The 61,846-nt window shown below is 32.2% G+C and overlaps 4 protein-coding genes and 1 long non-coding RNA gene across 8 annotated transcripts; 1 reads left to right on the plus strand and 4 right to left on the minus strand.

The window, feature by feature from the left end:
- Positions 1-3,090: 3,090 nt before the first annotated feature.
- On the minus strand, positions 3,091-11,922 carry LOC111704271 (uncharacterized). The gene is made up of 7 exons (XM_023476475.1): positions 11,797-11,922; positions 11,411-11,497; positions 8,539-8,600; positions 7,212-7,266; positions 6,936-7,057; positions 5,000-5,043; positions 3,091-3,266 (listed from the first exon to the last, which is right to left on the minus strand). The coding sequence occupies exons 3-7, from the start codon at positions 8,586-8,588 to the stop codon at positions 3,199-3,201; spliced, it is 339 nt and encodes a 112-aa protein (XP_023332243.1). The 5' UTR covers positions 8,589-8,600; positions 11,411-11,497; positions 11,797-11,922; the 3' UTR covers positions 3,091-3,198.
- A 364-nt stretch (positions 11,923-12,286) lies between these two features.
- On the minus strand, positions 12,287-12,683 carry LOC111704272 (uncharacterized). The gene is made up of 2 exons (XR_002765790.1): positions 12,642-12,683; positions 12,287-12,365 (listed from the first exon to the last, which is right to left on the minus strand). It is a non-coding gene; the product is annotated as an uncharacterized LOC111704272 (long non-coding RNA).
- A 7,237-nt stretch (positions 12,684-19,920) lies between these two features.
- LOC111704264 (palmitoyl-protein thioesterase 1) lies at positions 19,921-26,761 on the plus strand. The gene is made up of 9 exons (XM_023476465.1): positions 19,921-20,060; positions 21,930-22,007; positions 22,746-22,851; positions 23,263-23,338; positions 23,989-24,176; positions 24,491-24,551; positions 25,156-25,343; positions 26,218-26,299; positions 26,676-26,761. Exons 1-9 carry the CDS (start codon positions 20,017-20,019, stop codon positions 26,738-26,740), a joined length of 888 nt encoding a protein of 295 aa, XP_023332233.1. The 5' UTR covers positions 19,921-20,016; the 3' UTR covers positions 26,741-26,761.
- A 1,182-nt stretch (positions 26,762-27,943) lies between these two features.
- LOC111704263 (carboxy-terminal kinesin 2) lies at positions 27,944-41,562 on the minus strand. The gene is made up of 16 exons (XM_023476464.1): positions 40,848-41,562; positions 40,495-40,573; positions 40,358-40,425; positions 39,757-39,889; positions 38,646-38,766; positions 37,865-37,920; positions 36,710-36,817; positions 35,055-35,150; positions 34,388-34,475; positions 33,603-33,686; positions 33,033-33,155; positions 31,336-31,460; positions 30,673-30,757; positions 30,303-30,398; positions 29,012-29,148; positions 27,944-28,148 (listed from the first exon to the last, which is right to left on the minus strand). Exons 1-16 carry the CDS (start codon positions 40,987-40,989, stop codon positions 28,091-28,093), a joined length of 1,599 nt encoding a protein of 532 aa, XP_023332232.1. The 5' UTR covers positions 40,990-41,562; the 3' UTR covers positions 27,944-28,090.
- Positions 41,563-46,360: 4,798 nt separating this feature from the next.
- On the minus strand, positions 46,361-60,529 carry LOC111704268 (endonuclease G, mitochondrial). 4 transcript variants are annotated; one of them, XM_023476472.1, is made up of 13 exons: positions 59,950-60,527; positions 59,379-59,482; positions 59,092-59,145; positions 55,161-55,212; positions 53,714-53,764; positions 52,650-52,750; positions 52,336-52,387; positions 50,901-50,944; positions 50,200-50,308; positions 49,440-49,547; positions 48,356-48,441; positions 47,611-47,699; positions 46,361-47,387 (listed from the first exon to the last, which is right to left on the minus strand). In XM_023476472.1, the coding sequence occupies exons 1-12, from the start codon at positions 60,133-60,135 to the stop codon at positions 47,645-47,647; spliced, it is 1,002 nt and encodes a 333-aa protein (XP_023332240.1). In that variant the 5' UTR covers positions 60,136-60,527; the 3' UTR covers positions 46,361-47,387; positions 47,611-47,644. The 4 variants fall into 4 exon arrangements, with proteins under 4 accessions (XP_023332240.1, XP_023332239.1, XP_023332241.1 ...); XM_023476471.1 differs by having other exon boundaries at positions 46,361-47,412; positions 47,597-47,699; XM_023476473.1 differs by lacking the exon at positions 47,611-47,699 and having other exon boundaries at positions 46,361-46,979; positions 59,950-60,529.
- Positions 60,530-61,846: the final 1,317 nt, after the last annotated feature.

The following is a 61,846-nucleotide window of genomic DNA, read 5'->3' on the forward strand; positions in this document are numbered from 1 at the left end:
CTATCTATGTTTATTTATTTATCTATGACTAACGCATGTGGGTCAAACTGATCTAAAAGGGGGCATACATATTACCGCCCCCCCTTTAGTACGTGTTGGGTTGTAAGATAAACAAAAAGGTTGTTTACTTCCAAGTCTAAAAATAAGGAAGTGTGTACTCAGCTCGTCTTTTCTCACTTATCTCATTTCCGGCTCATTCATAGACAGACATAACCGGACCATAAACATTCATAGACAGACATAGCCGGACCATAAACATTCATAGACAGACATAGCCGGGCCATAAACATTCATAGACGGACATAGCTGGACCATAAACATTCATAGACAGACATAGCTGGACCATAAACATTCATAGACAGACATAGCCGGACCATAAACATTCATAGACAGACATAGCCGGACCATAAACATTCATAGACAGAAATAGCTGGACCATGAACATTCATAGCTAGACATATTTGGACCAAAACCATTCATAGCCAGACATTGCTGGATCAAAAACATTCATAGCTAGACATAGCTGGACCATGAACATTCATGTCCAGACATAGCTAGACCATAAACATTCATAGCCAGACATAGCCAGACCATAAGCATTTCAAGTCAGACATACGCCATATCCAATTTCCCCCCCCCCTACCTCCCCATCCCCTTAAATTATTCCTTTAAACAATTTACATATTTTACTATTATTGATATATATTCTAACTTTTAAACTTGAAGTTGTTACCAGAATATTTGATAAATTATACTCTGTAATTCCGAGCTTGTTTGTTTGTTGTGAATTATGATTAATCCTCAAAAATCAAGGCAGGGGGGGGGCATTTTCTTGGTGCCCCACCTTTCTCTTTTTGCCATTATAGAGCCCTCATTTGAAACTTCGTAATTTTTCAATAAAAATGGATAAGGACCAAAGGGGGGCGAAACCTTCTAGCCCCCCCCCTTTAATTGTGCATAGGTTATTATGATTATATTTGTTGTTCACTGAACTGTAAACCTAATTCACATCAGAGTAAATAATTAAAATAAAACATGAAGATTTCTAAAATGAGTGAATGCTATAAGACAATTAACAATTTACACTCATCAATGATTCAGCAAAAAATCTAATGTTTTTATTCATGAAAATATAAAAATACCACGCATTCATGGCGCTTCGTACCCATTTTCTATTTCAATTGGGAACATTTTCTCTTAGTATTCATTGTAAAATAAAAACAAACAAAAATTTCGCGGACTTTGTAAATTCGATCCTCTATAAAACTTCCTTGGGGTCACAGGAGGTCCCACAAAAAATTTGGGCCCAATCGGTTTAGCCATTTTGACGTTTATTGGATACAAATAAACAGACAGACAAGCAAAGTATATAGATAGATGTTTCGGTTTATCAGAGGTGAGAATTAATGAGTACCGAGAAGTAGTTGAACCAGGGGATCAGATAGTCGCACTACAGGGGACCTATAAAGGCTGAGACCTTGAGACGACTATACAGAATTGTAGTTTAACTTGCCATAACAAACTAAACTCATAAAAGGGATTATATAAAGTTAGTTTAAATTGTCCGATCTAAACGTTTTTTTCTGAGAAAAATGATGGATTTATTCTTTTTCTATCTTTAATTGATCATTTTTAATTATGGTTTCCTTCAGAACTTACTTTTACAGAGCCCGCGATTTAAAAGATTCAGGAAAATACGACTTAGGTCTAATCTGCCGTTGGGCCTTATTTAGGACTTGGGCTTTCGGATTTAAGTTGCATCTAATTTTGCACAGGGTCGAGTTTATAAAACCGGGTTAATATTATATTTTGCGGATTTTCGTGGTTGATTTGACGCACTCCGGGCTAAATCATACTCTAAACATGGAAAATTGAAAATATTCCTTTAATCAGTGTTTTTATTAAACCTAAGCTCAGGTCCTCTCAGGCCTCAAACGCTCAAAATATTATTTTCTTCTCAAATATTTTGATGAAAAGTATATCACAAGTCTCACAAGTCTTTGATCCTGTTCATTTTTCAAAAGCATTTTATTACAAAGATTTTTATTCACGAAGCTTATTAAAAATAATTTAAGTTGACTGTCCTCCAGCTTCCTAAATAAAAATCGTTGTAATAAAAGCTTCAGAAAAATAAATAGACTTTGTAATATACTTTTGATCAAAATATTTCAGAAGAAAATAATGGCCTCATACTTAACATTTAAACATTTCCACTATTTAAATTCGGCTTTATCTTGTACAAGGTATCTGAATAAAAATAGAAACCTAAAAATCGATTTATTGGGACACCTTGTATACATCAACCCCAAACGTTTAAACAGAATTCAAAAATATTTTAAAAAATATTTTTGAATTCTTTTACATGAAAAACGGAGGTATTTTTAATTTAATATATTTTCAGCATATCGAGGATGAAAACAGACTTGGATGTTTCGACAGAAAACAATCGAAAAATCTCATATTTTCCAGCTTTACAGAAACAAATATTTTTTAATATTGAAATTATAAATGTAGCAATATATATATATATATATGGAGTCTATTTACTTTACGCAAAATAAAAATGCAGTTTTGCTACAGACGCAAACACTTTATGTAACAATTTCAAGAATTACAATTCAAATAATTAAGAAATTGAAAAATTATTACATTTAAAACTGTTTTAATTCAGAAATGTTCATACTTGACGGGGGGGTTGAGTTAAAAAAAAGTTCACAGTTTATCTATAGTTTCTCCAATGAGTTTGTTGCAAAGACTTCATTTCTGTTGACAAATATTCAAAAACATAGTAAGCTATTTGTAAAAGTTAGAAAGTGTTAGATTTAAAGTCAAATCTTTGCATGAACTTATTAGGAAAAACGGAGTATTTTTGTGTACAATAATATTTTGCACACTTAAATAATCACGAATGACTGAAATTGTCAGTGATCAAGTCTGTTCAAATTGACCTCTTGAACGATCATAGATTGAATTTTGTTCTGTTCTTATCTATTTCTATGTTTTTAAATGATCTTTGTCAATGTTTGGATCAATCACAAGAATGATCTTTCCATGAAAATTTGATTGATCTGATTCTGTTAAATTGATTGATCACTATTATTATGTATTTACTCAGAAATATATTCTTTACTCTCTCTTTTTCACTGAATGGATTGGTTTTGATCATTTGATCTTGATTGATCTGTGGCTCTACACTGATCAGTCTGAATCTACTCTTGTTGATGATGTACTGGTAGTTGATGCGAGAGATACCTGGGGGGAGGATCCTGTAATATTCAAATATTAATTTCATAATGATCCTTGTGATCAATTATAAAGGAATTGAGTTTTTGCCACAAACTAAAATCTTCTGATTCCAATATCTTTGTAATCTTATGGTGCAAAACTTTGATATTTCAAACTTAGACTAGTTAATTTATAAGTATTAAAAGTTTGAAATATCTAAGGTCTACGACATTGTATTACAGAGATAAGAGATTAGAAAATCAGAGTTTGCGCCAAAAACTCAACTCCTTTGCACAAACATAAACATAAAGAAAACATGATTAAATGAAATAATGAAATATCAAAAATAAGAAACTAAAAATTATTTAATTCTGATCTGATTCCGATTCACATAGGTTCCCTGGAAACCTCTGTATGTTCAATAATGTATTAGAACTTTATCATCTTCTCTTTAACAAATCTTTTCATTTGTGGTTTATTAATGATAACACATTTCTGCTTAATACATCTTTAATTGAGCAAATTATTAGAATTAAACAATTAAAATTGAACACTTGAAGTTACAACGACCGCTCATTTTCCCAATAATAGCGCTCCCTGTGTTTGAAAGAATATATGTTATGAAGACTTCTAAGAAATAATAGAAAATAAAGATTATCCAAATCTAAAGAACAATAATCATGCACACTTTGTTTGTTTGAATGTTTGTCTGCTTGTTTGTATTCAATAAACGTCAAAACTGATATGATACCTCACAGGACCCCAGGGAAGGTTTATTGATTATCAAAATTTCAAAAATTAGCCTCCAGCAAAATTCGACTTCCATTATATTTTTAAAAATCGCGAAATTTTTATAAATCCGTGAGATTTTGTTTTACAATGTATACAAACAGAAAATGGGTGCGAATTTAAAAGATGGGCGCGAATCGCCCTGAAAGCCTAGTTTGATGAAAAGAGAATGAATAAAACTATTGTGTGGAGTTCCTTTAAGATAATTGATAGTAAGTAATAAATCTAGATTTGTACTGAAGGTTTAGATGTGTTTGCCCGGGGATTACCAGAGATAAGTACAAAAACTGAAATAATTTGCGCAGTGCACCAGATTTGGTATTTTTCATTTTAGATTTGATAAAAGTAACAGATTTAAATTTATTTTATGGTTTCTTGTTCAGAAGAATATATTTGTTGCTGTCAGGAATTTCCATTATATATTTATTATTTGGCTCGGTCATATTGAAATGTCAAGTTTAATTTTAAATAAAAAAAATCTTCTACTTTTTATTTGAATTCTCTTGAATGTCGTTCTATTTGAAACAATTTGGAATATTTAGATTGAGAATCCATTCTTTGACAATTCTTTTACCGAAAATAACTTCTCAAATTAGAGAGGATGAGCTTTTCAAAACCAGGTTCAGCTCGAGATAAAGGGACTGTAAGCGTAATTTCAAGTGACCCTCTATGCAAAGATGGCAATGTCCGATTCATAAAGGGTATCCTTGATACCTTAACTTGATCAATAATGCGGAAGAAATTGTTATTTTTTCGGAAGTTTCGAAGTGTTTGATTCTGATATTTCTTATACGTTTTCTTGCGGTAGAAATGCACAAGTTACTTTCGTAATTATTTTTTTTAATTTTAAACAAGCATGGATATCTAATTCATAATAAAGCTGTTCAGTTAAGTTAAGTTTATTGTCTGGAAATTGATGATCTTTAATCGTGATTTTTTTTAAATGACAAGATTTATAATTAAAAAGTATAGATTATTTGACTACCTGTTGATCCATGCATATCCCTTCCTACATAACCAGAACTTGATCTTAAAATAAAACATAACTTTATTATAGGCAATATTTATATCGCGCATTTTTAATTCCGGCAAAACAGGTTTTATGATTTTCGTGGATTTTCATATCTTAAATATTTTTCGACCAAATAAAATACACACTTTAATTAAATAGTTAATTCTTTGAAATATAATTATTTTTTTGAGATTTTGAAAACTTTGAAATTAGTTTATTTGAAATCAAATATAATTAGGTCTAATATTAACTTATGCTTAATAGTTTTTAAATGAGTTATCAATGTATCAGTGATTGTTTTCAGTAGATTTTATCCGGAAGATTTTTGGGCAAAAATTCTTATTTATGACGTGTTTTCTTGTTTGTGTTTTTATGACTTAAATAAGTTCCCTGTTATGAATCACTTTGCAATACATCATTAGTTATAAAATTTGATGTATTTCAAAATGATTAAGTATCCGAAAGTAATCAAAGTTAGTTTAAGTGTGATTAGGTTGGATTTTATTTTATTAATTAATCACAGTTCTGAATTAATTTACTTAATTTATTTTGCATATTACAAAGAAGACAAGAAAGAAAGGGAGGGGGGGGGGGTAGCTCACTTGGAATTTCAATTTGATTAAAGATCATTTCAAATTAAGGTAAATTCTACGTTATATTCAAATCTTTTATTTAAAATTTTTTCAATCATAACTGAAAACTCATAAATCAAAACTAGAAGAGCTTTAAGGTCGCGTAGTATCAGTAATTTTCTTTCTGATTGGGCTGTAAAGGATTTCTCGTATAAAAATAAATTTAAAACGCATAATTTCCTAATTTCAAATGTTGGATTTCATTAAACCTGTCTTGCTGATCATAGATGTGTATAAGAGCCAGTGATCAATAAAAACCTCTGTTAAGCATGCGTAAAAAAAGATTTAAAATAATTTCGCGCATGTTTTCGACACTTTCCGTAGATTCATACCGTATCATATATCTCAAACAAACCATCTAATTCATAAATATTATAACATATCCCGAAAAACATTGGTTAAATTACATTCTTTTCATCAGGATTTAACCACAGAACAGAGATTAGAATAGAAGGAAAATATAACTATCCCTGACTATCCCTTTGGTATGAATTTGTTCAGTCTCTTTGAAACTGAAAATGAGTTTAAGTGTACAATTCATGTAAATGTTAACAAATTATTAGCAGTACATCACAATAAAACAGTATGGTCCCAGAACATCACAATAAAACAATATGGTCCCAGTACATCACAATTAAACAGTATGGTCCCAGGAATGTAAAGTAAAGCTTATGACAGCTTGTAAAATGCATTACACGTTGTCAGAGATTTGATTTAGAGAAAATTAAATTATTTTCAAGAAATTATTTTCTATAAAAATATGTTCCAGGACCCAAAATGTTATACATCACAAATGTGTGATGTACACCTGCAGTACGGAAACAAAATAACGGTCTTACACTTATTCTATTTGGAATTTTTCATATTTCCAAAAAGTACCATAAGTTTTGAGATTTTTGGATAAATGGAACTGTAGGCGTAATGTTTAAGTGACCCTCCCAGCAAAGATGGCAATGCATGACAATGATTTACAACCTTTTTGATCAAAAATGTGGAATATAATGCCTCTTTTTTACTCGAGAAGTTATTAATTCTGATAATTTCTTCACCGTTTCTTATAAGCAAGAAATGTGCAAATCACTTTTTCAGGGAAACCACAGATGCAAAAAAACAGTCCCTTCAAGTGTTGATCATCCAGTGCCTCAAAAGCATCTTTGAGTAGTATGGAATGGTGATCAATTGATTCAAAGAGTTATTTGCAACAAAAAAGTACCGGGGTAAAGGATGAAGCGATTGTATTTACTGATTTACTGTTTTCTATTCGATGTATCTATCACCTTGAGAGTCCCAGTAGGTCAGGATAGAGAGGAGGAGAGGAGGGATGAGAATGTGATGAACCAGGGCTGGGGGCGGATGGTTCATCCATACTTTCCAACTTCTCATTCAAGCTCATTCGGACCTGAGAACGGATAGAACAAAATTAATCCAACAAAGATTACAAGTTCAAGTAAATCATAGAAAAATAAAAGTTACAAAACAGTAAATAACCCCCCGTCACCATCCTCACTACTGGTCTGGTTTGAAAAATATGATAAATGGGAAAGTAAAAGTACCGCATCAAGTTTTCTTTGAATCTCTGATATCTCCCCTTCTATACCACTCTCAGTTCTATAATAATACAAATATTAATTATTAAATCATTAGAATTAGTGTAGATTAAAAATATGACAGTTCGAAATAAATAAAGGAAAGAACATGATAATAACACAATGATAGAATAATACAATGATAGGATAATACAATGATAGAATAATACAATGATAGGATAATACAATGATAGAATAAAACAATGATAGAATAATACAATGATAGAATAATAAAATCTATATATAAATTTGGCTTGTCTGTCTGTCTGTTTGTTTGTTTGTTTGTATCCAATAAACGTCAAAACGGCTGAACCGATCGGGCCCAATTTTTTTGTGGGACATCACGTGACCACAGGGAAGGTTTATGAATGATCAAAATTTCAAATATTTGTCTCCATCAAAATTCGATCTCATTAAATTTTTGAAAATTTTGAAAATCCGCAAAATTTTTTTGTGAAAATCCGCGAATTATTTTTGTTTTGTTTTACGATGTACACAAAGAGAACATGTTCACAATTAATCTAGAAGATGGGCGCGAAGCGCCCTATAAGGCTAGTAAAATAATAAAATAATACAATGATAGAATAATAAAATAATAAAATAATACAATGATAGAATAATACCATGATAGAATAATAAAATGATAGAATACTACAATGATAGAATAATACAATGATAGAATATTACAATGATAGGATAATACAATGATAGAATAATACAATGATAGAATAATAAAATAATAAAATAATAAAATGATAGAATAATACAATGATACAAATGATACAATGATACAATGATACAATGATAGAATTTATGATGAATTATGAATGATGAATTAAATGATAAATTATGAATGATGAATTATGAATGATGAATTATGACGATGAATTATGAATGATGAACTATGAATGATGAATTATGAATGATGAATTTTGAATGATGAACTATGAATTATGAATGATGAATTATGAATGATGAATTATGAATGATGAACTATGAATGATAAATTATGAATGATGAATTATGAATGATGAACTGTGAATGATGAATTATGAACAATGAATTATGAATGATGAATTATGAATGATGAACTATGAATGATAATTATGAATGATGAATTATGAAATATGAATGAATTAAAAATGATGAATTATAAATGATAAATTATGAATGATGAATATATGCTTGATGAATTATGCTTGATGAATTATGAATGATGAATGATGAATAATGAATAATGAATTAGGAATGAGGAATGATGAAAAATAAATACTTAAAAATAAATGAATTATACCTAATTTGTTCTTCTTTGACCTCAGCAAGTTTTTTCTCCAATAATTTCATCTGTTCTTCAAACTAATTAAATATATAGTTTATAAAGTACAAAACCTATGTAAAGAAGTAAAGGAAAAGTACAAAGAGTACATAGAGAAGAAACAGAGGGTGAAAAGTACAAAGAGTACATGGCGGAGAAAAAGAGGGGAAAAGTACAAAGAGTACATTGCAGAGAAAAAAAGAAGTAAAAAGAGTACAATGAGGAGAAAAAAGAAGAGAAGGAAATAAGAGAAAAATTGAATAAAGGTCTCAAAGAAGGATAAGAGTGTTAAAATAAGAAAGTAGTAAAGAGGAAAAGGGAAGAAGAAAATTTAAAGTTCGAGGAAATTATAGGAATATATGGAGGTAGGGTTGAATTATAGGAATATATGGAGGTAGGGTTGAATTATAGGAATATATGGAGGTAGGGTTGAATTATAGGAATATATGGAGGTAGGGTTGAATTACGTGTGGCTTTAATGGATTCATCCAAAAGGAAAATATTCTGTCACAAAAGTTTTTCCAAATAATGAGATTAATATTTTATACGCGTGTAATTCTATCATAGTTTTCCGGGTTTTCTTCACATCTTTGGAAGTGGCTATTTTAAAGGAATTGTACAGAAATTTAATAATTATATTTTTTTATTTGTGACACAAAAAAAAGCATATCTTATCGTCAATGCGACTGAAGTTCGTTAACCAAATGTTCAATGGAGATCCCAGATTTTCAATTGCGACCCCAGATTTTCAATTGAGACCCCAGATTTTCAATTGAGACCCCAGATTTTCAATTGAGACCCCAAGATTTTCCTTTGAGACCCCAAGATTTTCCATTGAGACCTCAAGATTTTCCATTGGAGACACTGTCCTTTAACTTTTAATTTTGAGCCCACTTTTCGTTTTAAGCCCCAACGTTTCGTTTTAAGCCCCCACTTTTCGTTTTCAGCTCTACTTTTCGTTTTAAGCCCCCACTTTTTGTTTTAAGCCCTCACTTTTCGTTTTAAAACCCCACTTTTTGTTTACACCCCAATTTTTATTGGAGATCCTTAATGAATATGTTGGGGTCTCCAAATAAATTGCTAGGGGTCTCTAATGAAAGTCTGGGATTCTCCAATGAAAATCTGGGGTCTCCGATAAAAATCTGGGATTCTCCAATGAAAATCTGGGGTCTCCGATGAAAATTTGTGATTCTCTAATGAAAATCTGGGATCTCCCATGAAAATCCGGGATTCTCCAATAAAAATCTGGTGATGAGACGTCCATGAGGGTCTCCAATGAAAGGGGGTCTCCTGTAGTACTCCAATGCTAATTAGGGTGGGTCTATTTTTCACTTTTTCTTCCTTAGTGTGTGTGCGAGATATATGCGCCTAAATATTCTCAAACAATTTTCAAAATAATGGCGAGCTGAGAGATATTTTTTTTAAAATAGACCAGAAAAGTCACTTAAGATCGAAAAAAAGATCAGTCTTTTAATAATATAATAATATAGCATATCGTTAAATATCTCTAACATTATTAACTGTAATCATTGCTATGAATGAATAGCCAAATCATTTTGTAAAATGAAATGCCTATTTCGTTTATAACTAGTAACATTATATGTAAAATGTTGTAAAACTAACTATGTTTACGAAAATGAAAAATATTCTGTGTTAAAGGTATTTTAACACTGAATTCAGAAAAGTATATTTCAGTTAAAAATAAAAAACTGGTTTTTTGGTCATAAACCTAACAAATTCATAATTATTAAAAATAAAAAGGTGGAGAGTTATCAGTGGCTTCAGCTGCAACTTATGATACCCATATCGATATACTAACTCTCGGTCTCAGTTCGCCATTTTTTTAATTTGATTATTTTTAGGGCGAAATTCTTAGAATAGATAGGCGAATGTATATCACTAAGGCCCTAGGCTGGCTCCAAAGCCGACCCACATTGCTGATGATTTTTTTTCCCAGACTCATTAACGATTGGATTCCCCGTTTAGATGAATTTCTACTTTATTTCCAATTTTGTCGTCATTGCACGAAAAGAAAATAAGGTAAATACATATTAACCGTGTATAAAGGAGCTGCTAGCGTAATTTCAAGTGTTCCTATATCTATGCAAAGATGGGATTGCCAGATTCACAACGGTACCCCTGAATCCTTTATCTGATCAATAATATGGAAGATATTATCTTTTTTAGGTGAAGTGAAAAGGCTTTTATATGTTTACCTGGAGTAAAAATGCTCTAGCCACTAAAGTATTGAAACCACAGTTGAAAATAATCATTTTTAAAAATTATAAACATTGCTTGTAATCTTATTCGCACTTGATCAGACAAAGCATTTAATTTAATGTTGTGAATTGATAATTGCATTTTTATGAAGGGTTACTTGAAATTACCTTTACAGTCCTTTTCAGAAAAAAAGAGATTTTTACAATCAATGTCGTTAGTGCACAAGTCCATGGTCAAAAGCATGAAAAAAACTATAATATTGGCGCTCAGGGACATTTTTAAAGGGACCGTAGACGTATTTATAGAGTGGAATGTCAGATTCACGACGGTACCCTTTCCACATGAATAAGATATCATTGATTTTCTACCTAAAACTTCTTATTCTTAGTTGTGGTTTTTCAAGAAAAGGGACTCGCGGATTTACGAACCAGAGAAAAAAGTAATTGAGGGGTCATGAGAATTACGATAACATGAGATAAAGGTGAAATATCCCTTTTTAATGTTGGTTTGTATTTTCATGTAAAATGTCTTTTCTGTAAATATTAAAAAAGAGCGCAAAATCATTTTTAAATAAAAAGTAACGTTTTTATGTCGATAGTTTTTTACATTTTTTATTGTCATGTTTTTTTACCTTGTCAACAACCTGTTTGTTCAATCTTTTCTTCTCTTTTAATTCTTCTTTCTTCTTCTCTAATTCCTTCTCTCTTCTTTCAACCTCCTATGATGGGTCAGAAACAAAATAAAAAATAAAATCGATTTTTGTTTGTTTTTATATTTAAAAATAAAAATCAAGAATTATTTATAGTCATATTAAATAACCTTTTTTAACAAAAAGATGGAGATTTTTCTCTTTCGGAATTATTTTTAATTTAAAATGTGGTTTAGGCGTACACGGAAATTGTTGATTTATGCAGCAGAAACAAGGAAGGGAATCAAACGAATTTATCTCTTTCCAACTTTTATGAATCAGACAGCAAATTTTCGCGCACAGTCCCTTTAATAATCTAATAATGTCACCTGTTTCTCTAGATTAACGAGGTTTGCGACGAACTCCTTCTTCCTGATGTTGAACTCCCTCTCCTCCTCCTCCAACCTTCTCCTCAACCCATCCTTGTCCCGGACCAACCTACAGGGCAGATAATCATTTTTTATTTTTCAAAATATATATTTCAGACAATCCTTGAAAAAGTCAGAAAAAGAAGGTGTTTTGGGAGGAAAATACCAGAATTCCACTAGAAGGATTGAACCAAAAATTATGGATAAAATACGCCAATTGAAATGTATTAACAAGAAAGTGTAAATAAAGCAAGTGTGTATATTAACAGAATGTATCCCCTCTCCAAATAATTGTTTAAAAGGTTTCCATGAATAATGAATTTTAGTTTGATGGAATCTACGACGTAAATAATTTGATCGAGTGTTTAGCTAGAACTTAAATGCTTTTTGGAATAGATTATAATTACTCAAAAATTCTTTATAATCTAATTGATTTATCATCATCAACCTCTCCCAGGTGAATTGTGGCCCCACCCTCCTCCTCCACCCCCCAGACCAACACCGTTAAACAGCTTCTTCATCATTTAACCCTGCAAATGATAGTCAACATTACGATGAAAAATGTGGTGGGCATGTTTAAATATTCATTGGATCTTCAAAAGGCTAAACATAAAACAAACAAAAAATTTAGTTTTACACAATTATAAAAAAAATCTTTAATATTCTTGGATTCTAAAACATTATTAAACATTTTGATAAGATTTTTTCACCGTTAATCGTTTTTAAATTTTAATAGCAAAACTCATGCCTTCGTGATAAACGGCCTAATTTGGATAAATGCCATGAGATTTTTTACCACTTTTTACCTTATCTGCATTTTTCATAAATTCCTTCATCAAAACATCATTTTAAAACAATACTAAATTAGTCTCTGAAATATAAAATAGCAGTGCACATAAATTGTTGTTAAAAAAAGAAAAAGGATAAATATATGTTTTAATTATAATTTCAATGTCAAGGTCAATCTCGACTGATAATAACACATACAAATATGTAATTAACTATTTATAACACTATTATTTTGGTTCGCAGTGTTATAAAGTTTTTGGACAGATATTTTCTCTTTATCGAGAAAACCAAACCATAAAGCAAAACTCTATATTAGAACGTTAGTAAACGCCCCCCCCCCCCCCTCCCCTCTATGGCAACCTTTCCCTCCCCACTACCCCTCTCCAATTCTTTCGATTCGTCGTGCCGACTAACCATATTTGAAAACATTTTTGTATGAAGTTGTATCATTCACGTCGACATTATAAATAAACAAAAACAATTGTTAGAAAATATATATATAAAACACTAGTGTAAAGGTTTTTAGTTAAAAAGTATGTGAACAAAAATGAAGGAAGGGGGTCTGAGAAATCATCGACGATGTATCATTTATGACTAATTCTACTCATACAACACTTTTAAAAAGTTAATTTTTAAATAGAAATTTTTTAAACACGTCCAGAGGGCTGTCGTGGACATTTTAAGTGTGGTTTGTATGATTTGCAACAACGCCCTTTAAACCTTAATCCAAGCAATATATAATGTAAAAAAAACTTGACACTTTTCTGAAGAAGAAATGCTACTCTATATATGAAGAGTCACGTTAAATAGCGTCTACATTCCCTTTAATCAAATCATACTAATGTAAATTCGCGAGCTCAAACACAGGTGCGCGCTGAACGGGTCAACTTTATAAACTAACTTGAGTTTAGTGTAAGGTGTTGCGTTGGCCGAGGGGGGCTGCTANAAATGGGGGGGGGGATAACCAAGGGAAGGGGACATCACATCACACCAAATACTGTAAAAGAAGAATATTTGTATTTCAATCTGATTTTATAAATTTTTTCCTTGCTTTTTAATCTTCGGTCGGCTTTCGAACTTTTTTAGAACGCTTTCGGGCCTGAGAACCCCTGAAAATAGATTTCACTGATCCAGTCAGAAATATTTTGTAGTTTTGACGTAAGTTTAACCTTTTCCATCCATGCACCCATTCTTTTATTTTCATTAGAATAAAATGCGAAATTGGTCATTTTCAGTCGACTGCTATTTTACTTTTTGTTATGATTCGGTAAACATTGGTGTATTAAGAGCCTATGACAAGCTAGGGTTTAACTTATAGAAAACATGATACAAAATTTTAAAAATTGGAGAAGTACCTTAAGTCACGTGTGAAAATACATGGAAAAGGGGATTTTGAGGACTATCCTTTGTTTTTTAAAGATGGAGGGGGGGGGGGGAATAAATTGGGTTCACTTAGAAATTAAAAGTACAAAATTAAAAAAACATTTCTCACTGATATATGGAGAAATCTGTGTGAAAAATCTGAAAATACATATAACAGAGAAAGAAATTGTTGAGGACTAATCTTTGCTTTTTTAAGATGAAGGGGGGTTAGTTATGGTAAAACTAAGAAACCATGAAAGTACAAAATTGAGATATCTCACTGAAATGGAGAAATAAGGGATTGTTTGTGGACTTCTGTAGGTTTATGAGAGAGGGTAGAAAGGTGGGGGTAGTGGGGGGATTATAAGATGGGGATCCCTAACAAATTTTGCAATATTATCGAATGATTAGGCTGTCACATCACATTTTGCAAACTAGTAGATTAATATCTAACTGATCAATTTCTCAACCCTTTAATTAAAATATTATCACACAAATTTTTAAAAATAAAAAATTGCGTGACAGATCTCTCATTTATAAACGCAAAAATTCTGCATTCTGATAGCTAGCTAGTGAAATTAAACAATCCGTGGGAAAAAAACGCACAAAATCTCCAAATGTTTCAAACTCCTAGACATTATAATTCTTTTGGAAATTTTCAATGTTATTTGAATATAAGATCTCTATATCAGATCTCTATATCAGATCTCTATATCAGATCTCTATATCAGATCTCTATATCAGATCTCTATATCAGATAATTGGATAAAAAGGAATGTGAAAAACTTGCAGAAAATAGTTAACGTTTCAAAATGTCTACTGAAATGTTAGGTTTGTGAAGAAAAAGTTGAAAAGGGGATGAAATTGTCATCATTAAATCATTTAACCAAAGTTTACACACTATAAAAACAGGACACAAGTAGTATACTGGACAAGACAGGACAGGATACGACTTGAATGTACTCTGCAAAGAAAGATGCAGGACAGGATTTTTTTAAGAACGGAACATTAAGGACAAAACAGAACATTAAATGACAGGACAGAACATTGAAGGACAAGAAAGGACAGGACAGGACATTAAACGACAGGACAGAACATTTAAAGCCAGGACAGGACTTAAAGAAAAGTACAGAACATTTGAAGCCGGGACAGGGCATTTTAAAGGACAGGACATGCAACAGTAAAGGAAATAAAAGGAAAGAGAGAAAAGTTACAATACAGAATGGGACATTTGTTACGAACAGAACATTAAAGGACATGACAAAACAAAAATATCTGTATATCTGTATATCTGTATATCTGAATATCTGTATATCTGTATATCTGTATATCTGTATATCTGTATATCTGTATATNCCCCCAGGATTCTAGGGGGGGGTAAATAACCCCAATAACCCCCCTTATGTCCGCCACGGGTGCTGTCACCAGCCTAAAAGTAGCAGGATCCCTGTCGGTACAACACGTACTGAACATAGAGCCGACCCAGTACGTTTTATGCAACAAATTTAGCCTGGATGGATCACAGTGATGTCCCCCCACCCATAAATCTGTTCGGAAGTTTGTGGTTTGTATTATTGTATACTTAATTTTCCAAATATAATAAAAAATCTGTTCACAAAAAAACGATGAAAATATAAAATTCGTTTAGGTGGTGCTCTGCGAAACAAAAATGACTTTTTCATAGATTTTTCTTTTAGTTGATCAAATATTCAGTTTTCATCTATAATATTGGGGACTATAGTTTCATATTTAATTGGGGGGGGGGGGGTGAAACCCTTTTCCCGGCATCTGAGGATCTTGTGAAATCTGTAAAACTATAATTGTAATCACCGAAAGAACTGATTTCTTGCTACAAACTTTAATTTTTTAATCCCAAAGTCGACTTTGCAGTCTGATGGTGTAGACCTTTATTTCAACATTATTTAATCAAACAGAATTCATAGTTTAAAATATCAAAGGTCTGTCGGGTCGATAAAAATAAATTCAAGTTTGTATGTTTCAAAGAAATTCTTACTCGTTCTTTAAATTACATACCTCTACTATACACTCACCTTACAGCTTAATGATCATTATTTTTTTTAGATATTGTTTTTTTACATTGATTTTGTCATTGTTGTGTAAATATTTCCCAAAATGAATTTATTTAATGTGTTCTTTGTTTCGGACTGATTGTATATATTTGAGTTTTTAACACTGAATGTAATCCGGTTCATGTCCATGGAGGAATCAGCTGTTTTATAATTACCAAATATGCAACTGCAACATAGTAAACATCAGGAGTAAAATTCAGCAATTCTTAGTCTTAAAGACAGAGGCGAACAGGAGGGGGGCTGTGGGGTCTCTGCCCCTCCTGGAACATTAGAATCTATGGTTTCCAGGGGGGTTTTAGGCCCAAACGGCAACAGGTACTGAGCCTCCTGATTTAACACTTTCGTAAATCGTCTAATAATTGACAAACGCCACAGGATTTTTTTAGTCTTGGGGAGAGGGCGGGTTACAGTACATTGAACACCACCAATACAGGTTGTACATTGAACACCACCAATACAGGTTGTACATTGAACACCACCAATACAGTTTGTACATTCAACACCACCAATACAGTTTGTACATTGAACACCACCAATACAGGTTGTACATTAATTTCATTGCATTGTTTACGCCAAATATTTTCAAACAAACAAAAACTTTTTATATAATCTTGGATTTATAAAAGACAGTTTACGAAGATGATAATATAATATAATACTTATATTATTGTCAAATTCAAAATATTGTTTAAGAGTGTATTGAAACGATAATATAAACAAATTAGAATAAACTATCGCTTTCACTTTATTCCTGGAACTGCCTAATATACAGCCTATATACTGTATGCAGAGCTAACTAACTGTGACTGCTTGAAAAGAAGAGAAACTACCACAGCAGATCAGGGCGTACACAACATTAAACATATATATACATAGGGGGCACAGTCAGCCAGGGCCCCTATATAGGGTATACCTTTATATACAGGGTTACCCACAAAGAATGAGCCTTCAGGGACGACTATCTGTTTACTTATAATCATGATTCCCTGTAAACTTCTTTTCTTCTTTACCAAATCATTAAATGAGGCAATCAGGGGCGGACACAGCGGGGGGGGGGATGGCAGACCTTCGCACCCCCCTGAGATTTCGAGGCAAAAAAGTTCCTAATTTGATAAATCGTATTGTACCCTTTTTTAAAGCTATTTGATTATTTAAGAGAAATATAATATTTATTGAATAATTGAATCATCAGAACGACGAAAAATTAATATTTTTCTCACAATGACATTATGTCCCATAGAATTAGGGAAGGGGGGGGGTAAACCTTTCTTGTCCTTCCAACCTTTCTTGTACATTCTAAGGGGTGGAGGGTCAACTCAGCTCAACCCCATTTGAAAATCATAGTTTTCACTTTTCCAGAGGGAGAAGGCTTATATTATAGAGGAAAGATTTGAAACAAAACTCAAATATTTTCACTTTATACTGTTCAACCCCATATACTGTTCAACCCCCATATACTGTTCAACCCCCATATACTGTTCAATTAACCCTAATATACTGTTCAACTCCCATATACTGTTCAACCACCATATACTGTTCAACCCCCATGGTCTAAACAACTTGTTTTTTAAGATTTCATTGCGTATAATTTTTATTCCCGTGTTTTTATCAACCGGGCATGAAAAAAACTAAATATTTTAAACATTGACACACAAAGCAAACTAATTCTATTCAAAACAAACATTAAAGAAACTGATTTTTCTAATCCCTACATCTTTACAACCCAATGTCGTAGATCTTTGATATTTCACACTTTAAATTGCGTTGGATCAAATTGTCAAAGTTTGATATATTAAAGGTTTACGTCATCAGGTTTCAAAAAAGACTTAAATTTTTCCCAAATATTTTTCTCAATTTGTTCTCAAAAATATATTTTAGATGATAGAAAGCTATTGAGATTGCAATACTGTACAATTCAAACAGATTCTAAGAATTTACGATTTTGTGAATTAAAAGATATCTTTCTTCAGAATTATTTAATAATATTTTTAGCTGTGCAAGCAATTTATTGTTTTTAATGAGTGCAATTTCAAGTAAACCTCCATGCAAAGATGGCAATGCTCGATTTTCAACGATACCCTTAAAAGTGTTGTCAATTATGAATTAAATATATATGTTTGTTTTTTTATTTTGGTTTTTCTTTAAAAGTGACAATTGAGCATTTCTTGTTTTTCTAATCATGAAAATAAAGTTATCTTTCATATTCTTTATTAGATTTAGGTTTCAAGGGTATCGTTCCAAATTAGGCAGGAAAGATGACTTGAAACTACGCTGACAGACCTCTTTATATTCATTTAATACTTGGGTTTATTCACACTTTTGCAGTTTTATATCTGTCATCTGAAACCTGATCCTAGGTGTCAGCTCTCAAGTCAATTCATCGAAAAAAATCTGATTTCTTTAAATAATAAACTTCGGCAGAGAACTCGCTTTGTTGTTGTTTTTCTTTGTGGACAAGTAGGATCACTTTTTAATTCATATTTTTATTGTAAAAGTTACACATTTATTGTTTACATTATTACATTTAATATAACTGGTGGTGGATTGTTAGTATTTTTCAACGATAAACTAAGAGCTTTTAGAAATGAAAATTACAGTTTTATTTGTAATGCTGAAAAAATAAAAATAGGCTAATTATTGTGAAAATGAATTCATAGTTTGAAATATCAAAGGTCTACTTACTACATCGGGTGTAAAGATATGAGAATTAATAAATTAGAGTTTGTGGAAAAAAATGATTTCCATTTGCAATAATTTACGAATCGTGTAAAAGAATTTAATTTTTGAATAATAGAACAAAAAATAAGAATTTTGAACCTGAACTGTGAGAAGTTGACTAAACGTATTGTCTTGTTTTACAAGTGAAATAACTGCCTGTTGTTCGTCATATTTAAAGATGGACATCGTTTTGAGAACAACCGAAATTTTTCGTAAACGATGGTGTCGTTAAGAAAAAAAAGATGGACGAACGATATGGATCATTCAGAGAAATTAAGAAACTATCGTTTTTGAAAACGAACGAAACGAACTTTTTTAAATCGTTCGAACAATCTTTAAACAAGGATCATTTTTTACAGAAACAGAAACGAGTTTTAAAAAAGTTTACTGAACAAAAAATTTTATTGAACGATAGTTCAGTAAGAAATGGAACGAAATAGATTACGATAATTCTAAGAATGAACGAAATAATTTTTTTCAAAATATTGAAAAAACGAACGAAATGGGTGATTCACAAACGATGAACGACCGAAATAAAAAAAACCTTACACGCCCATCTCTAAACTTATATTGTGAGTAAACTATGCTTGCAAGATAAATGAGTGAACTGCCTGTAAATGTTTGCAAAGAAAGCTGGCAAATTATGCTTTGTTTTCAACTAACTAGGTCTTAAAACATCCGGCTTCGACTTCTCTTTTTTGTACTTAAATTTGGATTTTTTTTTTTTAAGTTAATTCTTAAAATCTTAAAACTGTTTCTGTTTTTTTCTGTTTTGACCGAACACAGTTAGATTTTTCATTTCTTAATTTTCGTATATTCAATATTAAAATATTAAAAAATTAAAATATCCAAATATTAAAAAATTTAATATTTTAATTTATAAATTATTGCATGACACATATTAAAATTCATTTTTATTTAAACAAAAGAAGATTTTAAAAATGTTCTCAATTGAAAGATCATCATTTATAAATAACATTATGATTATGATTTATATATTTATAATTCAAATCGATTTTACCTTATTTAAAATGTTTCTTTCATGTTAAATAAGAGCCAAAAAAAGATAATATAAAAATAAAAGATATTGTTGTTTACAAACTTGTCTTATCTTTGTTTAAATCCTTAATTTTGTCAGTTTGAATTAGATTATTTTCAAGAAACTTCAAAAAGTTTAAAATAAATGTTTTAAACCTTAATCTTCTGAATTAAATCTGCTAAAATGAAATTTAGAAGTATTGTTCTCGTTCTGTTAAATTTCTTAAGGAAATCTTATATCTACTTAATAATTTCAGCTCACCTTTTTTCAAAGAAGGGAATGCGTGATTCACAACGATACCATTGAAACCTGAATCTGAGACCGAATTAAAAAAGAATTTGATCCACGATTTAAATTTAAGCCGTGGCTCAAATATGGTTGGTTCCACTTTAATTTGTATTAATTTTTTCAATATTTAAGCCAACGGTAAATTAAAACCCGTTTGTAGCGGCTCAAATTCATTAAATTCGGACACTGATCAAGTTTGTGGAAGTTAGCTTAGATTTCTAGCTGAATTCTGATACTGCATTAATCGTTTTTATGGCAGGAAATGCGCAAGTCACTTAATTCATTATAGAATCAACAAATGAAACCAGTTAGTTTTCAAAAACAAAAACATGGCTATCTAATTCATAGATGTTAAGGATATAACTGTTGTGAATGGTACATGCCTTTCCATCATTGGAGCACGATTTAACGTTTCGGTCCATTAAATAGTTGATACAGCTGAACTGATTGGGTCTAGCTGATCTTGTTTGTTCCAGCTGAACCGATTGGGTCTAATTTGTTCTTGTTTGATCCAGCTGAACCGATTGGGTCTAGCTGATCTTGTTTGATCCAGCTAAACCGATTGGGTCTAGTTGTTCTTGTTTGATCCAGCTGAACTGATTGGGTCTAGCTGATCTTGTTTGATCCAGCTGAACCGATTGGGTCAAATTTGTTCTTGTTTGATCCAGTTGAACCGATTGGGTCTAATTTGTTCTTGTTTGATCCAGCTGAACCAATTGGGTCTAGTTGTTCTGTTTGATCCAGCTGAACCGATTGCGTCTAATTTGTTCTTGTTTGATCCAGCTGAACCAATTGGGTCTAGTTGTTCTTGTTTGAGAACCGATTGGGTCTAGTTGTTCTGTTTGATCCAGCTGAACCGATTGCGTCTAATTTGTTCTTGTTTGATCCAGCTGAACCAATTGGGTCTAGTTGTTCTTGTTTGATCCAGCTGAACCGATTGCGTCTAACTTGTTCTTGTTTGATCCAGCTGAACCGATTGGGTCTAGTTGTTCTTGTTTGATCCAGCTGAACCAATTGGGTCTAGTTGTTCTTGTTTGATCCAGTTGAGCCGATTGGGTCTAGAATTGTTCTTGTTTGATCCAGCTGAACCGATTGGGTCTAGTTGTTCCTGTTTGTTTGATACAGCTGAACTGAATTTTGTATTGCAATAGTCACGTTTAATAAGATTAATTTTGATTATCAGTAAAATCCGCGAATATGGGTTGAAAGTTAACAGTTAAAAGATAAACTTGTTATTTGAAAAGATGCGCAAATCTCCCTTTATAGACTCGTATCAAAAATAGCAAAACTGAAGGTGTTACCCACAGATTAATCTGTCTGATTAAATATTTTGTCAACGAAGCAAATATTCAGAAAGTTTAAGATTCCAAGTTTTTATATCTACATCTTTAGTAAGAGTCCAGGACTTGACAGAGTTTAAACAGAGTGTCAGAGAAATTACTAGTATTAGGTCTAGCACAAGAAACCCCAATGACAAGTGATGGTAAATATTTACAAGTTTGTTTCTTAAAATGTTGGATTTCAAAGTTAATTCGTTTGTAATTTCTAAAGACTCCGTTATCTGCAGACTACCGCGTGTCCCAAGAAACATGACATTAGCAAGAAGAATCGAAGGTCGTCTTTGATCTTTGAAATAATTTGCGACATTTATTCGTTGGCCTATTCTTAGAAGTAAAAGTTAAACCACATGGAGAAACCCGGTTTGTGACTCTGAGATCACACTGGTTAAAAATGCCTGTTGGCATTGTTAGAACCCTGATTTCCTGGGTTAGCCTACTTCTTTCGAGTATAAGATTAAATCTGGTTAGAGATGGTAGCGGATCTTTACCTGTAGTTACCTGGCATGGAGTAAACAACAACGCGGCTGGAAATGAAGATGTTGTCAGGTGAGTCGGCCATTTTGAATTTTCCTCCATTTTGAATATTTAAGACTTTTGTAGATTTTCAAAGCGCGAAATCTTTTTATTTAATTTCAGGAAAGTTTGACCAAATTTTGTTGGAAATTGCTGTTAATAATAATAAAATATATGTTTACATGATAATTATTAAAAAAAAGGCTTTGAGAAAATGCAAAACTACGATAAGTTTCGCTAAAAATAAATTATATAGTTATAGAAGTCTCAGACCTGTAATTTTTTTTGAAAGATCACTGTATTTTTCCTAACAGTTGATGATGGCGATTTTTTGCTATGGTACAGTGGTAACCAGAAAACTCTGGAATAGGAAGACGACTTTTAAACTCAAATTATGTCTTTTGATAGTCTAATGAGCATGGGAAATATAAATTATTCAGTGTAAAAAGGCCCATTTCATTTGATTTGTGATTTAATAACTGCTTAGTAAAATTATTTGCTTTATAACAACATCAAATACAGTTTTGTATTGCTATAAAGTCGTCTTCCTATTTCGGAGTTTTCTGGTTATCACTGTACGCAACAAGAAAATGTTTGAATTTGATAATTAAGCAAGCTATAGATAAAGTTTTGTTCTATTCTTGTGCATCTTGAATATGGGAACCCATCTGGTAGCTAATAACTTTGACACAAGAATCTACATATTGTTGTAAGCCACTAGAACGCAAAAAATGAGTTTTTAAAATAAGAATCAACACTTTAGTTATTCAGGGCTTTGAAGGATGTGATCCCCGATCTCCACGTGGTGAACGTGATGATCGGTGAGAACAATGAGGTTGACAAGTGGAACAGTGTTCTCATGACAGCAGCTAACCAGGTGGATAGAGGAAAACGGAAGTTGTTGATAAATAAGGGAAAATCAACCAAACTTTTTAATTTCTAATTAACGGAAAAAATAAATTAAAAAAAAGCATGTCCAGTTTATTTACAAAGAGAAGAAAATCAACGGAAAATTAACAGAAAATTGACGGAAAATTGGACTGCAGGAACCGGCCTTTCAAAAGACTAGTCTATTGTATTGACAACCAGATCAAAAATTAACGGAAAATTAGACTCAACATCAAATGACTTATAGTTATTAGTTAAACCCAAATGGTTAAAATCATTCGGCATCTTTTTTATGTTCAAGAGACTGTGTATGCCTCCTTTGTCTGGTGGGTCACTTGAAATTACAAATTTAACCAACTGTTAATGAACCAATGAAAAGTAATATCCTGCCCATCCCTAGGTTGAATATGTTTGTCGAGTAATTAAAGGAGATCCTCTTCTAGCCAATGGATACAACGCAGTGGGAGTCTCTCAAGGTGGAATTTTTTTTGTAAGGAATCATTTAATATTGCAGAAACCATTAGATTTTCTTTAAATAGCAAATTTAATGCATTGCCATTTACAATCTGCAATTTTTTTCTTTATTTTTTTTTGCGCAGAACTCTAAAAACTTTTTTGTTAAAGGGACTGTTAATAAAAATGAAAAGGATCAATGGCCTGAATATAACCACCTCAGTACAGGGGGCGGAAACGTCGTCTGTGTGAGTCTGAACCAAAAGAGTGTGTGTAAGGAATAGCGAACCGAAGGCGTTTACTAAAGGTATATACAGTACATAAGAATCTCGGTATTTGTACAGTCTAGGAAAGTACACTTGTTTATTGTTAATTGTTTATGCTTAAAAATAAGTTTAATATACATGTAATATATTATTTGCTTATTTAAGTCAACACTATAAGCCAAATTTTCATGCAAAGAATATAGTTTGATTAAAGTTTACAACAAAATACCGTTATTTAAGCTTAATTATAATTGACGACATTGTTCTGCAATTTCCTTGACTGTTCATGTTGCGTGTCTGTACCATAAGAGTGTGCGTGTGTAATACCGAACTCGTCTGCTCTATTGATCATGAGAGTCACACAAAAAACTTTTAGTTAAATTTTAAAATGATTAATTAATTTTCAGGAGGTTTAATGATCCGTGGGCTGGCCCAACGCTGTCCTGATCCCCCGATGAAAACCTTGGTTACATATGGAGCTCCATCTAACGGTATATTTGGAGTTCCTGACTGTTTAAGTGCTACTGAGTCCTATGCTCTATGTGAGCTGGTTAGACAGATCCTAGCTGCTGCAGCATATGACCCTGATCTTCAGGTACTCACCACGGGCAGCTGTAGTACATTTAAAGTACAGGATTAGCCGGTGCAACAAGGTTGACGCGGTCAGACTTTATGCTTCATATAGGTTGAATTTACTTTTACTAAAGGCGCAGAGGTGCGTTTCACATTAAACTTACTAGGAGAACTAGAATGTGATGCTTCCTACTGTAAAATAATACATATATTGTCGTCTTAAAATTGTCCTTCACTAAGAACACCTCACACACTTAAGCGAATTTATGGTTTTATCGATTAACAAAAAGAATTCACAAATCTTTTTTATAAAGATAATTCTATTTTTGATATTAGGATATGGTTGCCCCAGCTCAATACTGGAGAGATCCTCTTAATCATACAAACTTTATCGAAGGTACTGGGACTGTGAGAACCAGAAAACTCTGGAATATGAAGATGACTTTTGGACTCAAGTACTTTGTAACATCATCAAATGCACTATAGTGTTGTTTTTAATATCATCTCCTTTTTCCAAAGATTTCTGGATCTCGCTGTAAATGGGTAGATAAGAGTTCTTTTCATATTACTAAAGAACGAACTGATCGACATAAAAAAACTAAAAACGAAACGATCATTTTTTATTCTTGACAATCGTTAACGATTGTTAAAGACCGTTGGCGAGATACCTTTTTTGTCAATGTCAATAAGCTGTAAAAAATATTTGTTGTTTAGTTTTTTCACGTATATTTGTTTAGTCGGATGAGCAGTCACAAACAACGTTAAAAACATATGTAACACGAAGATATATGGATTATAAAATTAAAGTTCCTTTCCTTGTTTTTGCTTTATCATGAATTGAGATAGAAATGAATAAATACAAATAATAAATCAAAGCCAAAAAATTAGCATCAATTAATATGTATCTGCAGAAAGAAATAAGAAAATGAATAAATAAACAGTTAATTAAATAAAATGGATAACAAAATAAAAGAATACATTTTTTTCAATATCCAATTCAGGATCCCATTTCCTGGCTGACATCAACAACATGAAGGAGGAGAAGAACCCCGAGTACAAGGAGATCATCTCCAACTTGGATAACTTCGTGATGATCAAGTGGGAGAACGATGAGACAATTATCCCACGTGAGAGCAGCCATTTTGGATTTTATGTTCTCGGCCAGGATGATATTACTGAACCTCTAGAGGTATTATCTGCAGTGATCTAGAGGGCTGGATCTTAGCTACCTGTCCGTGTATATTAGCCTTAGTGTACACTTAGGACAGTTTACTGATAAAGGATTTAAAGAGATTATGGCCTATTCATAAAGTACAAACATCTAATATGCAGTCCGCTTTCGGAGTAAGAGTGTATGAGAAGATTTTGTACTTTAATATACACGTCCTAACACCTGTGCATTGTGTACAATAAGTGAAGGATTAGCTTACATCATCACTCTATATACTATAACCTCGTTGACAGTGATGGATCATGTCATGGGCTTCGATTTTCCTGTTTCTTAAATGAACTGTAAATGAGTCGGGCATGTCCGTCTTTTTTATTGGATTGAGATGACCTGAAATTACAAGGACACTTCCTTTAAACATATAAGTTTCTTATGAGAAATTATACTAGGCAAATGCTATCCTGTAAGTGCAGTTTATTTATTGCCAAATTTTCCAAAAAAATGCAAGGTTTCCCGTTTTCATTTTTCATACATTTCGTGAATTCAAAAAAAATCCAAATTTTTTTTATGATTTCAATATTTTGCAACATTTTTCAAGAAAAATGGAAAATGTGCAAAACAAATCTCTGCAAAAATTGTGCAATCTGCTTCCTTCTGTTACAGGCTTTCCATAGATCTATAAAATGTTGAAATCCACCGACTGTAACTTGCAAGTATGTCAAAATATTCTATGATACTTCTAAATTGTGGTCTACTTTCTTTGCATTTGTAATATTCACGGACATAAACATTTGAATATTTTTTTTGGACGCCCAGGTAAAGGATAACCCAGCAGAATTTTTGATTTTCTAAATAATTTTTTTTTTGAGTACATAAAGTAATTGCTGTACTTCAGGCTACGAAGATGTACACTGAGGACTGGTTGGGTCTCCGTGTACTGAATGAGTCAGGTCGTCTTCATGCCTTCACAATCCCAGGTAGGATTTTATTATTGAAAAAATTTATGTAATTATTTTTAAGCAGACTTTAAATGACATCGATTACATCGAGTTTAATTTTGGTGCATTAGCCTTTCATTATAATCTTCAAAAAAAATTGGACATTTTTCTTGCATATGTAAACTCTTTTGAGCTTCCGCCTCATGCAGGGTTATTGTGAACGTAAAACCCCTAAATCTTGAAAAGACAACATCTAGTGTCCTATCTGTTATTGTTAATTAATCTCTTGCTTTCTTGGTTTAAAAAAAGTTCTTGAAAAAAGTTATTGAACGCCCTTTCAAAATTACTGTGATCATAAAACAACTAGATTAAACCAATATAGAGAAAAACTCCAAATGATAAATCCATAATCCAGGCGGGCATATGGACATGCATTTCAGCTGGTTCAAAGAAACCGTTGTTAAACCTTTTCTAGTTTAATAAATCTTTTTAACTTGTTTATTTTTTTATCATGTCATAGTCAAGGTTGTATAATGAGGTTGGTTACTCTCGATGTGCTCCAATGTACGGAAAATGTCGTCTCCTTAGAGTAATCAGCCTTATTATACAACCTTAATCATAGTTCATACACGAGATTTGGTGAGTGTTTTTCAAAAACTTTTCGCGCTTCAAACCGGTTTTCTGTTTGGTTAGCTTTACTTAAATTTTACATGAATATTTTTAAATAAAAAGACTAAATATGAATGAATACGTTCATGTTTGGTACGCACTTTGCATTTTTTTTTGTCAGGGTCGACATTTGTCACTGCAAAAGAAATTAAGTTTTAAAAACCAAAATGTTCGTATTTCCAAGATTATTGAAAGTTCTAGCCACACTCCCTTCTAAAAGAAGTCTCACTTTAGCAAATGATAGTTCTAACCACACTCCCTCCTAAAAGAAGGCTCACTTTAGCAAATGATAGTTCTAACCTCACTCCCTCCTAAAAGAAGTCTCACTTTAGCTAATAATAGTTCTAACCACACTCCCTCCTAAAAGAAGGCTCACTTTAGCAAATGATAGTTCTAACCACACTCCCTCCTAAAAGAAGGCTCACTTTAGCTAATAATAGTTCTAACCACACTACCTCCATATATTTTAGCATGTACGTAAAACTATTTTTGCAAAGCAATTAAGTTTTATTTTGCAAAACCCGATTTGAAATAGAACCATGATGAAACCTGTACAAGAAAACACTGCTCTACTTTAATATTAAATATTTTCTTAAGAAAATTATTTTTACTACTTTCATGATACTTATTCTAACGTTTAGAGGGTAGCGCCAGGTCATTTTAAACACTCCATAGAACCTCAAACTAATAAAGGAGTTTTTTGATCACACAACTCATGTAACTGGGAAGAATTGGAGAGATAACTAAACTTATTAGATCATTATATATTTAGCATAAAACACTCTGGTCATAATTTACAGAAATTTCCGAGTCCGATACAATAAAATCTTGTACAACTTATATTACATATATATCCGTTGGAGCAAAAAACCTTAAATTAAATCTAAATGGTCACGTTATATAATTTAGTCGCTTAAACTAAATTTTAATTACAGTCAACACATAACTATTGCAGTTCAGTACAAAACAGAACACAAGTAGGAAATTGTACAAACTAAAAGTGTGACTGTAAAATTGAACAAGAATTTTCGGATTTATTTGTGCTTTACTTCAAATATTTCTCTAAACCAGAGTTTCAATGAATAAAGATTCGGATTAAAAATAATATAACACTAAAATAATATATTTAGATATCTTTTCATCTGAATCTTGGGACCCAATTTACTTCACTTTCTTGACCGCAGTACCGATATTACACTGGTTCACCTTCGAAGCAAACCTAAACAATGAATGATAAGTCAACAAGAATAAGTATGAAATATATTTATATTCAATTTAAATGAGACCGAATTTAACGAATTTAAGCAAGGAAAATAAGGAATTTTTGGATAAAAATTATCAAAAAGAATAAAAAGGTGCCTTATTATGTCCAAATTTTTATTTTTACTCCTACCCCTCAATCTAAATTCTAAAAAAAAATACTTCCTGGTGGGGGCACTGAGAAGTATCNATATTGAGTTTACAACAAAAAACTTTTAAAAGCCAAATAAGGCTCAGTCGCCTATGCAATTTTTTTTTATGAGAAAAGTTTCAAAGTTCAAAGTCTTAGTAATATTGAGTTAAATCCAACAGAAAACCGGTCGTATCCGTGAAACCCTTTGAAATGTTGTGTATTTTATAGACGAATTTGAGACGGTCATTAGAATCTATTTATCTATCTAGATTATCCTTAGTTCGTTGTAATTTTGTGTAAAAAGCTATTAATTATGTTCTATTATGCAATCTGTATGTCTCCTATACATAACCTATGTATATTGTACACAATGACCTTTTAAATGTAAGCAATATTTCGGGGATTACAGGATCCATTCAAGGATAAATATATGAACAGTAAAAGAATTATTAATTGCAAATCAAGCTACAATTAATACAATGGTTGTAAAGAATAAATTTATTTTGACCATTCTCATCATTAACACAAGACAAATGCTTTTTAAGATGAGTATTGTGACAAAAACCAGTCACCCCCCCCCCTTATGACCCCTTAAAATATCCCACTGTTATAGGGGGTCCTTCTTTTTAAATGATTTTTGGTAGATCCCCCCCCCCAAAAAAAAGAAAAAAATCAACTAGAAATTTTACCTTAAAGAGTTCAATGTTTCATTGAAGTTGTCCTCCTTAGGGTTCACGTTTACAAACATCAAAGTTTTACTGTTCCCACCCAGGTAGTTCTGCAGCAGGTGGGTCAGCTTAGAGTTTCGATACGGTACATGGGATTCCTGAATAGACTAGGTTAGTTGTGGTTCAAGTACGGTACACGAGTTCTAAATATGTATACTAGGCTAGCTTTTAGTTCTAGTACGGTACACGAGTTCTAAATATGTAGACTAGGTTAGCTTGTAGTTCTAGTACGGTACACAAGTTCTAAATATGTAGACTAGGTTAGCTTTCAGTTCTAGTACGGTACACGAATTCTAAATATGTAGACTAGGTTAGCTTGTAGTTCTAGTACGGTACACAAGTTCTAAATATGTAGACTAGGTTAGCTTGTAGTTCTAGTACGGTACACGAGTTTTAAATATGTATACTAGGTTAGCTTGTAGTTCAAGTACGGTACATGAGTTCTAAATATGTATACTAGGTTAGCTTGTAGTTCTAGTACGATACATGAGTTCTAAATATGTATACTAGGTTAGCTTGTAGTTCTAGTACGGTACACGAGTTTTAAATATGTATACTAGGTTAGCTTGTAGTTCAAGTACGGTACATGAGTTCTAAATATGTATACTAGGTTAGGTTGTAGTTCTAGTACGATACATGAGTTCTAAATATGTATACTTGGTTAGCTTGTAGTTCTAGGACAGTACACGAGTTTTAAATATATATTCTGGGTTAGCTTGTATTTCTAGTACGGTACACAAGTTCTAAATATGCATACTAGGTTAGCTTGTAGTTCTAGTACGGTACACAAGTTCTAAATATGTATACTAGGTTAGCTTGTAGTTCTAGTACGGTACACAAGTTCTAAATATGTATACTAGGTTAGCTTTCAGTTCTAGTACGGTACACGAGTTTTAAATATGTTTACTAGGTTAGCTTGTAGTTCTAGTACGGTACACGAGTTTTAAAAATATATTCTGGGTTAGCTTGTAGTTCTAGTACGATACATGAGTTCTAAATATGTATACTAGGTTAGCTTGTAGTTCTAGTACGGTACACGAGTTTTAAATATGTATACTAGGTTAGCTTGTAGTTCTAGTACGGTACATGAGTTTTAAAAATATATTCTGGGTTAGCTTGTAGTTCTAGTACGATACATGAGTTTTAAATATATATTCTGGGTTAGCTAAGAAACCCCATTTTGTGTGCGCATGCTGCACAAAATCGGGAAAAATCAACATTAAAAAATTTTATTTATCTTAGTTTGATTCACCTTCTGTGCTAACGCCATAATAACATTTCCCAGATTGGAAAGTGATTTATTGATTGCCTTCGCTTCTGTTAACCTCTGGCCTTCGCTACCAGACTCCTGAAGAAATTGTTTGTTGTGAACTAAACAAATATTCAAAGAAAATGTCGATTCGTCATATTATCCACTGAATAACATTCACATTTCCCTTATCAAAAAACATTTAAAAATCTAGCAGAACCGGAACCGGAAACATTTTGCTGAAACATACCTAGTGTTAGTCAAAGCAACCCTGAGAGTCTACTTGGATGAAAAAAGATTGAAATAAAGCTTCAAACAGCGTTGACGATAAATATTTTTGCATTTTGTATTTTTATTTATTTTTAATAGATACCTTGATTCTCTCTGATCCTGCTAGATCTACCAGGTTTAGGGTCCCACAGCAGGATTCAGTAGTCACACTGTTAGTTCCAGTTATCCTGTAATAATTACAGTTATTTGGCTGCAACATATAACTTACATAAAATGTACAAAAATTTGTGAATTTTTTGGTTATATATGAACAAATGAATATATGTAAAAAATCAAAATTTGAAAAATCTGGGAAATCGATTTTTCGGCTCATGCTCCATAATTAAAGAAGTGATTGTAACATAAAAAGAATGCCTGGAAATAACTTAGATTATTATATATTTAGCATAAAACTCACACGTGGTCATAATTTACAGAAATTTCCGAGTCAGATACAATAAATGTTTCGTTAAAGCTGTTCTCCTTAGGGTTCAAGTTAACAAACATCAAGGTCTTACTGTTCCCATCCAGGCAGTTCTGCAGCAGGTGGGTCAGCTTAGAGTTCCTATACGGTACATGGGGTTCCTTCTGTGCTAACGCCATAATAACATTTCCCAGATTGGAAAGTGATTTATTGATTGCCTTCGCTCCTGTTAACCTTTGGCCTTCGCTACCAGACTCCTTGATTCTCTCTGATCCTGCTAGATATACCAGGTTTAGGATCCCACAGCAGGATTCAGTAGTCACACTGTTAGTTCCAGTTATCCTGAGCATAAATATTGAATGTGATCTTGATGATCTCTCATTGCACAGTGTTTCTGCTACCGCTCTTTGTTTCCTAGCTCTCCTCATCAGATTGTAAATCATCGACTCCGAGGTAACAGTCTCTATCTAGTCAAGATAACATTAATAATTAATTTGTAAGTTAATTACACAGTGAAGCTTAATATGTTAAGACATGAAGATGTGCTCAGAGATGAAATTAATTACACGCTAAAGAGGAGGTCAACCTGAGTTCAAAATGTAACAATTTTCATTTAATCCCGCCCCTTTTTATCGATTTAATATTTACACAGGAATATTTACAAATATTTACAAAGGAATGTCATTTACTCTGTGTCTAAGAGTAAATGATACATTTAAGATTTGGAGAAATTCAGGCTTCAGTCGTGATTTCACATTGCATTGAATGGAAAACTCTATGGTTGAAATGATACACCATGGTTCAGATAATAAACTCTATGGTTTTGATGACAAATACCTTGAAATATGCTACCATGACCAATACAATCCTTATTATCTATGTTCGTAATCTTTTTAATCTATGTTCATGTTGACCCTGACCGGCCATTCCGGTCAGTTCTATTTACCTGTATTAATAAATTTGTAATGTATGAATCGTTGATTTAAACGGACATGTATAGAGCCTTGAGTTTTGGCTAGAGATAGAGTCAGTGAGACTGAAAGTAGACTGAGAGTCAAGTACTCTCGGGACCTAGATTTATTACATGAATAAGGCGTTCTCTGAAGGTGTCTTGATGTAGTATATCACCTGAATCATGGAGTCAATCATGTGAACCAACACGTTTATCATCTGAACCTAGAAGTGTATCATCTAAACCCAGATGTGTATCATCTGAACCTAGATGTGAATCATCTGAACCTAAATGTGTATTGCCGGAACCTAGATGTTAATCATCTAAATCTCAGAATTTATCACCTAAACCATGGATCTAAAGTCTACTCATCAAGATTTTAACAAGTTCTGGAATTCTCTGGAAGGTTAGGCCGGATAAATCATCCTGAATATCTAGAGAAACATAAGATTATGGTCTCATCATATACCATCACACTTCTGAGATTTCACCGTTAACAATTCGGCATTAAAAATGAGATACAATTTTAATTTGTTTCATAAAATACAGAGAATATGTTCCAAAATTATCTTTTCTCCTTGATATCTAAAATTTTGTTAGTTTAGCGCAGAAATAATAAGGGTTGTCCTTATGTTTGTCCTAAAATAGTCGTGTGCGATCATATTGAACTTTCAAGTATCTGTGAAATCAGGACTGAAACCAGAACCTCTCCAAATCTTAAAATGTGGATTTTCTCAGGATTCCCTCAGTCCCGGAATTTGATTGTTTTTAAATTTTGAACTCAGGTTGACCTCCTCTTTGGTGTAGAATTAATTTCATCTCTGAGCAAGTCTCTACTCCAGAAATCAGTGCTAAGGATCTATTTGATTTTGATTTTTGAGGATGCAGTTGAGGGCAAGAGATTTTTTTTTTGCAGGTTATTGATAAAAGAACCCTCTGTATGCAATGGACCATAACCTCCTTTTACAAATTGAATTTTTTAAATCTTCAAATTTCTGAAGGGTGTTTCTTACCCTTTATTGTGTTCCAAATCCTTAAAAATAAAATAAAAAACATAAGATTATCTTACTGAAAAAACAGGACTGACCTTGAGGTTGGTGACGAACATATCTGCCCCCTTAGAGTCGGTCATCTTGATTTCATACTTGAGGTTCTTCTCGGTGGCAAGGAGGTCCCTGATCTCCTCGTTGTAGATCTCAAGGAAGGACGCCTTGACAACAAAATGTTAGTTTTAACTTAGAGATATTTTTACCCCTGAAACACAAATTTCCTCAAATTTCTCTTTTTTCAACATTGATCAAAACTAATGTTTGAAGTTCCCTCTATGCATTAAACACATGCCATGTTTATTTAGATTAATGGAAAAATTAATTGTTTGCACAATTTACTAAAATTTCTTTACCCTGACTGAAAGGGGGGAGGGGTTTGGGGGGGTACAATTCGAAATGTTGTTACAACAATTAATAATAGGAGGCTGACATTTTGCATGCAGCCTCCTAAACCTCATTTGTATTCTTTGCGGTCAATTTTTTTACATTGTTTAAGATCATATTTGTAGCAAAGGACTGAAAAGGGCCCAATTAGTTTCATACGTTGTTAGAAAATGGGTTGATTTGATTTATAAAAAAGGAATATATACATAAAAAAAAATATCTACCTGGAATGTATACTCCCAACCTTTCTCTTTCAATCTCTCTGTACTCTCGAATATCTGTTTGATCGTCTTGGGGATCATACCAGCCTACATTAACAAAATATAACCCGTCATTTCACAAGAAATTAGACAATTTTTTGACAACGATTGGGATGAATTTGCTAATTTATAAATAAACTTCTTGCAAACAACTATTATATTCAAAGCTTGGGACTGGGGTTCCTTTAGAAAGAAAAAAAATCTTCATACATTGGTACAACTTTTTCAAAATAACAAAATTATTGTTTATCGATTATGTACACATTTTGATATCAATGGAATTGTAATGTAATACAAAAAAAAACTATTTTAAGATTTTATTCAAAATATATATGCCTCCTTTCCTATTTTTTTTTTTTAATCTGGACTTAACAATGAAAAGCAGACTTTAAACTTTAAAAAAATCCGATCTCGGCAAAAATTCAATTAATCCAATTCTTTTTGTTTTTGTTTTTATTTCTCACGGTGCAAAAAATGTTCTCTTAAAACCGTTAAAAAAGCTTTATTAAGTGACTTCCGGAGTGTGTTTGAATGACTAAAACGTAAATAACTTTGCAAAGGGCGGGTGTGGGCTATGGGGTCTACGACATTGAAACAAAAAATTCTTAACAATGGTTTCCATTCGAGCAACAATGAGGAAGACAATCACATGCATAATTAGACAAAAGTTTAAAGGGTACTGTTGTGAATCGAATACAACACTCTTGAACCTACACCTACAGTCCATGTAAAAATAGTTTGAGTTGCACCTGCTCTAAATCCTCTACATCTCCTCCCTCCATAGTATAGGTTTTACCACTTCCAGTCTGTCCGTAGGCAAACACACACACATTGTAACTTAACAAAAAAATATATGTATTGATTTGAGAATGTGTTTATATTGTTGTCTCCAAATACCCTATCTAAGGGTATTATAGGAGAATGCAGATTATTTTATAAAATAAAAATTTTATTTGATAACGCTGTTTGCTGAATTTTTTTTTCATATGAATCTTATTTTTTTGATAAATTTTTCAGTTTTTTAACTTGTTTTCTCGAGTTTTCTAATTTTTAGAGGATGTCAGAAAAATAACTCCATAATTTCGTTATAGGTAAAATCATACAAGTACATAGTACAATCAATTGGGACATAAATCTAAGAATCACTTCTTTAAGGGATATATAATTTAGGAATGCTTGTAGATGATTTTCCTCAATTCAGCGAATAAAACAAACAAACAAACCTGACTTCTGGTAAAAAAAAGTGTTTTGCAGAAGGAGGGTGGGAGGGGGGAAATTATTTTTTAAGAAAATCAAAACCACTGCTTCTTTTATCATTTTAGTAGAAAACGAAAGAAAAAAAAAAACCCAATAAAATCATAAACGAATTATTTTATTATAATTTACACCCCTGCGAATATTTGAATTGTAATATACCCGTCAAGTGCTGACTGTACAAGTTGGCTGATCTCCTGGAAAACTAAATCCTGAGTAGCGGACTGATCAAACACACGGTCAAACTCAAAATCATACCTAACAAAATATTCATCATTGTGAGTCATATCTAACAAAATATTCATCATTGTGAGTCATATCTAACAAAATATTCATCATTATGAGCCATATTTAACAAAAGGGGAAGATTGAGAGGGGAAGGTCGACAGGGAAAGAGAGATATAGGGAAGGTAAGAAGCATGTATGGGGAAGGTAGGGTAGTTAGGGAAGAGGAACGAAGGGAAGGGAAAGGTAGATTATCGAGGCTGGAAGATAAATAAGTAAAAGAAAGGGGATAGGGAAGGGAAGAGCTGGAGCTCTTTACCTCTACATAACTACATAACTTTATCTAAAATCGATAATTTTTCCAGAAAGTGGAACATGCTAAAATTTATCACAAATTCTTCCCTCCAAGAAAAATGATAGGAAATGATTTCTATGAAACAATTTACTCCTGGACTGACAAATAATCAATCCCGACCTGCCATTACCAAAATTGGAATTATATACACCCCTGATATATCATTATGAGCTATATCAAACAAAATATTCATCATGGTGAGCCAAATCTAACAAAATATTTATCATGAAATTATTAATCATTATGAGCCATATATAACAAAAAATATGAGGTGTATGAGGTATATCTTACAAAATATTTATAGTTATGAGCCCTTTTTAGCAAAATTTCATCATGAGCCATTTATAACAAAATTGTCATCATTTGCAGTTTAACTCTAAAAATGAAAAAACAATTCAATAAATTTCCCTATCGACTTATACAGGGTTATCAACAAAGGATGCAACTTCAGAAACGACTGTACACTGTATATCTTCTTTTCAGTTCTTTCCTTTAATGGTTTCCAGCAGCTGTAAACTTGCTGCTTTCTTGGCAAAATCGTGTTAAAATCCGGATCCGTTGAATCTGCAAGATTTTGGCTTCTTGGATCCGGATCCGCAAAAATGTGCGGATCCACGCATCCGGATCCAAGGGGCAAAATATCAACAAAAATTTTCAAAAACAAATGTTCTAAGCTCAAAACCCAAATATGAACAATTGAAAAGAGTGAGATTATAAAAGTGTCTTGATTTCTGAATGGCCCATTAAGTTTTAGCATAAAAATAAGCAAAAAAATAAGACAAAAAATTTGAAAATTCTGTGTTGTAAAAAAATGCAGTAAATATTAAAGAAATAACCTGAATCCAAATCCTTTTTTTCCAGTGCGGATCCAGGATCCGGATCCACATCAAAATTAAATGGATCCTCAGCACTGGTTAAAACCATTTAAAGAAAACATTTACAACAGAAAATCCACTTTAACTTTACGATCGTGAAATTATTATTCAGAATTTTCAAATGAATTATCTATATAATAATAGATATATTCAGTAGTAATCTTTTTTTTGTCTGTTTGGATGTCCGATCATAACTCGTGAATGAATCCTTCGACCGATTTGCCTCATATTTTAAACTTCGTAGAACCATAAGATTTTCCTGAGCTTGGTTTAAAAGTTCTTAATTGATTGGGTGGACTATTAAAGCAAAAAAGTATTTGCAAACAAAGCTGAGTTTGCAAGCAAGTTAAAAATAAACTTACTTCATATTTTTATGAAGACCCCCGGCAATATCATCCTTCTCTCCAGTATTCTTTACTAACTCCAGCGAACAATCATTACTGATAACTAGGTGCTGAATACTACCATACCTATAATAATAATAATGATGACAATGACAATGACAATGACAATGACAATGACAATGACAACAAAAACAATAATGACAGAGACAGATACAGAGACATTGACAGTGATCATCAAAATCACAGGCAATCCTAAAACCTTGAAAATCAATTAGATTTAATAAAGAATAAAAAGTAAAACAAAGCTCTATACAAACCATACTACTAGGATTCACATGTTAATTGAAAACTAATAAAGCAATGAGGATAAGGATGAAACAAGGAACTGAATAAAAAACATCATGGAGAGCCCAACTAAGGGTTTCACTGTATTTTCATTTCGATTTTTGTAAATATTTCTGTCTGAAGTAAACTTACAAAATCACGAATCGAATACATATAACCCAACCAAATCGCCAAATTCCACGTTCTATAACATCAAAATTTTCTTTGAATTCTCTAAATTAGTTTTCTCTCTATCATAAGTCATGTTCCATGAAATCTTAATTTAATTTTACATAATTAGAGGTAAGTCAGTTTTTAAAACCGTCCTACTGTGAGATTAGTTGCATCCATTAAATTAATAAAGATCAAATAAAGCTACACATAAACTTCCAATCCCCGAACTCGAAGCGACAAAACATTTTGCTTGATGCGCTGTTTCTTCAGGATGTATACAGGAAGTATACACAAAATAAAAATCTATTTATTAAATTAGTGCTTAGGATCCGGATCGGTTGGATCCGCAAGATTTGGCTTTCTGGATCCGGATCCACAAAAATATGCGGATCCACGGATCCGGATCCAAGGGGTAAAATATCAACCAAAAACTGCAAAAAAAACCTTTGTACTCCTAAAACCAAAATCTGAACTTTTGAAAAAAGAGAGATTTTAAAAAGTTCATGGTTCATAAAGTTTTGGTTAAAAATATGCGAAAAAAATTAAACAAAAATTTGAAAATTATTTTTGGTAAAAAAAATCAGTAAATCTTAAAGAAATGACCTGGATCCGGATCCGCATCAAAATTAAATGGATCCTAAGCACTGTAATAAAAATAAGATAAACCATTCTTACTTCTGAATTTCATCTCCGAGCAGAGGCCTCACTCGACAGAACACACGAATATTTCCCTGAGATAATAATGATTGTGATATTACNCATTTTGAAAAAAAACTCGTACAATCCGTACAATTTTAGGGTTACAAAATAAAAAATCCGTACAATCCGTACATTTTGGCCACCCTGTAAATACTAATAATACTAATAATGCTAATTGCTAAAAACACTAATAATACTAATAATACTAATATTAAAAGTAATTATACTAGAAAACTTAAATACTAATAATACTGAAAATACTTAATAATAATACTAATGATACTAATCAAATACTTAAGGGTAAAAAAAACTGAAAACTTTTTGCTGTCAGAGGCTTAATTTTAACCGATCATCACCAAATCAGATCAAATGTCTCTAGGATGTTTGGATTTTGGATTTGGTCCAGGTCAACCCTGTTCTAGATAAATGATTTTTGTCTCTTGGTGTTGGAAACAGGGATGTATATTTTAGTCAAGTTTTTATTCTTTTTGATACTATTTAGCCAAAAATCATTAAAATCATCTATTTCCCAAATTCAGCGAAAAAACCCTAAAAAGTTTGCGCTCGCGCAACTATATGTAACTTTTGGAAAAATGATTTTCTAAACGAGGGGTGGGGGGGAATGATTTTTTAAAGGAAAATAATTACTTTAATTGAGGGATCAAGCATTGATTATTAAATTTAAAAGTGCCCACATCGAATATCGAGATTAAGCGTTCAAGATAAACCATATTTAAAAGTTCTGATCTCTAATTACCTTGAGTTCTTGGACTAGATTATGGAGTTTCCTTCTCTCAGTTTCCTCCCAATTTAGTTTCTCCTTTATCTTCTCCATCTCCGCGGACTGGGACGCAGTCTTCTCTTCCAGCTCAGTTATCCTAGTGGTCAGCGTTTATATCAATACAATGAACTTTTTTATAAAGTTTTGATTTTAACAAGATTTTTTAAATTTTAGGCAGTGCTTTGGATCCATTCAAATTTGATGCGGATCCGGAACCGGATCCAGGTCATTTCTTTAAGATTTACTGAATTTTTTTAACAAAAATAATTTAAATTTTTTGTTTTATTTTTTTCTCTTATTTTTATCCTTAAACTTATTGAACCATTCAGAAATGAGGAAATTTTTATAATCTCTCTTTTTTTCAAAAGTTCAGATTTGGGGTTCAGGAGTAAAAAGGTTTTTTTTGTGGNTTCAGAAATGAGGAAATTTTTATAATCTCTCGTTTTTTCAAAAGTTCAGATTTGGGGTTCAGGAGTAAAAAGGTTTTTTTTTGTAGTTTTTGGTTGATATTTTACCCCTTGAATCCGGATCCAGGAAGCCAAAATCTTGTGGATCCAACGGATTCGGATCCGGATCCTAAGCACTGATTAGGTTTACAAGTAAAGAGAAGCTTCTCTTTGTTACCATGTTTAAGTGTATCCATTCTATTTGAAAGCTAGTTAGAAATGAAAATTTTTAATCGCAAGTAGTCTTCATTGTATTGATATATACGACTACTTTGAAGATAATCAGAGTATTGGAGTATTGGTTAGTGATGGCATTAATCCAGTTAGTTTTTGGTTTCTTTTTTCCCCTATACTTTCTTTTAGTGTCCAAATTTGGCAAAGTGTAAGAGGTGCGTGAATGTCTTTGAAAATTGTTAATTCTAAACATTTCACTATCATTTAACGAAGTATTTGATGACTTTTCTCCAAATTTTTTAAATAAAAAATTCGACATCTTGGCTCCATTATTTTCACCTTAATTTCAAGAACATATAAATTTTTAGTAAAAAAGTTAAGAAATAAAGCTTGAACAGAGGATGAAACATTAAAGTGTTCCGTTAATTATATTCTAAAAATGGTCGATCAAAAAATGGTTAATTTACCTTGTTTTAGCAGTTTCCAATTGTGCAGTTGTATTCTGATAGTTTGCCTCTAGTCCTGCTCTACTGCTGCTGAGTTCAGCCACAGAATTCTTTAATCCAGAAACTTCAGTCTGCTTACTAGACAGCTCATCCTCTTAATTAAAGAAAATTTTCACCATTTAGAGGTTTTAAAATGCCATTTAGTGACTTTAGTGACTTTTGTAATATGGATATCGAGATCAATGCCTTCTAAAATTCTGTTATTTCAGTATTCCCCTCCTATACATATTTTCAAATACACCAGCAAATTTAAATACTTTTATCAAACCCCCTTCCCTCCCATATAATCGAATTCAAGTTAAACAAACCCTAAAAATAAAAAGTAGGTTTCAGGATAGAAGATGACAAATATTCTTCACTATTTTCTATCAAATAAATAAAAAGTAAGAGCGTTGAACAAATCATATTTTACATGGATCACTTGGATCAGAGTTTTAATACATTCCCAAATTTTTCAGCCCGATCTTTATCTTCACATGGTTTTGCATTTAGTTTTTCGTTTTACTCTTTTACCGCATTAAAATAATAAATATAATTTTTATGAGTTATAATAAAAAACTACCTAAAGATTTTAATCTCCTCTCCAGGCTTGATTTAGCAAATTCCTCATTTTCCAACTGTCGTCGTAGCCTGAAAACGATATTTTTTAGAATTAAAAGGAATATGCTCGTTAATTATTTTATATATTCATACGCATACCTATTAACTTCAGTAGAATGCTCATCCTCAAGGTTACTTAGTTTTTTCTTAAAAGAATCCACTTCGGCCTGGGCGTTTTCTAAATTTTAGTTTAACATGAATTATAGAGTTTGTACAAATATTTTTAACCAGAAAAACGGAACTTCATGCGTTTCCCGACCCCATATACTAGCTGGTAGCATTTTCAAAATTGCAAAGGTTAAAATGAACATTGCGCGTATGCCAGAGAAGCACTTACAAGAACGCAGAATCAGTGAGGACACAGAAAATATGAAATTCAATCCAGGCATACATACATTGCATAATTTATTTGCATTTAACATATGAGAAGAGAAAATTAAAAGCTGGGTTACCTAGTTGCTGTCTGAGGTCAATGACCTCCTTGTGTGTTTGTGTGACCACCTCCTTTTTGACCTCGTTATCGGTCTTGAGGTTCCTCTTCTCATTCTCGAGGTTGGAAACACAAGCCAAAGTCTCGCTGAACTTGGACTCCATATCCTCCAACCTTCCCTTGAGATCCCAGGCGGGGCACTTCCCACCCCTAGATGCACCCCGCCCCTGGAGACTGGGCTCTTCTCCCTGGTGAACCCAGGGCCCACAGAGCTCTTTTCACGGTTCAATCTGTTCTCTTTGTCAGTTCTCGAGTTCAGTGCGCTAGCTGTAGTTGTGCGCCGGTCGATTCCTGGGCGCACACTTGAGACTGTAGAACGGTTTAACGCAAGGCGCGTAGTAGTAGTTGTTGTGTTAAGACGACCTCCTCTAGTTGTCGATTTGTCTGCAAGGCTCATGGTAGACATGCTCTTTGCCCTTGTCAGATTGGACAGTCCCATCTTAGGTTCTGGAGGTCCCATCTTCTGTTTCTTGTCTGCTACGCCAGTTTCAAGTTCAATTGATTTAGGCCGAGGTCTCTTAGGTGAGTGCGCCTGGTGTGACCAGCCTGCTAGGCTGTAGAACCATCAAGGAGGTCCCAGCACCGGATTTCTCCGCCATAGTTGACACGGATTCACTCGCAGTTGGTCGGAAAAATGATAGAAATACTTTGTCTATGTCAGAAAGAAGAGGAAAGAACTTATGTTTAGATGCCAGAACTAATCAGCATTTCCCTCTTTTAGAAGTGATTCAAGCGTAAATTAGCTTGGTTGTTATAGACTTTAACTGAAATATCAAGATTTCTAATGTTACCATGATTGTGAACATTTAATAAAAATTGTTGCCTCTGCAGTACCCAATACCCCTACTCTAAATTTTTGTTTGGGACACCATGTTTATAATATATTTCTACATAGACTTTCCAATAATTTCATAAATAAAGCGCTTTTGAAAAATTTATATATTTCTTACATGTTCCCAAAAATAGTAAAATACGACATTTGAGAAAAAAATTAACTATCCTTAGAAGACGACATTTCATTATAAAATTACCTTTTTTTGTTGCCTGTATTTCCCCTGGATCTGGGGGTTTATCCACAATTAGATCGTTCCAGAGCACTTCTCCAAAGATATCATTAAACATTTCTGAAATATGTTTTAACGTTATAGTTTCAAATTACAATGTTAAAGGGTTATGTACAACATTAGTTTCAACCCTGTTATTAAGTCTATAGAACGTTAAATGAAAAAGTGTAAAAACAGAAATAAAGCACATATAAAATTGCACTAATTGCACTAAAAGATAAGCATTTTAGTCTAAAAATATCACTTTTATTTATAGTTTTGTCAGACAGAAAATTTGAGTTGACACTTATGACGTGTACGCATTCTGTGTTGCCATCTATTGTACTTGACAACCTATTTTCCTTTAATAAAATCTTTTAAGATTGTATTTAATGATGTGCAAAAGAAATAAAACCAGTTTACAGCATAGGGACTAGGGAGCCATGTATATATTACAGGCAGTTCCAAAAGTCACTTTTAAAGACAACCACAACACACTCAATTAAAAAACGTGGATATCTCCATCATTTTTACTCAGACAAAACCTTCAGAAATACCAGTGTGAATCGAATATTTTATGGAGGGTCAATTTAAAATCTATTGAAGGCTAGAAAATGCGATATTTTCCACAGCAGGTTCCATTGTATACAACTGGAATACTGCAGAACTCGCACGACCATAGAGAAATGATTGTTTTGATGAAACCCTCAGGTTTAAATATGTAGATGACCTTACCTTCCTAGAACTGATATCTTTGTCTACCTTATCCCATGGTCTCTCTTCCTACAATGTTTAAAATCATGTACCCTGTGATATAGGTGTTGATCATCTATTTATACCCACAGAGTGCCTATGTACACAGACCTACATACATTAACTCTATATCTCAGTGGACTGAACCTTATGTTATTAAATGCTGATAAATCCAACTACATGCTGATAATAAGAGCAGTCGGAGATTATAGTACACGTCTACAGCTCAACAACAATAATCTACATTGAGTTAAATCTGTAAAGTTGTTGGGAATTTGGCTGACTGACACCCTGGACTGGGAGCTGAACACCATGAAGAAGGCGTATGCAAGGATATCTATCCTCTCTAAGCTGAAGTATGTTGGGATGAAAATGGAAGACCTATCAACAGTCTATAAAACCTTTTTCAGATGTATTGTCGAGTACTGTTGTGTTGTATGGCACTCTTCTCTCACAGTTCACCAAAACAATGCCCTTGAACGGATACAGAGAGTTTGCCTAAAAATTATTCTAGGCAAAGATTATGTTGGATATATAAGTGCATTAGAGTCCTGTGAACTGGAGACCCTGGAGTCAAGAAGGGACAAGCTATCTCTCTCTTTTGCAAAGAAATGTATTAAATCTTCTAAACATCGTCATCTCTTCCCTGCTTCAGTTCACCCACATGAACATCAACTACCCCACCAGGAACAGTATTATGTTAATCATGCCAGGACAGAAAAATATAGAAAATCTGCTATTGCTCATATCCACAGACTGCTGAACGAGGGAGGGAGTCCAGAGTTCCTCAAATAGTAATCACCGCCACTCAAATCTTTTTTGCGGCAAGCGCGCTCCTCAATTGGTAATCTCCACCACCTTAAATAGTAATCAGCCCAATAAAGCATAACATTAAATCGTTTATTTCTTAGAAATAAGACCATATTGACCTCTTTTAATGGCCCTATGGTGTACAATATTGTTAAAGCTTTCTTTATTGCTCCTTAGTTTTGAAAATAAATCTATAAATATGCCACACTAAGTGCTAGAAATATATTACGTTTTTTAGTTTCAAGTTTCGCTTTAAGAATGTTTGCGGCATTTTCCTCTGAATGTTGTTTTAAACTCGTTATATAGAGAGAAAACTTTAACCCATTATTAGTGGACTAAATACTTCATTTTCAGTAGGGGGTGGGATGAGACTAATTTTTCAAAATTTTATGCTCTTTCTATGCATATAATTAGTTTTGTTGTAGATGTTGAACTCGAGTAGGCGAATACAAAAATCTAAACACTGTAACGGTTTTTTGAAAATATCTTTTAAATGAAGATGGATATTACTTAACGTGGGATGAGATAATTTTTAGTAAATTTTAAGTACTTTCTATGCATATAATTAGTTTTGTTGTAGATGTTGAACTCAGGTTGGCGAATACAAAAATCTAAACACTGTAAAGGTTTTTTGAAAATATCTTTTAACCCTATTCCCGCTGGGGGGGGGTCAATTTGACCCCCCCCTGTAGTTTTTTTTACATAAATCAAAAAGTATTGGTCTGAGGCTGTTGAAATTTTCTGACTTTTCTTACATACCCAAAGCCCTCCCTTTAGGCCTAAAACCGGGCTTTAATACTAACTGCCTGAGTCCTCAGGCACACTGCCTGAATGACTGCTTTTGCCTGTAGCAAACTAAATCTTTGTTTTGACCCACTTTCACTTGTCAGATTTTGATAAAATTTAGCTTTTTGGAAAGCCTATGACATAAGGAAACGGATTGCACAAGTTTTGCGAAAAAAAATTGCAAACTTTTTGCAAACAACCTGTCAAAGGAAATTTGCTCATTTTTAGTTTTTCTTGATTAAAAATCAGGTTATTTAAAATTTTGCAAAAATTTTTGCATATTTGAAATGGCATGGTCAAGGGCTTTTCAAAAATGTATGATTTGTCATTTTTTGGACAAATTTTTTTTTGCAAACATTTTTACTATAAAACTGGATTTTGCGATAAAAAATTCAATTTTCGCAAATTTGCAAATTTTTTTGCAGATTCTAAAAGTAGAGCACAAGAGCTTTCTAATGATGTATCATTTGTCATATTTGGACTTAAAACATGGGATTTAGACACCAATCATGAAATGCAGTCATTAAGTGGCGAATTGGATCTAAGATTCGGCTATAATGAACTGTGCCTTGATTCTCAGTTTTTGTTGACCAAACAAATCTGAAAATAATTTGAAAATTTAGTTTAAGTCAATAGAGATGCCATAAAACCCCGATAGATGTCGAAAATTGTGTTAAAAGTGCATTAAATTCAAATCACAGAAAACAAAAATTTACGGTGATTACTAATTAAGGTGGTGGAGATTACCAATTGAGGAGCACGCTTGCCGAAAAACAGATTTGGGAGGCGGTGATTACTATTTGAGGAACTCTGGACTCCCTCCCTCGCTGAACCGATATTTTTGTTTCATAATTAACTGTGAATGATAATCACTATTTGATTTTATCACAATAAATCATTATTTATTTATTTATTTATTTATAGAGAAAGGAAACGAAGAGGTAAAGCTTACCTTAGATGTACACAACCGACCTTCTCATTAATTAATTAATAGATTGGTCGGTTGTGTACATCACGTTGCGTTTACGTATCTAACACTGTACACTTGTATATAGAGTGATCGTTTTTCTAAGGGTGATTTTATGGAATTGATCAATTTCGAGGATTTTGACTGCTAACATTTGACAATTTGGCGATATAACTTGAGTTCTGTACAGTGGAGTCTCGACCCAACCTGAAAAGGTCTAGTCTAGCGCATCCACGGTGTATTGGAAATTGAAAAAAAAAATATTTTCCAAGAAGAATTGTTCGTGCATTTTCTCACGATGCAAAATTGTGACATTCTTGTCTTAATAGTCTTAACATAAACAAACAATTAAACTGGAATGTACTGCAGTATACAGTCGTGTGTTTACAATCCAATTGTGATGTATACAACCGACCCCCAATTAATCAATTAATAGCAAGGAGAATTGAATAGAAGGAGGGGGCAATAGGGTTTCCGTACACTTTGGTGTGACGTTTTTGGACTGTTGAAGAACTAGTTTTTACGTAACAACAATAATAAAGGCAGCCGATCTAATGTTAACAAACATGAGTTAGTATACGGTGAATCTTCATTTAACGCCAGAGATGCGCCAGATGTCTGTTTATCATTTGTGTTATTGTTTACAATCTTTATTATTGTTGTTACGCAAAAACTAGTTCCTCAGCAGTCCAAAAACGTCACAGCAAAGTGTACGGAAAGCCAAACGCCCACTCCTTCTATTTAATTCTCCTTGATTAATAGGGTGGTCGGTTGTGTACATCTAAGGTAATGCTTTACCTCTTCGTTTCCTTTCTCTATGTTCACGACCAATAAACAGACGTCTGTATTCAGGGATATTTAAGGATCCTTTGGATATGAAATTCATTTTATGTTTATGTTATTAAAAGTTATAGTATTTCTTTAAAAATTGTAAAACTTAACCCCTGAAAGGGTATTTTATGCAACAAGTGGCAGTTAGAAGGCAGTCAAAAACCGTTCGTGAAAATGTAGCATGTCGTGCCGGGACAATTACAGGACTGCTTGGCATAGTTTGGATAACTTTACTTAGATTTGGATAATTCTAAGCTTAAACACAAATATTAAATAAAAATCTTAATCGTTATAAGAATTATATATTATCTAATAGTTTATACAATGTGTAAAATATATCTATATAAGTAACAACATAGCAAGTTACATCTTGGGACGGTCAAAGTTGTAACAATTTACAATTATCTGTTTCATGTTACACGTGTTTAAATTTGATGGGAAACGCTTATTCTGAGTGTCAAGTTAACTGTTTTTTTTTCTTGTTTTTTCTTGAATGATTAAAATATCAAATTTCTGAATTCATAAGATGTAAAAAAATCATATATTATTTGATTTCATGAAATTAAAAAATGAGATTATTTTTAGTTATAGTTTTTAAGTTCTCTTGGAACCAACAGAAATGTTCTCCCCCGTTCAAAGAAACCCATAACAGATTTTTTTTTAACGCGAATACGCTTTGACAAGTCAGAAGTTATTTAAATTGGGAGAAAAAATGTTGTCATTGTGTGAATTTAAATTAAAAAATAGAAACACGCAAAAAAGGGTTTTACAATATTTAATCTTAAACCAATTATACTGTTTTGCATTGTTTAAAGGGACTGTAGGCGTAATTTCAAGTCACCTTTCATTTGTAGAATGGTATTTGAGATTCACCACAGACCACAGCACCCTCTAAATCCTTTGACTAATAATGGACTTTTTTATACACTTAATTAAAAGTCGTCTTCATTATATTGATATAATCGCCTACCAATGTACACTATTGTAGAGATAAACACACGGAGTTCTCTACCCTCGATGATCCGTCAAAGGTTTAAAGAGTAACGTTAGAAAAAATATAAAAAAATGGAGCAGGGGCGTACTCAGGAGTTTTCCCAGGGGGCTGTGCACCCGTAAGGGCATGAAAACCCCCTGAAAACCATAGAGGGGGGGGGCTTATCCCCAATATCCCCTCCTTGTACATCTCTGGTATGGAGGGTCATTTAAAAGTATGCTTACACTTTACAGTACTTTAAGTATGTGTAAATTGTATAAAGATCACTAGGTGTATACAAATTTCTGCCTATTCAAGTTTTAAGATCATAACCATAGATTATAAAAACAATACAGATTGAACACTAGATGTCGTCTTTTTAAGATTTAGGGCCTTTTTGTTAACAAAAACTCATCTTCAGAATCCAAAAGGAGTTATGCGCATGCTCCCTCTCTGTCTTGTCATTCAAGGCAGCAATGCGCGTAACTCCTTTGGGCTTCTGCCTCAGGGTTATTGTGAACAAAAACCCTAATTCATGAAAATTCGACATCTAGTGTTCTATCTGTATTGTTATTTATCTACGATAATAACTCTCTTCAAAACCAACCAATCTTCTTCCCGTTAATTTTAGATAATTTATCACGAGATAACCTAAAATAAAATAATGATAAGAAAAAATAAAATAAAAATATCAAGTGGTTCATTTATATGTTGCTAGCTAAAGTGCGTTGCCCGTGGAATTAAAAAAATTGTATTTTAAAAAAATTCATATTGTCATTTTTTTGTTGCTTATCGTATCTCCGGGATACCTATGGGTTCCCTAAAAAAATGTCAGCCAATTTTGTCCAGCCGTTTGGCCAACAAAAATTATCGACATATGAGCGAAGAGCTTTATTATATAGATTTGTAAGTAAGGGTCCCGATAAGGTTTCCAGGCACAAAAATAGCTAAATAGAAAGATGAAATATAATAAATATTTTTTTCGTTGAGTTTTTTTTTTGTTGACAAAGGTACAGTTTCACTCTGATTTCCCGTTTTTTTATTTATTGGTGATTAATGATAAAAAAGTAATTTTTATTTAAAAATACATCAAATGAATAAAATTGATGAATAATTTTCAACAAATCTAAAGTTTTGATATTTATAATTTGCGGCAATCTCCGCACATGTTTCCTTATTTAAATAATAGTAAAAGTATAGAACTATTTTTGGCTTTATTGATTAGTTAAAAATATCTAAATGTGCTTTTTTTCCTAAATCTGACACAAATAGATTGATAAAATTATTATTTTGAATAAAATGTTGACCTGTCAAAGAAAAGGAGTCCTGCAGCTCTCTCTACACTATCAACAGGAACTTGGAAATTATTCAGAGGAGTTTCATCAGGGATAACCTTTAAGAAACAGTATTTTTAATGAATAAATTTTACCTCTCTTTATACACCCGTTACCCCCGTTACACCCGTTACCCCCCCCCCCTTGCTACCAATTCCTTACCCTTTCCAATCCCATTTTTTACAAATCTCAAATGTAAAAATATTTAAGTTTTGAACCAAGGTACAGGGTTACCGACAAAATGTGAGACTATAAAGACGACCCAAAACTAAAAAATATGACTATTTAAACCTTGATGTTTGGTGTCTGTCTTCAATAGAGTATTTTGATGGTTTACTAAATGATTAAGCACATAAACCAGTTTTGGTCTAAACTCAACAAGGAAGCATGAATGCAAGAAAACGGACTAAATAAAATCCGTACAATCGTCTCTAGAGTCTCATTCTTTGTGGGCAACCCTGTATAAAGATTGTTAAAAATGTCCCTAGAAGACTTTTCAAAAAATGACCGTGGTTTTCCTTGAGTTTGTGATTGGGGTTTAACAATTTAAGAAATCTAATTGTAATTGATGTTCTTCTAAAGCAAATATTTTGACTAGTATAGCTTCAAAATCAAAGTGAAGGGTTAACATTACTCTGGTTATTCAAATATTCAAAATCATGATTATATTCTTTTTTTATTTATTGGTCTAACTTACACACTTCAGAAATGAATATTTCGAAGAAAAATAAACCAGAAATTTTCATTTTTTATTTTTTAAAAATGAACTTCAGTTTTCAGGTTGCATGTAAACAAGTTCCTTTCTTATAAACAAAATGGTAGTTTTAACTTCAGGATGTGTCACTTAAAAAGAATTCTAGAATCTATGGAATGAGATTATATCAATTTCTCTTCCAGGAACAAAACCAATTTGATTCTAATTCATCCTACATTTTACTCTACAGTTTATATCTTACAACATATTAGAGAATTGTGTAGGATTATTTAAAATAGTCCCCGCTCTAAAAAACCTAAAACCCATTTCATTTTCCTTTTAAACCCTTTGATATTATCCGACCTGGTTTGGTAGAACGTATGCTTCTAGCTCTAGTTGATGATCTTCTGTTTCTCCGACAATAACTTTAAAGAAGTGGGTTGGGACGGATACATTGTTGGCTCCGATAACCTGGAAAACGAAATAGTTTGAAATTAAATCTCAAATATTCCAGAGAGCTCGGAAATTTATACTTTTTTGTAGCCATAGACATGTAGGTTCTAGAACAGTAAAGCACATGTTTTAGCTTTAGTTTTAGAAAAGCATTTGAATTATTTTTCAAAGCTTGCAACCTTTGAATCAAAATGATACGGAAAAGAAGTAGATTGTGACGATTTCTCTGAAAACAGATATAACCGGAAATAAAACACGATGTTAACCCATATCCTGGACTAAAGAATCAGGTTCTGTAGTCTGGTTTCCGTCAATAATCTGGAATTGATAATACATGGATTAGTTTCTTGCGTTTCTCCGACAGTATAAATAACAGGATTGGGACGATTTATGAGTTTATCTCATTATCAGATGCCTGCATAGGGTTATCTAATATCCTAGATAAAATTTAATAGATTAGGCTGAGACGAATATGTTTTTTCCATTAATCATATTTAGGTTTGGACTAATATCTGAGTTTTTCGGTTTCTCCGAAAACCTGAAATATAGATTTAGGTTGGGACGATATACGGCGTTTTAAGATAACCTAGAATGATGAATCAGGTGCCCCTTTGATAACCTATAGAAAAAAAATAAAAAAGTTAGGACGGATACATTTTTTATATTTTACCTCGTATTTAACATACATTTTCCCATCACTAGCTTCTTTCCTGGGTAGATAGAGAGGTCCAGTACATATATAAACATTCTTGTACAGTTTTGTCAGTTTCCTCGCGTACCTACAATATGTACAGTACATATATAAACATTCTTGTACAGTTTTGTCAGTTTCCTCGCGTACCTACAATATGTACAGTACATATATAAACATTCTTGTACAGTTTTGTCAGTTTCCTCGCGTACCTACAATATGTACAGTACATATATAAACATTCTTGTACAGTTTTGTCAGTTTCCTCGCGTACCTACAATATGTACAGTACATATATAAACATTCTTGTACAGTTTTATCAGTTTCCTCGCTATACAGATTTTTCGTGTGCCTACCATATTTACAGTATATAATGCATGTATGTACATACTACATATGTATATGTATATTAGTATTAATCAATTTTTTAAGAAATTTTATCTGATGCAATTTTAGATAAATTGATATTTTTTCTAAAAAAAAATCAAACTACATTAAACTTCAAGACTCTAAAAAAACTCAATCCCTAGTTCTGTGGAACCCAATGTAGTAAACCTTTGATTTATTAAAAAAGGAATTATGTTAGATCAAAACATACAAGTTTAAAATATAAAAGGTATCAAGAAGAAAAAAGGGATTATAAAATTAGAGTTTGTGGCAAATACTCAATTTTGTTTTACCTTTCTAAATGTTCCCATTTATCTCTGTTAAATCCTTTTCCAACCTAAAATATAATAATTAAATAAAATATAAACAAAACATTCCACGTTAATAAAAACAGATCTTGACCCATGCTGGTCAAAACAAAAATATAGATAGATATAGAAATCATTGAACAGACAAAATAAAAATCTTCTTTCCTTTAGTTGATAAATGAGAAAGAGTGTCTTACATCTTATGAGCTTTCGAAAATGTGGTCTGACCTCTTTGAATTCTCAAAATTGATATAACTATTGCACATCAGAACTTGTTTTAAATACAGGGTGTCCCAAAAAACATGGGAATAACAAAGACGAATTGGATATCGTCTTTGTTATGAATTAGCATTGTAATACCTAATTTCAAAAGCCATAATAGTATTATGTCTGCTAGAGTTTATTTTAAAGACTGTAAAGATGTGTCTATAATGTCTCCGTAAGATGAACAGTGAAGACGGACAAGTTTACTCTGTTTGTCTATTGTAATTTTCTTGTTTTACTAAGTACAACTGTATGCAGTCAAAACATAAACAAACAAAATATGATCATAGCAGACGAAATTCTTACGGATTACAGCTTTCTCAGTAGGTATCACTATACTAAATCAAAGAATTATTTAAAAAGACGATATCGAATTCGTCACTGAATTCCCATGTTTATTGGGACACCCTGTAGATTGGATCTTCCAATATCTCCGCCAAAAATGGGGGAACATATTTTTGTAATCCCAAGACCATTAGTTTTTGGTATTGATTGTTTGAACTAAATTAGTACTAAAATTAATTTTACGAATTAATGCTGCACAAATTCAATATTTAGAAGTCGTCACTTAATTCCCATATATTCTGGGACAACCCGTCACTTAATCCCCATATATTCTGGGACAACCCGTCACTTCATTTCCATATATTCTGGGACAACCCGTAACTTAATTCCAATAATTTCTGGGACAACCCGTCACTTAATTACCATATATTCTATGACAACCTGTCACTTAATCCCCTTTAACTCCCATATATTCTGGGACAACCCGTCACTTAATCCCCATATATTTTGGGACAACCCGTCACTTAATCCACATATATTCTGGGACAACCCGTCACTTAATCCCCATATATTCTGGGACAACCGGTAACTTAATCCCCATATATTCTGGGACAATCCGTCACTTAATCCCCATATATTCTGGGACAACCCGTCACTTAATTCCCATATATTCTGGGACAACCCGTCACTTAATACCCATATATTCTAGGACAACCCGTCACTTAATCCCCATATATTCTGGGACGACCCGTATTGCATTTTTAGGATACGTTAAATTACAATAATTTTTCTTATGGAAGAGAAAATAATTTGAAGAGAGTAAGGACAAACTAATAAATAAAAAACAAGTTTTAAGTTTAAAATGTTGAACCTGAGGAGCCATGTTGGAAAGGTAGAAAGTCTCATCACACATATTTTGATTTCTAAAATTAATAAATATTTAATCTGTTAAAACTTTTGCTATTACATAAAGAATACCGACACAAAATATATGAAGATCTACATGAATGTTTTTTATTGTTGAAATGAGTTTCTTCGAAAAATTACTTCATTGATAATTAAAACGTATTAAACAAATTTGTTAACGCTTAGATTTTAGTTAAAAGTGATGTCCCAAACTAAAATTCAGAAATCAAATTACAAATTAGTTTGGCTATAGTCCCTTATTAAAACCACTGTTCTAACCTTCTATGATTTCCAGCAGGAGCCATATGTCCCCTGTCGTACCCGCTGTGCTTGTAGTCGGAATTTTTTGCTCTAAAGAATTCATGTATCGATGTATCTTCCTACAAAACAATTCACACTCTTCATTTTTATAAAACATAACCTTTAACATGATTCTTAATAATTACGGTGAGGCACATAAAACTGTAAATAAAACTGTACATAAAACTGTACATAAAACTGTACATAAAACTGTACATAAAACTGTACATAAAACTGTACATAAAATTGTACATACAACTGTACATACATAAAACTGTACATAAAACTGTACGTAAACTGTACATAAAACTGTACATAAAAGTGTATATAAAAGTGTACTGCTAAAAGGAAGACGACTGCTCTGTTGCACAACTAAGATATTTTTGTGTTTATTGGAGTATTTGAAATCAAATCTTGAGTTTTTACGGTCGTCCACATATTTCAAAGTTTATGTGTCTCATTGAAGTATTTTTGAATATTTTCAGTTTGCATATTAAATCAATATTTGAATTGTAGGATATTTTCTTGCGTCTCGATCCCTGCAAGGATGTAAGGCAAGGAAAGTCATTTCAGAAGTGTACACATCTTTAGTACTGCAGTGTACTGTCTCTGGGCGCTAATGTAAACACAAGACGGATGTCGAAGCCTGACATGGGATCCATCATTCACATATAAAATCAATGAAATATTCTGGTCATAGGAAATTATTATGTGAATTATCAAAATCATCAAAATTTAATGCTTTTAACCTCCTCGGATACTAAACGAACACTGATGCATCTATTATTGTTTACAAATTCCCCCCAGAGAGAACTGGTTTCAATATGTACACAGAGTATACACAACCGCAATTGACTTTCCTTGCCTTACATTCTTGGATCCCTGTATGTATCTTTATATTTACAGTATAGGTTTGAGAAAAGTGAGGTAATTTTCTATAAATTGTGAGTAAACTGCCCCCCTGCCCCTCTGTGCCGGTTTATCACCAGACAAAATAACAAATATAAAATATTCTCGTCAAATTTGAAATCAAGAGACTGTTCCTTAAACTCGCTGTTAGACCTCTCTACACCTTCAGACTTCTGTATGGAATCCTAAAAATACGTCTATTAAAGGGACTGTTAATGAAAAATTAAAGGGACTTTTAATGATAAATTAAAGGGACTGTCAATGATTAATTAAAGGGACTTTTAATGATAAATTAAAGGGACTGTTAATGATAAATTAAAGGGACTGTGAATGATAAATTAAAGGGACTTTTAATGATAAATTAAAGGGACTGTTAATGATAAATTAAAGGGACTGTTAATGATAAATTAAAGGGGATTGTTAATGATAAATTAATGGGACTGTTAATGATAAATTAAAGGAACTGTTAATGATAAATTAATGGGACTGTTAATGATAAATTAAAGGGACTGTTAATGATAAATTAATGGGACTGTTAATGATAAATTAAAGGGACTGTTAATGATAAATTGAAGGGACTTTAAATGATAAATTAAAGGGACTGTGAATGATAAATTAAAGGGACTGCTAATGATAAATTAAAGGGACTGTTAATGATAAATTAAAGAGACTGTTAATGATAAATTAAAGGGACTTTAATGATATATTAAAGGGACTGTTAATGATGAATTAATAGGACTGTTAATGCTAAATTAAAGGGACTGTTAATGATAAATTAAAGGGGCTGGCCATAGTTGAATATTGAATCGATCGGCAATTCTATCATTTATATTTGAAAAATGTTTTATGCTTTACGAAGCCATGGAATAAAAGCAGTTTTGGGATCTTATATAGTTGAAATACATTTTAAAGGGACTGTAAGCGTAGTTACAATATACTGCAAGTTTATGGAATATCATGTGACCCGATATTTATTAAAGGTATCCTTTATATTTTTTTACAGATTAATGCTTCAAGGGTACAGTTGTAAATCAGGCATTGCTATATTTGTATTGAGTGTCACGTAAATTATGCTTAGGTTCCCTTTAAACAGAAATATCAGATAGAATAGACTGAATAGGGTTCATTTTATTATTTATTTAAAACACATTAATGGAATTATATCTAATTTGAAGTCAATTCTAAGCAGCCGTAACGTTGCTGATGTAGTATATTTTGTTTTTTAAAAAGGTGTTTAAAAAATTGATTTGAATTTGATCACTTGAATCGTCTTTTTTTTCTGGAAGCAATTAAGGACTCCACAACCCCCTTCCATATATTTGGTACATAATCCCTCGATTTCAACCAGAAAATATTAATTTTTAATTTGTATTATTTTAGGGTGAGGTTGGGGTATGACAATTTAAGGGTTGAGCGCTGCGGCTAGGACAGGCTAGGGGGCCAAGCAACGCAGCTACGTTGCATGTCCAACTATCCCCGTTTGTTACAAATGAGAGGGTTGTACAAAATTAATGGGGGGGTTTGGGAATAAATTTCTCGGAAATTACCCTAATGTTTGCTAATAAAAACTTCTTTCTTTACCTTTGTAAGGTGTTCAAAGACCCAGTGAGGAACTCGATTCCGACGATCATAACTAAACAGATATTAGCAATAGTTCTATGTGCAATACGATCATAACTAAACAGATATAAGCAATAGTTCTATGTGTAATACGATCATAACTAAACAGATATGAGCAATAGTTCTATGTGTAGGACGATCATAACTAAACAGATATAAGCAATAGTTCTATGTGTAATACGATCATAACTAAACAGATATGAGCAATTCTATGTGTAGGACGATCATAACTAAACAGATATGAGCAATATTTCTATGTGTAGGACAATCATAACTAAACAGATATAAACAATAGGTCTATGTGCAATACGATCATAACTGAACAGATATAAGCAATAGTTCTATGTGTAGGACGATCATAACTGAACAGATATGAGCAATAGTTCTATATGTAGGACAATCATAACTAAACAGATATAAGCAATAGTTCTATGTGTAGGACAATCATAACTAAACAGATATAAACAATAGTTCTATGTGTAGGACGATCATAACTAAACAGATATGATTAATAGTTATTTGTGTAGGACAATTATAACTGAACAGATATCTAACTAAACACAGCGCGTATCCTACAGTGGATGTAAGGAATGTAAATAGAATAAAACAAGACTTCATCTTCAGCCTGGTGTAACTGAAAGAAGGATTTTAACCCCTGATGGGTATACAAGCCATGCACAACGAGATGCTGGTTTATTACTCGACCAGCTGTGAGGACTGGACTGCTGTAGAAGATTCCTTTCATTGTGGCTTCAGGGCTTACAACTCCCCATTTTACATAAGGGGTGCAGTTATGGGTTTCCTTCTTTCCCTTAACTCGGAAAGAGTATAATTGAAGGAAAACAGGGAGAAATCCCATTATCTCTCTTCTACCTGCTCCACAACTCGATGTCAAAAGAACTATTTGGAGAGGCCTCAAAATTTAGAAATAAGAAACAAAAAGCAAGAAGAAAAAAGAAAATGGAAAAGGAAAAATTGGAAGGTAAATCTCTTGATATTAGAGATTTTCATTCATTTCATATATTTATTCAACTACAAAGCATGAGATATTACAAATAAGCAAACACAATTTACTATGCAGTTTGGACCCGCCTAACTAGGGTTGGTTGTTTTGAGTGGTTGGCCCGAAGTAATGATACTGAATATAATTGGTTACACATATCAAGATATGTTTTTGGATAGGTAAGGAGTTGATTGGAAGGAAGGAGATGGGGGCTTGGAAGACGTTCCCCCCAGGGGAGGGGGAGGAGGATATGATTGCTCCCCCCCCCCCCCCCCCCTCCCCTCCCACAAGAATATACCATGGAAATTGTGTTTTGCTTAGTCAGATGCAATTCAAGAGTAAACAATTCTAAAAAGAGTTCCGAGAAAGAAAGCAAGATCTACAGCTAGTTCAATTAAATATAGGGCCAGGAAAAAAACAAGATACTTTAAAAATAGTTCTTTCTTGTAAAGTGGCGAACTACAAGGACATCATTACAAAACTTCATTTCTTTTAATTTTTTTAAATTAGCCGAATATGATTGAAAGATGTACTAACAAGAAGAAAATGAAGAACAATATAATATAAAAATCTCAAAATATTTCCATCTGATATCATATAAATATCTAAAAATATTGTAAAATTTAATTAAAATAAAGTGTAAATACTGCAGTTTAAATGATTTTATAACGAACGTAATTTTCACTTATGTTACTGAAATGGAACATACATGTGAAAAGTTTGTTGTTGTTTTCTGAAGATTAAAGAAATAAACATTTTGTGTTCTTTCAACTTTCCTTTGATATAAAGATCTAACGCAATACAGAATAAACACAATAGTAGATACGTTTTTTATCTTATAGGAGTTTTTGTCATAAACTCTGTTTTATATCTTTGCAACCCAATGCTGTATGACCTTAAATATTTCAAACCATATTATACTTGATCAAATAGTTTGAAATATAAAGGATGTTCACAACCAGGTTGGAAAGATATAGGAATTAGAAAATTTGAGTTTGTGGCAAAACTTAGTTCCTTTCCAATCTGTGTCCGCGGCTCTTCTAAAATGCGTATAAATTTTTACAATAAACACACAAATAAATGGCCGAGATTTGTTCCATTTAAGAATTATTTTACGCAAGTTTCAACTCTTTTATGTTTTCAATCACAACTTTTCTAATAAAGTAGCTCCGGGGAAGAACAAAAATGTTCTGAATTTCTAAGGATTAAAAAAGTATTAGGCAAAATTCTCAGAATGGAACTGAGTTTTTGCCACAAACTAAAATTTTCTATTCCCTTTATCTTTTCTACCAGATGTTTTAAATTTAGATTATTTGATCTAACTGAATACAGAAAGGGGTTAGATAATACGAGAATGGGGAAAAATTAAATTTCTATTTGCGTGAGAAGGTCGCAACCTTTCGATCAATGTGACATTTTACTTAAAATTACTTAAAATATAAGCTCAGAAATATTTTCTTATATATTCTTATGAAACTAAAAATTCTTTATTTAAATATGATAAATGAATAGTTAACAATATTTGTTTAATACTTTATTTTTAAAATGAGAATAAGAACTCTGATATTATTTCTCTTCAAGGAATTAAACGATTTTGTAGAGTTAGATAAAGTGGTTTCAACTCATTCAAGTGCTGGTGAGGACTAGTGCCAAGAGATGGTTTAGAGCTTAGGAGTATTAAACAAAAACAAAGAGATTTATTCTAGTTGTGTTGGGATTTATTCTAGTTGGGTTGGGGATTATTCTAGCTGGGTTGGGATTTATTCTATTTGGGTTGGGGTTTATTCTAGTTGTGCTGGGTTTTATTTCGGAAATGGAAATTTAAAATATATCAAAGTAAAGCTTCAACGTTCACAAACTAAATAATAATACGTAAAAAAATTAAAACTTTTTGTTCGTTTTTATACAATATTGTAATGTAAAAGTGTACAAGAGAAAGTGAGATTATTAACACCCCTGCGAGCAAAATGTGATATATTTCTCAATTTCTAAAATAAAATCTCAGGAAACAGTATACAATTTTATACAACTCTAACACCCATATAAAGAAAACGTCAACTCTAACCCCCATATAAAGAAAACGTCAACTCTAACCCCCATACAAAGAAAACATCAACTCTAAACCCCATATAAAGAAAACGTCAACTCTAACCCCCATACAAAGAAAACATCAACTCTAACCCGGCCCTTTATAAAGAAAACGTCAACTCTAACACCCATATAAAGAAAACGTCAACTCTAATCCCCATATAAAGAAAACATCAACACTAACCCCCCACATAAAGAAAACGTCAACTCTAAAAAAGTAAAAAAAGTTAATTTTTTTAACTACATAATAACGTTTTATTCAATTTCAAGAAATTTTGATCAAATTTTGTTAAAAATTGCCTTTAATACTGATAACAAATATATTTCGAAGATAATTATAAAAAAAACTAGCCTTTGAGAAAATGCTCAAATGTGTACTATTCTTCTAAAATCCATTACCACAAAGACGCTGGCAAATAATTTTGTCCTTCTAATACGATTTCTTGTTGTGGCATGCAATAAGATGAATTTTTAATTACAGATAAGTCAGCCAGCGACAGAGCAGGTTTTGAGCAATTATTGCGCAATTGCGCATTGGAAACCCTAGTTGCATAAGCTGATTTCAATTTGCTTTTCAAGAAAGAAGTTTTGTTTAAAAACATGTATACTGTATAGACAACTATGATGTAATGATCTTTATTTTAATGTTAACTTCCTCACCAAATCGTCTGTTATGATTTTTGAAAAGTACACTTGAAAAATGTCAGTACACACGTCATAAAGTTTTGGTAGAACACGAGTTCTTTTTAGCAATAGCAACAATATTTTTAAATTTAAAACCTAGCTGATTATTGGGTTTACCTTAGAACATAATCAGCATGAGATCTAACATGATCCAATCCAGGGAAACCAAACCTTAAGGTTCAATCCTTTATTCATTAATTTGTCAAAAATTGTCAAAAATTGTCAAAAATTGTTAAAATGTCAAAATTGTCAAAAAATGTCAAAGATTTTCAAAAATTGCTTGGAGATAATGAAGATTATAGAAAAACAAAAAAAGTTGACTGTCTGAAAATTGAAAGAATTTTAAAGTATTGTTTAAATTCATTTCAAACAGATTTTGGTATAAAAATGATAGAATCGAATTCCTCATAATCTGCGCAACTCTGGGAGCATTAACCGGTTCTGGCGGAATATCGGCAACCGCCACTCCTCGTTCTCCGGCAGGTACTATAGCTGTAGCGGCGGAGACCTAATACAATGACAGCGATAATAGTAATAATCTACAATTTGGAAGTACAAAACAATTTTGTTCACATGCATATGCCATGTAGAATTTTTGAAATTTCCTACTGAAATGTATAAAAATCATTCAAAAATTTTCTTATGTCAAAGAAACTTATTTTACTTATCACAAACTTTAATTTCTTAATCCTTTTATCTTTGCAACCTTTGATATTTCTAACTGTGAATCCAAATAGTGAAAGGTTGAAATATCAGTCAAATATGAGGATTTAAAAGTTTGAGCATGATAATTAATCAGCGACCAGTACGAAAAGATAACTGCAAAGATTTTCTTTTACTCTACATATATATTTTAAGAAGAAAAAGGGTTCCCTCTTGCACTTTTAATGAATCCATTTTTTAAATAATTTGTTTCAAGCAAATTATTTGAAATTTGAAATGTTAGGAACACAAATAAATATAAAGAAAAGTTACCTTAGGTCCTAGAGGTAGACCAGGAATCCTACCCAACATTTCATAGTCTCTAATATCTCTATGTTCCCGATGTATGTGCTCTTGATGTTCTCTATGTTCTCTTCTCCGCCTCTCATAAATCCCTCCGCCAACCCAACCCGATATCCCAACCCCTGCTACAAATCCTAGTCGGAGAACTTTAAACATGTTCAAACGTTTAGTTTCTTTAGTTCATTAACAGCTGGTTCAGTTAAAATTTATATTCATCTACCGTCTATTCTCAAAATTAAAAAAAAAAACAATAATTCTTTAAAAACTTTTCACAATTTGTATACTAGCTGCTATGTAGTAGTAGTACAAGCTAGTTAAATAAGATTTAATTTCAAGTTCACAGAGTGCACTATATATTCTGTACTCTGCAGTTTGTAAGGCCGGGATCAGCTGTTCAGGCAATATATTAGTCGGATACCAGGAGGAAAGCAGTTCAAACATCGGCTTGGATTAAGTTTGTCAATTCTAGACGCACAATACAAAAGGGGAAAGTTCGTTCAGCCAGGTGAACGAATAAACTTATAATTGAAAGAATTGTCGCTGGAAAGAATGGAGATAAAAGATAATAAAAGATGTGAACAAATGTACAAAATACAATCAGACAAATATATGTAGAAATGTGCAAATGTACAAAAATGCAATTAGACAAATATATGCACAAATGTACAAAAATACAATCAGACAAATATATGTACAAATGTACAAAATACAATCAGACAAATATATGTTGCAAATGTACAAAAATACAATCAGACAAATATATGTACAATTGTACAAAAATACAATCAGACAAATATATGTACAATTGTGCAAAAATAAAATCAGACAAATATATGCACAAATGTACAAAAATACAATCAGACAAATATATGTTGCAAATGTACAAAAATACAATCAGACAAATATATGCACAAATGTACAAAAATACAATCAGACAAATATATGTACAAATAAAAAAAATAGAATCAGACAAATATATGTACAATTGTACAACCTACCATGCAATATCATTGATTAAAGATGGATAAATACATTGATATTAAATATTAGTTAGAGTGAGACCCAAAAAACTATGGAAGGGAGACGACTTTTAGACTCAAGTCATGATTTTAAACAGTGAAATGTATATAAGAGATAGCAATTATTCATTGTGCGGCAAACTATATCACTTTATAATTGATTTTTTTTTATAATGCTTTGTAAAAACATCAAATACACTTTAAATATTGCTTTCATGTTGTCTTCCTATTCCACGATTTTCTGGCTCTCACTGTAGATAGATAGATAGATAGACAGACAGATAGATAGATACATAGATAGGACGTCAAACTTAAGTATAGATAGACAGACAGATAGATAGATACATATAGTATGTCGAACTTAAGTAAACTGCACGTTAGACTGAAATCTTTTATGGTCAATCATGACTCCTCTTATTTAAGAGTTTTAGGAAAAACCGAAATGTTTTGAGTTTTGAGCAAATATTGTAATATTGCAGTATTGTAACATTGTAATATTGTAATATTGTAATATTGTAATATTGTAATATTGTAATATTGTAATATTGTAATATTGTAATATTGTAATATTGTAATATTGTAATATTGTAATATTGTAATATTGTAATATTGTAATATTGTAATATTGTAATATTGTAATATTGTAATATTGTAATATTGTAATATTGTAATATTGTAATATTGTAATATTGTAATATTGTAATATTGTAATATTGTAATATTGTAATATTGTAATATTGTAATATTGTAATATTGTAATATTGTAATATTGTAATATTGTAATATTGTAATATTGTAATATTGTAATATTGTAATATTGTAATATTGTAATATTGTAATATTGTAAT

The sequence above is a fragment of the Eurytemora carolleeae genome, unplaced genomic scaffold (assembly GCF_000591075.1).
Source record: "Eurytemora carolleeae unplaced genomic scaffold, Eaff_2.0 scaffold581, whole genome shotgun sequence".
NCBI classification, from domain to species: domain Eukaryota; kingdom Metazoa; phylum Arthropoda; class Copepoda; order Calanoida; family Temoridae; genus Eurytemora; species Eurytemora carolleeae.

What these genes read in the sequence shown, in the direction of transcription:
- LOC111704264 (XM_023476465.1), top strand. Translation starts at nt 20,017, where the DNA reads ATGAAATTTAGAAGTATTGTTCTCGTTCTGTTAAATTTCTTAAG. An exon ending in GTTCTGTTAAATTTCTTAAG is followed by an intron (nt 20,061 to 21,929) that starts GAAATCTTATAT and finishes AAATCTGGTTAG; the next exon opens with AGATGGTAGCGGATCTTTAC. An exon ending in ATATTACTGAACCTCTAGAG is followed by an intron (nt 25,344 to 26,217) that starts GTATTATCTGCA and finishes GCTGTACTTCAG; the next exon opens with GCTACGAAGATGTACACTGA.
- LOC111704271 (XM_023476475.1), bottom strand. Translation starts at nt 8,588, where the DNA reads ATGAAATTATTGGAGAAAAAACTTGCTGAGGTCAAAGAAGAACAAATT. An exon ending in TTCAAAGAAAACTTGATGCG is followed by an intron (nt 7,058 to 7,211) that starts GTACTTTTACTT and finishes ATCCGTTCTCAG; the next exon opens with GTCCGAATGAGCTTGAATGA. An exon ending in GGATATGCATGGATCAACAG is followed by an intron (nt 3,267 to 4,999) that starts GTAGTCAAATAA and finishes TGAATATTACAG; the next exon opens with GATCCTCCCCCCAGGTATCT.
- LOC111704263 (XM_023476464.1), bottom strand. Translation starts at nt 40,989, where the DNA reads ATGGAGTCCAAGTTCAGCGAGACTTTGGCTTGTGTTTCCAACCTCGAG. An exon ending in GAGGAGATTAAAATCTTTAG is followed by an intron (nt 39,890 to 40,357) that starts GTAGTTTTTTAT and finishes TCTTTAATTAAG; the next exon opens with AGGATGAGCTGTCTAGTAAG. An exon ending in GGTCTTCATAAAAATATGAA is followed by an intron (nt 35,151 to 36,709) that starts GTAAGTTTATTT and finishes ATATTTTGTTAG; the next exon opens with GTATGATTTTGAGTTTGACC.
- LOC111704268 (XM_023476472.1), bottom strand. Translation starts at nt 60,135, where the DNA reads ATGTTTAAAGTTCTCCGACTAGGATTTGTAGCAGGGGTTGGGATATCG. An exon ending in TCTTTGAACACCTTACAAAG is followed by an intron (nt 53,765 to 55,160) that starts GTAAAGAAAGAA and finishes ACGTATTTTTAG; the next exon opens with GATTCCATACAGAAGTCTGA. An exon ending in GGTCTAACAGCGAGTTTAAG is followed by an intron (nt 52,751 to 53,713) that starts GAACAGTCTCTT and finishes ATTGTTTTGTAG; the next exon opens with GAAGATACATCGATACATGA.